This window comes from Tauraco erythrolophus, chromosome 8 (genome assembly GCF_009769465.1).
Source record: "Tauraco erythrolophus isolate bTauEry1 chromosome 8, bTauEry1.pri, whole genome shotgun sequence".
Lineage (NCBI taxonomy): Eukaryota > Metazoa > Chordata > Aves > Musophagiformes > Musophagidae > Tauraco > Tauraco erythrolophus.
Window position 1 is genome coordinate 35,056,977 of NC_141472.1, and position 71,903 is coordinate 35,128,879.

The 71,903-nt window shown below is 40.4% G+C and overlaps 2 protein-coding genes across 2 annotated transcripts in view; one reads left to right on the top strand and one right to left on the bottom strand.

The window, feature by feature from the left end:
* The first annotated feature begins 1,659 nt into the window (after positions 1-1,659).
* On the top strand, positions 1,660-56,137 carry CCDC93 (CCC complex scaffolding subunit CCDC93). The gene is made up of 23 exons (XM_086615517.1): positions 1,660-1,737; positions 2,845-2,958; positions 4,688-4,782; positions 7,702-7,813; positions 11,798-11,896; positions 13,185-13,241; positions 16,788-16,888; positions 21,201-21,240; positions 22,677-22,769; positions 23,245-23,295; positions 24,353-24,439; positions 29,059-29,175; positions 33,155-33,217; positions 33,413-33,486; positions 34,022-34,103; positions 35,361-35,432; positions 36,539-36,610; positions 36,879-36,987; positions 40,235-40,317; positions 48,649-48,686; positions 49,989-50,073; positions 53,694-53,807; positions 55,035-56,137. Exons 1-23 carry the CDS (start codon positions 1,696-1,698, stop codon positions 55,086-55,088), a joined length of 1,854 nt encoding a protein of 617 aa, XP_086471643.1. The 5' UTR covers positions 1,660-1,695; the 3' UTR covers positions 55,089-56,137.
* A 10,649-nt stretch (positions 56,138-66,786) lies between these two features.
* Positions 66,787-71,903, bottom strand: part of LOC104369838 (5-hydroxytryptamine receptor 5A) — a 9,564-nt gene continuing 4,447 nt past the window's right edge. Inside the window, exon 2 of the mRNA XM_009980018.2 lies at positions 66,787-67,119. Coding sequence (XP_009978320.2) covers positions 66,787-67,119 — 333 coding nt within the window. The remainder of the gene's footprint in view (positions 67,120-71,903) is intronic.

Genomic DNA, 71,903 nt, shown 5'->3' on the forward strand with positions numbered 1-71,903 from the left:
GAAGGAGAATTCCAGCCTTCACTGTGAAGCAGAAAAATGTTTCCAGTCCTTGTGGTCGCATAGACATAAAGCAAATTAAAAGAACCTATTACATTTCTGTAAGTATATAATTTTAAGCCAGCTTTGTGATTCCAGTTGCCAGTTGCATGAGTTTTAAAGTCCTTAGGAGTTATTTAGCCCCATCTCTCTCCTTTGCTTTACTGTGCTTTAAAAAGCCAAAGAAACAGTTACATTCTCCAAGGTAGGTTTGATCCCGGCCTTGTCCGATACTCACTTACTACTTAAGCCCCTAGTTTATGCTGCCCTTGTTTTTTTATTTATTCTTTTCCTTTAACGTATTAGAAAAGGAATTTTATGCCCGTATCATGGCTCAGGAAGCTTGCTTCCAAGTTGAGGTGTCTTTTCAGTAGCTATGTTATAGCCTGCACTGGCAGCTGCCTCTGAAGGTCACATACATCCCTTACATCCCTTCCTAACACTCCTCTGTTCCAGCCCTTCCTAACACTCCTGTTTCAGCCCTTCCTGTTGTCGCTGTTTTTTTCTTTGTTCGTTTCAGTCTTCCTCTCCATGACAATAAAATTGAAGCCGTACAGTTCTCGGAGAGGACAAGGCAGACAAAAAGCAGAGAGTTTGCATTGCTCTGGTGAGCATCTTAGCCTCTGGGGCTGCATAACCGTTTTCTGCAACTCTAATTAAGACATGGCCTGTGGTTACACCAGGACGCAGCCTGAGCCAGTCTGGCACATTTTTGCTGTTATTATTACTGTTCTGATGGCTCTGTCAGGGCAGCAGTTGGGGGGGGACCGGCTCGTGTAAGCGCTGCTGCCCTCCAACGGATGGAGACGATGCTCTCGCATGGCTTTTCACGTTCCTTTATCTCCCCGAGTCGTCTCTAGTTGCAGCCTAACACAGAGTTTGTATTTCAGAATGCTCTGTGTATGCCAAAAGGGCCTAGAAACGGAACGCCCGGGGTAAAACTGAGAAGAGACCACTGTCACCTATTTCCCAAGCCGTCGCCAACAAGAAAGGCTGCCCTGCCTCCAAGACGTGGGTTAGTTTAGCACCAGGCTGTTATCACCCAGTAGATCCATGTGCACCGGTGTAATTTTTTTCACGAGTCCAAAGCGCGGCCGAGCCGGCGCGGGGGGTTAGTGACGGGTGTCTGGGCACGATGGCTCTCCAGCCCCCGGCCCTGCCGCTGTGCAGCCATCGTGCCCCGGGGCGCCAGGATGGCACTCCGCGACTCGCCCGCCGTGCCGGGGAGAGGCCTCGGCTCCCCTCGCGGCAGAAAAAGAAGGGAAAAGAGAAGGGCGGGCGCCAGTGAAACAGAGGGGAAGTGCCCGGCACCAGCGGGTGCGCGCAGGCAGGAGATGGGCAGTGAGAGGACACCTCCGCGGGCACGGGCGCGGGCACGGGCACGCCTGGGGGCGGGCCGGCGCTCCGGCGGTTGCGCTCCGCGCCGTCAGTCACATGAGCCGCCGGGGAGCCGCGCAGCCCCCGCCCTCTTCCCCCCGCACCCCTTTGGCCGTGAATGGCACGGCCCGGATGCGCTTGTACGCAAGGAGGGTGCGGGCGAACCATTGAGCGGGGCGGGGGAACCCGGCAGCGGCCGGCTGGGAACACCCCTTCGCCCGGGCGGTGCGGCGGGGTGAGCGGACGTGACAGGCTGAGCGCAGGCTGCCGAGGCGGAGGGCGATGGTCGTCCCCAGGGGACAGGAGTACCAGGCCCCCCAGGAGGTACCGTAGCGGCGTCTCTCCCGGCCCCCTCACCCCGCCGGGCAGAGCGGCGCTGGCGAGGCGCGGCCGCCCGCCGTTCCTCCGGCCCCGCTGCACTGGCTTCCCCGCGCTCCCTGCTTGCTCCTTCCCCTTCTCGCCGCCGCGCTGCCGGGAGCCCGCGGGTCGCTGCTGTACGGCGGGCTCGGCCCTGCGCCCTCCCCGGCGTGCGGCCCGCGGCCCCGCGAGGCGGGGTGCGTGGGGAGCCGGGCCCCTCTCCGCCCCGCTTCTGGGGCGGCCCCGCGCGGCGGCGGGCAGCGGCTGTGTAGGTCACCTTCCGTGCACCGCTCCGTTTCCCTGTGCCCTCCGCTTGCGAGGCTTTTCGGGTGTCCGTCAGAGGGAGAGGGGAGGGGGCGGTCGAAAAGGTCCTGGGGAAGAGAGGGGAGGTGGGGAGGGCGCGGAGGTGGGTCCCTGCAGCCCCTGAGGGGAAACCTGAAGCTGTTGGCGTCTCCCCGGCGGAGTGCTCCGTGCCTCCAGTGAGTCACGCGTGGCCGTGGGGTTTCACCCTCACGTGGGGACGGAAGCGCTGGCAGGAGGTGCTGTGCTGATGAGGCTTTGGAGCACTGAAGCCATCCAGGCTGCCCATCAGAGTGTAGCTTTTGTTACTGCCGTACTTTAAACGTGCTTAAAATCCCCTCAGAAATCCCCAAAAAGTAGAATTCCACTCGAGTTTTTCCTCCTGTTTTTGTAAAAAGATCATGGCAGCGTTAATGTGAGGTGTAGGATTTTGTGAACGCTGAAATGGAAAGAAACGTGCAAAATGGAGAATAAATTAGCTGTCTTATGGCAATAGGAACAGTCTGTCCAGCTGGAGGCAAGCAGTCGACCAGGAATTTGAACAGCAAAAGGAGATTAAAGTATTTAACTGGGTGAAAAAGATGGGATGTTAAATCCATGTAGAAACGCATTACCTATTTCTTTCACGTCTTTCAAATTAACAACCAAGTTGCTGATGGGAGTCAAGGTTTTCCCTGATACGTGTGTGGTCTGTGTTAAGATAAAGTTTGGAGAACGTTCATTTGAAGAGTGAAAGAGAAACACTGAATTAGTGTTGCATTGTTCGCTTGTCAGGTTGAAACAAGAGAAGATGAGGAACAAAACATCAAGTTGACTGAAATTTTGGAACTGTTGGTGGCTGCTGGGTATTTTCGAGCAAGAATCAAAGGATTATCACCCTTTGACAAGGTGAGACCAATGCAGTATTTTTGAAAACCTTTTTTACCGTTTTTTGAGGATTACATATTTTTTGCAAGTTAGTTTAGCAGTTCTACATGATTTAAAAAAAAAGAGATACTTGGACCCCATAAGTCTTTCCTATGTAAATAATTCTCCAAATGACCCAGTTTAGACAGATAAGACCTCCTCAGTCTTGAGAAATTATTTTGTGCAGTAAGGCCTGTTTTAAAGGAGACAATTGGATGCAAGCTAATTGCTAGTGTGCTTTTTTGTGGATGTTATGGCCTACGTTAGAGTCATTTATGGGGAAATTTGCCCCTCTCAGTTTCAGTTAGAATATCTAGAAAGACTCGATACTCGGAGATAGAATGGTTATTTTTAAAAGAAGTATTCATTAATGAGAAAATATTTTTCTTGAGGGGCTGTGTGTAAGAATGGAACAGTTAGCCTAGTGAGATTATTTTGGGGCTGTTTTTACATATCTTTAGAATGTCATGTATGTTAACCTTTCATTGTCCTAGGCAGGAAGTATGTGAACTGACAGTGAGCAAAGTTCAGGTTGAAAAGAAACTTCTGAATTGCTTTAGTGCTGACTCTGTGAGAAATTCCTGAACAGAGACTTGAAAACACAGAACTGCAGCAGCCTTGAAATGGACTCTTCTGTTTTCTGCTGTTTCTTTGATCATAGCACAGTGCTATTTTGCAATGCAATAATTTTAGTTTCTTCAAACTGCTTGGCGTTAGTGACCTTAGCTGCTCCGGAGGCTGTGCACATGGGCACAAAGCATTTCCAAGGCGTCCGCCTTAGGATGTCGTACTGCTGCGTTTTTGTGTAGAAATAGATGCATCAGGTTTATGCTTGCCTAAATACAATTGCAAAGTTACCGTTTCATGACAGTGCCCAACCTCTACAAAAATGAGCATTGCTATTGAAAATGACCTAGCTGCTAGTCTAGAAGGGATACTGATTAGCTGCTTCAGATCAGAATGTGAGAGGGGTTGTGCGTTAGAAAACCTTGTATAGAACACTCTAATTTGCTGTGTGATGTTGGTAAATTATTCCATATTTTAATCCCTTTTTTTCTGTTCTTTGCCTTTGCATGCCTTTAGGTTATCTTCCATATGTTTATGCAAGATTGTCTTTAAATATTTATGTAACCTATGTAAAGTTGATGAAATGGCACAGGAGTTTAAATATGCCTAAGTATCTGTGGGAATAGGGCCTGAAATAGAGATTTCTACAGAGCTGGGGATTTCCAATACTATGTTGATACTGTACCTAGCACTTGGTGTTGCATTTGTCAGCAAGCAAAGCGTAATAGTAGCAAAGGTGTATATATAAAGGTAAATATATGAATACAGAAATTATGATCCTTGATAAAATTTTGATAAGGTCACTCTTTAAAGATCGTGACATTTAACATGTCATGTTTTATCTATTTTGTTTTTTTTTTTTTTTAATCTGAGAGCTGTTTCAAAACTAGTATATCAAGCTAAGAGAAGAATTTCAAATGTAACTAACTGCTCTGGTTTTTCTTCTGTTTTGTTGTATATGTGTATTGTATGTAGAAGTTGATTTATGTACTCTATCTATATATATTTCAGTCTCTGTATAAGAATATTGAGGATGGAGAAAATACTAAGCTGTAGTTTCTAGATAAAGAAAACCTTTAACATGTATTTGGGTTCACCTCTTCAAATCAAAATGGAACTAACCATGCTGTTGCTCCTTTGATAGGTGGTAGGCGGCATGACGTGGTGTATCACTACTTGCAGCTTTGATATCGATGTTGATTTATTGTTTCAGGAAAACTCTACTATTGGTCAAAAAATGTAAGTTGATTAAATGACAAGTGTGGTGGTTTTTTTGTTGTTATACAAGAAGCAGCGGGTGGGGGGGGAGAAGAAGTTTCCTGATATATGCTTGTTTATAAGACGAATTTTTAGTCCAAGTTCTCTGCTTTTCAAGACCACTTGTTTGCAAAACATTGCACTGGTTTCTGAGTTTCTCAGACTGTAGCTCCACAAACTCTAAAACCAGAAAGAAGCTTATTCCAAAAAAAGGCTGTGCTATTCCCCTTTGGGCTGCCATGTTCTTATATCCCTACAAAGCAGCGCAAGCATTTATGTGGCCCCACATCGAACTGGATCAGAAACTGATCCAGATTAAAACCTACCAAAAGGAAAAAAGAAAAAAAGGAAAATAGTTTTAACATGAATCAGTTCCTGGATCCAGTTCTCTATGCAGCTGCACAGATGCTTGTGCTGGCACAAGAGGATGTTGCAGAGGCCAAAACAAAGGGCAGAGGGAGACCACGCTGCTAGAAAGTGGAGTGCAACGTTAGACGACCTTCCTTGAGTTCTCTGTCTACAGTTTTGCTGTGTAAATAACCTCTGATTCTCCGTTACGGTTCTGGGATGGAATTGTAGGCATCATCAAACAGAATTTAAAGCATGGCACTGTTGCCAAAACAGTTACCTGCCCCATACTGAGGAGGAGGATTTCCTTCCTGATAGTGATCCAATGAGAACATTTTTGGTTCGTTCATTTCTTATGCATGGAATTTGCTCCTAAGTCAGCTAATTCCTATATTAGGGAGGTTATGCAAATTGTTTATGCTGAGAAAGGGAAAACATTCTAAACTACCTTATTTCTTTATGCATTTCTGTGATAAAAGAGCCATAATTAACATTTGCAGGAAGTAAGAATAGCCTGTGAGATTACAGCTGCATGAAGAGACTTGTTTTCTCAATGTAGTCAAAAAGAAAATCTTTCCAAGCTGTTTTCTTGAAAGTCATTTAGCATCGGCAATGTAACCCATTTAAAAATAAAGATTTGTGGTTATTGCCATTAGATTTGGAGACACTCAAATCATAGAATCATGGAATGGTTTGGGTTGGAAGGGACCTCAAAGATCATCTAGTTCCAACCCCCCTGCCATGGGCAGGGACACCCTCCACTACACCAGGTTGCCCAAAGCCTCATCCAACCTGGCCTTGAACACTTCCAGGGATGGGGCATCCACAACTTCTCTGGACAACCTGTTCCAGTGCCTCACCACCCTCTGAGTGAAAAATTTCTTCCTTATATCCAATCTAAATCTGCCCTCTTTCAGTTTAAATCCATTTCCCCTTGTCCTATCACTACATGCCCTTGTTAAAAGTCCCTCTCCAGCTTTCCTGTAGGCCCCCTTTAAGTACTGGAAGGCTGCTATAAGATCTTAAATCGTCTTAGATAACTAACTACATAAAGCATTGTTAAGAGCACAGAATTAAGTAGAGACTAGAAACGAAGATGGTGGAGGTAGTTTTTATAATTGCCATCTGCGTTATCCTTAAGAAGACCAGGACAGGAAATAGTTAGGTTGTTCTGAGTATGTTTTGTTATCTTTCCAGCTGACTGGATTCAAAACTGGCAAAACAAAAACCAGGCTTCTCTCCCAAAACAACAACAATGATTTATTTGTAAATCTAAATTGTTCAGAGTCACACAGCATGGGCTGTTTCCATGTCCAGTGTAATGTTTACATTGGTGGTGGCTCAGTGCTTCTGTGATGTTCTTAAGATAAGGAAAAGTTGTGTTTTCTCAGTATAATTCTGAAGATGTTTTGATGGTCTGTTATTGAATTGCTGGGTTGAAATAAACATGGAAACACAATGGGAGAGGATCTTGCATCTCTTGGATAAATAACTTTAAAAAAAAAATAAATCCTGTTTTGTTTGCTTGTGCTGAGAGGCGCTACTCTTTCAATGTTGTATAATATTAGCATGGTGCCATAGTGGAAATTGCCTCATAAGAATTATGTCGAAGTTTTCACTTCTCCTGAGAAGTATAACTTCTCAGGCTGTGTTCTCAGATTTTGGTCTCTGTCTCATATCTCTTGCTCCCCTTCTGTTCTTCCAGAATATCAGTTGTCCATTTGGGCAATGCTGAATATCACTGAGCTCAGTACTAGACCACTTGATTGTTTTCCTTCATGGAAAAATAGTTTTCGTTTTCCCATTGTGATGTTGATCCTCAGTGCTGACACCTGCTTTAAAAATGTGCCTGACAGCCTTGACAGCAAAAAAATCCCTTGCCCTAAAATAAGGGATTCATTGGAAGCAGGATGATGTTCTTGTAGATGAACCCCTTGTGTTAGGGTAATCCTTTCGCTTTACCAGCTCTTACCTGAGCCGTGGAATGAGATGGTTGCCAGCAAATTCAGTTTCACTCACTTCAAAACCATGTGAAGTATACTGTGTGTTTAGCTTTTAAGTGTAATATATAGTTAAACTTACAAAGTTTCAGTAATAATGTCAAGACATGTTTTGAGAGTTCTGCTAAATAAATTTTTAAGTCCTTTCTGGACTCTTTTGAATGTGTATTTAGTGTAACTGTTCTTAAAGCTGGTGTTCCTTCATGTGTGCATGTATTGTGATATGCAAAGGTGTTTGTAGATACATCTTACGTGGACGTTTCATCTGACCAGGCATGCAGATCTTAAAATTTCGTAATACTATAAATGAAATCACAAGCTAGGAGCTTGCAAGAGGGGTTTAATCACCTCTTCACAGGTGAATTATATATATATATAGTACACTGTAAAAGCTATTTTGTACATGAAAGTTTGATTGCTCTTCACAGCTGTATACAATGGAAGCCACTAGAGGGAACTTTCTAACTACTAACTGTGTTTGCGAAAATAATTTGTAATTTACAAAAGAAAATCGTAGCATATATACATGTGTGTTTTCGTTGTTTTATCATAGTGCCTTAACTGAAAAAATTGTGTCAGTATTGCCAAAAATGAAGTGTCCTCATCGTTTGGAACCACATCAGATCCAGGGACTGGATTTCATTCATATATTTCCTGTTGTACAGGTAATGATGTTGTGATATATCGATACTTTGCTGAAAAAGGCCATAGAACTTGCATTAAAAAATTCACAAAAATCTGTATTATTGTTTGACTCTAACTTTTAAATGAATAATCACGTGGTTTAAATGAATGTATTTAAGGAATTGAATGACGTTATGGATGATAGAATTCTTAAGTATTGTTTGGTCCACGTTTAAGAAAAACACAAACCAAACTCTTGGAAATGGAGTCAGATTCTGCCTTTTGCGGAATGTCTGCTTTTAAAGAAACTAAAGCTTAAGCTTGTTTGAAAATCTGATAATCTACTTTGCCAGACTAGGAAATAGAACAAATATCTTACAGTCTATGTTTAAGCTTATGGGCTAAGTTATGCAGATAGTTACTCACTCAAAGACTATGAAAAAACCAAAAGCCAGTTGGGATTGTTTCTTTAAGTGTAATTCATCCTTCATTTGTATCACTTAAAAACTGTATGGCTGGAAAAACAAATTGCTCTGACGTGTGACCCTATTACTGTGTATTTATTGAGCACCGCTAGCTGACTGTGTGCATGCTCATAGCTCTCCATTTAATAAGGTTTAAGCTAACACATGATGTGTTCCAGTTACGTGTGGTATCTTGAGAATCCTTGGTATGTCGTTATCATTTTTTGATTTGACTTTCCTCTGCAGTCAGAAATGTATCTTTGCTAAATAGGGAAAATAAAGACTATTAAGCAAGCTTCTTTTGCATTAAATATCTCCACACTTAATTGCACTCCCCACAAAAAGTTGTGTGGTGTGTGCTACTGTTACGCAGTCAAGCTGTGCTGATGCTATCTGAGGTGGAAAATTTGTATCTTGTTAATGTGCGTTTTTATTTCCAGACTTGTGTTTTCCTACCAAAAAAAAAAAAAAAAATCCCAACTCAGGTTAATTTCTTGCCCTGGTCACTTGATTATAATGATAACGAATGGTTACATTTATCAAATATAAAAGTTATCTCACAGGAAAACCGATAAATTGAGCACATAAACTATTACTGTTTCTGTAAAAACTATAGTACTAGATATTCTTTTCTCTGACCTGCTTTATCCAAAATGCTGAATTGGGATATTACATCTGGAAAGGAGAAACATTAATTCTAAGCAGGGAGGAAAAGCAGCTTCTAGATTTCTCTGAGAGCAGTGATTCTCAGTATTAGTAGCTAGCCAGTAGGTGGTATATCTGATCCATACTTGGTGAAGAAGACTTTCTTGGTAAGCTTAATTTTTTTGTATGTAGAGGATCTTTTCTAGAAATTGCAGCTTTCAGTTAGGTCCCTGTGAAGTTCTGACTGCTCCAGATACTGTTGGTTCCTCATTTCGTCCCAACCAAGATAGATGTTCAAGAAAACTTTTATTGGTGTCACCAGTATACTGGGTCCTGCAAGAGCTATAACAGGCTAACCACACCATGTTGTGTAGGAATCACGTACTTGATGATGATGCTGTACTCAATGCCCTGTTAAATTCAACATTTCACTTGCTATTTGTAAACCTCAGATCAGTCCCCAAGTAGTACAGAAGCTCTTTCCTGCACGTGGCGTTGTGTCCCAACAGCTCTTGCGCTGTGCTTGTCTGGTGAATTTGACGGGAAAAATTTTCATGAATCCTTCCCTACAGGAAGAAATTAGATTGAGTTGGCTTGCTGCCATAGACTGTAGCAGAACTTAAAAAAAACCCCCAAAATTTAAAAAAAGAAAAAGACTAGCAAAGATTCCAGTGGGCAGAAATGGTGCTGTTCTTTCTAGTAAATTCTGCTCATCTTCACAGAGAAAAATATATACGCAATATATATTGTTGAGATGTGCTTTGTAATTAAAAGCCTGCATTTTCATCTCTCTTGTTGTCATCATCTTCCCCTCGCTTTCCAGGGGTTCATGGTTATAGCACAGAAAACTGTTGCTGGTTCAAACTTGGAGCCCAAGATTGATCCGATCTCTTACATGACCTCCTACACAGGCTGTCAACAGCCTACAAGATTTATCTTCTGCGACATTATTTAAAATGTATTTCAATCTCTTGTGGCTTTTTGTGTGGTCTTATAAATGTCAGAAGTCTTTTTTCTTACACGGGCATGTGGTTCTTCTTGAACACTTCATAGGCTTGAAGATACGTCTTTTCATGGTGGAGCTGTAGCTTTTGAAAACAATAAGTGATCTATAGCAGGAAAATTTGATAGAAATGCATATAATCTAGCTGTAATGGCTTCTGTCTGGGGTACAGCTAAGATTAATGAGATAAGATCATGTTCCAAGTTGTGTCTTCCATCGGAGTATAACGGACTAATGATACAAGACAAGTTCAGCTTTGGGTCCTGGCGCTGAGAGCCCAGAGCATTTTCTGTTCAACTTGTAATTGCTTCAAATTCCAGAAGAGTTCCAACCCATCTCCTCCCACTCAGACTGAGAGAGATGGGTGCTGGGAACAGCTCAGGCTCCCTTTGTAGACAGATGGTGGTACCATAGCCCACAGGCTGTGTAAAAGGCACCTGAACTATCCGTTTGTTTTAAAGCATGCTGCCAAGGGCTTCTTTGGAGTAGAGGGGGATGAACCTGTATGCATGCAGAGTTACATTTTTGTGTACGTGCTGTAAATCCAAGGCTTGCTAGAACTGAGAGATTTTTAATTTATTTAGTGTGGCCTGCTCAGTAGAAGGGCAACATTGATAGTTTTTAGAGTACAGTAGAGTCTTGATTTTTTTGAATGCAGAACAGGGTGTATGTTGTGCTGACTGATACAGCTGAGCTCTTGGTCTGGTGAGTTGTGAGGTGTGCTGGCTATTCCATGGTATAGATGGAAACAAAAAGCCAGAAAATTAACTTTTCTTTGCTTTGTGAAGTACTGCTATGTATTTTTCTGTATTATTATTATTATTATTATTATTATTATTATTATTATTATTATTATTATTCTGTATTTTGATAATATTATTAATGTTTATCAAGTAATATCAATGAATACTATAGATAATTTAACTACTTAGTGTGGTAAAATGTACTTTGTTAAAAAGTATTTTTAGCTTTAGTGGTAGATTTTTTCTAGGATGTAGGGTTTATGTAACTCAGATTTTTGGGAGGGTTTTTGACAGGGAGAGGGTTGTATTTATTTTTTTCCTCCTTAAAGATGCATGCTAAAAGAGTAATGTTTAAAGTGGCCCACATCCATTTCTATTCCACAGATGCTCTTCACTTTCCTTTTTGGAATGTTTTTATTGAAGATACAAATATTTGGATTACAGAAATTCATTTGGCAAAATTCCAGTGAACTTTGCTTGTGCTTGTGAAGATTTCATATGCTTTTGCTTAAAAACAAATTTGTCAACTAAGAATTCCTAGTAGTTGAAATTTGCAATAGAATTTTTTTCCATACTTATAAGAAATTAATTAGAACGTAGAAGCAATTCAGTGTATGAGCAGTTACAGTGCAAGCTAAATAAAGGGGAAATTGTGCAACAAAATAACTAATTTTGCAATACACTGTTTACAAATAACATTCAGAAAAGATTTTTGAGATACCAGGCTCTGCTCCAAGGAGCTTATAAGGGGAGGCAGTTTTATGTTCTGTGGACTATTGAACCCCACTGTAGTATGAACAGTATGGTTCACCGAGGTTCGTATGGTTCAATATAGTTCAACAGGATGAAGAATACTTAGGTGTTTATATGTGAAACTTTGATTATAAGAAAAGCCATGCGATTGCTTAACTTATGCATTATCCGATTGTTCTACTGAGCTTTATAGTACATAGAAGAATAGCAAATGTGAAGTTTATAAAATAGCTAATGCTGAATCATTTTCTTAGGAGTAGGTCCCTGAGTTACCATGTTTACAAATAAATGTTCTTGTTTGTGTGCTTAAAACGTGCTTTTAGCTTTTATCATGTATGAAAAATAATTATGCAGCAGTTTGGTGTTTGCTGCTATTATTCTTCCACTTTCAACTGATATAAACTTTTTTTTTTCCAGTGGCTGGTGAAACGTGCAATAGAAACAAGGGAAGAAATGGGAGACTATATCCGTTCTTACTCTATATCACAGTTTCAAAAAACTCACAGACTACCGGAGGTAAGATCAAGACAGCTCTTGTTTCTATCATAATATGTCAAATGCTGAGGTGCAGTACGAGCTTCACAGCTCTGAAATCAGCCCAATATACCAGAGTTGCCTTTGCAATCATTTTGTTAGTTGGCACTAAAGGGATCTCTGTACGAGTTCAGCTGGGGACAAAAATTAAAATGTTATTATGACAGAGAATTCTTAGATATTGGTTAACTTTTGCTTTATAGTTGCCTTAGTTTTGTTGAAGAACACTCAGTGTACTGTGGAGAAGCTGATCTGGCTAAATGAGAATTGATGTGATGTTAATGCTCTATAATTTGGATTTATTTTTTTTTAGAGTGCTCAAAGTCAGCTCTTGTCTGGCATCCAAACCCCAAAATTTGTTCTTGAAAAACAGCTTCATAAAAAACTTAAATCAAAAACTGAACTTGAAGAAAGAGAGGAACAGATTTGGGTTAAAAGGAATTATATTTGTGTCTGTAAAATATGATTGCCAGAGGAGCGAGAGCTGCGGTTTTATCTACAAGTGTGGTGATAAGAGTAATTTTGCACTTGATCAAATTCCTTCTCCTTTTGATAGTAGTCAAATGCTGCCCACTTTGAAGTTATGTGCTTAGAACAGTGTTGTGATCCTCTCTCATTCCTATTCTGCAGTAATGATAAGAAGTTTCTTGGGTGTAGGAGGAGATCTAGAATGAGCTTGGATTGGTGCCTATAGTGCAGAGCCGTCAGTTCTGTTCATTCATATCTTAAGACAATCCTGTGTTTAAAACACAGAACGCAAGTTTTGTCTCTAATTCAATAACAGCATTAAAGGTAGATGTCCCTCGTGTAGAGAAAGACAGCTGGATTTTATTAGCTTTGAGGTGGTTTGGGTTTTATTTTGGTTTGTTTTGTTGTTTTTTTTTTTAAACTGTTTTTAATGCTTGGGAACTAAAATAACGGTAGGGGAAACTTCTCTTTTCCACATTAAGCCCATCCCAACTTCATTTCTTCGTAGTGCAGTAATGATTGGAGATCCTGGTAGTGGGCTGGGATTGCCTTTGTGTCAGGTACTGTATAAGCAAAGCCCAGAAAAACTGCTGATCTGGATACGGGTTTACAGACCTACCTGTGTGATGAGAGACGCAAATACTTTTCTGTGTTACAGGAAATCACTAGTATTTCACCAAACAATTACTTGGGCAACTCAATTAGGAACTGTTTGACAATTTTGTTTGCTAAACTCATTAGAACGATTGGGAGTTAATCACCATTCCTGGTATTTTTAATCACCTCCATTAATGTCTTGCAGGATGATGAATTTATGCAAAGAAAAGAGAAGGCTATCAAAACAGTTACTGATATCTTTGTAAGTATGTTAGATTTTTATCATCAAGAAGCAAGTGGTTTTAGTAATGAAATGGTGGCAGTTAATTCTCTTTAATGCAGCCAATCCTAGGTTTTCTCATGAGAACGTCCCAATTAAGTTACATGTCAAGCTTCATTCTTAGAACAGGTCTCAAACAGCAGCATACCAGATTGAAAACCTCTTAGGTGTACGCTGTGCGAGTAGGTAAACTCTATCAGCTGCCTACACAGAGAGTATGGAGTTCCATGCTATCGAACAAAAGTCACAGTGTAGCTTACAGGCTCTTAAACCCTGAGCGGACTAAGGGTTTGTTTGAAGCTGTCAGCAGTTGGACTGTTTATCTTGAAATTAATAAAAATGGCGATGGTCCCTCAATTTAAATGTCTGCATTTCAGAACTTGTCTTTTTTACTTCTTGTAATTAGCAATGAAAATGCACATCGTGCTTCGGAAGCGTTTTCTTCAAGTAGCAAATATTGGTTGGGAAAGCTGACATCACTTCTGTTCTTCCTCTTCAGATGCAGATCTTCTAACTCTTGAATAAACTGTTTGTTTATATTTTTTGAAAGCCTGTTCATGAATGCTGCCAGGACTGACATGTGAAATACGTAGGCTATATCACTGTCTCATACCTGAATTTAGATGCCTAGCTAGCAACTTGAGTTTCTCTCCTTATTTTCTCTCTCATTTCCCTGTTTGCATGTGACTTTGTCACTTCACCATTTCCGACTCCAACAGTTCGCTACCAGTTGAATTGGTTTTCACTTGTTCAGTATATTAGGGCTTTTACTTTAAAATTCATAGGTCATGGTCCTGGAATCAGACACACCTGTGTCTACTTCTGCAGCTATGGGAATAGTTCCATATTAGGGTCCGAGAATGAAACAGATAATGGAAAGCAAGGTACAGTCTTAAAATGTTGATAGTATTTTGCACCGTTCAACCAGCCTGTCTAAATATCTCTGAATAGCTCCCCTGCCTTTGAGCACGCTGGCTGCTCTCCCTGCTTTGGATCTGTGTGCAGGGTTGACAAAGGTGTGTTCTGTTTTCTCCTCTGGATCACATATCTCTAGTTTTTAGGTGCATCTTCTTGGTAGATCAAGTTTTGACGTTTATTCATCACTGCTCAAGGTATCAGTAGACAAAACCACTTCTTTAAATGTATGAGCTCTGTCAGGATTATATCCTCTACAGCTGGCACCTGATCTTCTTAATGGAGGATTAGTTCATGAGATCTCTTAAGGTATCAAGGCATGAGTGCAGTCCAGAAGAACACAGAGTGTGAATTTTCAGTGGAGAAAGTACACAAGCTTCTCTATTATAAGGACTGGAAGAAGGCAGTAGCTATTAGATGAAGGCTTTTTTGCAGGTTGCCTTTAAATCATTATGCATTGGAATTGGAAGAGAAATCCACTTTCCTAAAACAGGACCAGCAAGTGTGAAAGATTAGTCTGTTGTCTGAATTCATTATTGTAACTCTGGTCTAAAGACCTACCCTGCTCTTCTCAAGGGGACGATACAGTGAGATTTATGGTCACGATCGCGTCTAAAGGTTAGAAAAGGGAATATTAAATATCAGTAATGGTTACTGGAGTAAGAACTACTGCCACTGAAAGGTGGCTGTCTAGTGGATTGAGATTATCTTGCAGTGGTTTTGTTCAGCTACTCAATTATCTGGTGCCAAGACAAATGTTTATGGTGTGATGCCTACACTTCATATAGCACAGGTATAATACAGAATGCCACCATAAAAGCTATAATTACTTTTGTGACTTATATTGCTTTTTTTGTAGCTGTGGAAGTTCATTTTGTGGTAGATTCTGGATCATAAAAAGCTTTTCCGTACAACAGGGAAAAATGTAGCGAGATTTAATAGCTGGAAACCAAGATGACAGAAATTCAGATTAGAAATGAGGTAAAAATTGCAAAGGGTAACTGACAAATTCAGGAGAAACTTGCTAAGGAATGGTCTATTTTCACTTGTTTGAAGTCTCTGCTTAGCGATTACAGATATTTGAAAAAGGTTGAAAGCTATTTCAGCAATGTTATGGTGCAGGAATTGCTTGTTGAAAGTAATAGTTTGTGTTTTACAAAAAGTCAGATCAAGCAAAAATAATCTTCCTTTTTTATTTTCTTTTAGAATCTTTACAACTTCTTGCATTGTTTCTTTTGTCCCATGTGAATAGAATTTTCTGAAGTTAAATGTATACATGGAAAGCCCAAGCTTTGATTTCAGCTTTTGGTTTTTTAAGGTATTTGTTCCAAGCATTCTGACCCTGACCCTCAAAGAATTTAAAATATATGAATGTGAAACAGACCAGAAGAGAGGGACGTGTTCCTTTTTGATGTGATTATTTGGTGGTGATGATGTTTTTCTCTGCTGTGATGAGGGCTAGAATTTCCTTTCAGAAAAAGTAGAAGAGAAAATGTCATCTAACGATTGAGGGGGATATTTTTTTACTCCAATTGATATTTTTTTAAAAAGTATAATCTTTGAGATCACGAGTTCTTGACTACTTTTTTCAGTATCCTTATTAGCATGATGTCACTAACTACTAGACTTCGAGTAACTTAAAAATCTTTGTTCCAGCAGCAGAAATGTTACGTTACAAACTCACTGCACCCTAATCTTTCACCAAACAAACAGAAAAAATAATTCCTGTAATGTAAATCTTATCTTGGTTCCAATTTCTAATTTGGGGAAAGCTGAGGATCTCGTGATTTTTTTTTTTTATTGGGTTTGGTTTGGTTTTGTTTGTGCTTGAGGTAGGATAATTTTTCTAATATTGTTATATAGACTTCTATAGTGGCATAGTTGATCTATATGAAAGGAGGAGGGAAAAAAGGTGTTTTAGTATGAGCCATGTTGACAGTGTTGTAACAGTGTGTCTGTGTTAATGGTCAGGATAGCAGCTCCGTCCGTTTCCGTTTTGGTTTTAAATTGGAAGTAGCTCTGTCAGCACAAAATAGTACTTGTGAATATTTGTTTTGTTTGATGGGCTGTGGTCCAGCTATAGGATCCCATTACAATAGCATGAGATTGGATGATTTTAGTACCAAACTTCTTAAGGTATTTTTGTTTCTTAAATTGCAATAAAATCTGCTTTAATTCCATTGTAACCTGTGATCATTGAGTAGATAATAAGAGACCAAAACCAGAATTAACTCACAAAGGAGGTAACATTTCCAGACACTGGCATTATCAGTTAAATCGTAGGGTGCTTTTTTCTTTCATAGATGTAGATTGTGTTATTTTTGACTCTTCAGGCATCTCTTCCAAAATGTTTGAAAGAAAAAATCATGTTTGTTGTTAAATAACCATCTATAATTTTTTAAACACCTGGAAAGAGAGGTCCTATAGCAAATAAAATTAAATTCACTAAGATTTTATCATGTAATTACAAAAAGAGAACGTGAAGGATGTTTATTTGGGTAAGTAATTATTGACTTGGGAAGCAAACAGTGATATATATCACTCTAGATAACAATTCTTCATTTATTTTAGAAAAGCCTTTTACAAGCTCTGAATTCGTTCACTGCCTTACAGGAGGTTTACAAACCCCAGAGAAAATATAAACGTCAGAAGGGAGCTGAAGAACTGCTAGATGAAGAATCAAAGGTTCATGCTACGCTTCTGGAATATGGCAGGTGAAAAGCTTCATTTGATTGTCTGTAGGTTTTGTATTGTGTGTGTTTAGAAGCATTTCATATAAAATTTGGATTGTGTTGGGTTTTTTTCTACTACTTGAGAATCCATCTGTTTCAGATTTACTCCTGTTTGGTTTCAGTTTTTATTTGCTTACCCTGTAAATTCTCTGGGGACTGGACAGTCCTCATTTGTATGAACAATATTTCATGCAATGGGAGCCCAAGTTCTGACTTTATGGTGCTAGTAGGGTATGTTTACTCAATGTACTTATTCTTTGCTTCATAAAAATGGCTTAAATTCAGCATGTTTCTAGGTAGTGTCTGTCAGTGAATATTGTCTCTTTGCAGGCAATCCCCAGAAAGTGGAGAAAGAAGGAGCTGAAGTTGTTACTGCCTCTTGTTGTAGTTCTAATGTGGTGTATCAGGAGGCTGAATTATGGTTTAGTGCTTTTTCTTCTTAATTTCTGCAAACTTCCCTATAGAGACGAAGTTACCGAGGTTCGCGTATACCCATTGCCTTTGCAAGTTCCTCTGGTTTACTGAAAGCTCTCCAGACACATAAAAATAATGCTACAGGTTTCTGTTTACAGGTTTCTGTTTACATGTTTCTTTTCATGATTGAGTGATATTGACAGCTTGTCTGCTGTCTGAGCTCTTAATAAGTGCAAATGTCATTTGAATTAATTTCGGTATCTTCTGTGGCTGCTTCTCTCCCAAAGCCATACTTTTTTTTTTCTCTCAGTATTTTGAGTACCTTCCTTTTACCCTTTTTGCACAGTTGTCTTGACACACAGTTGAAATCAGCAAGTGTCCTGGTTGCAGATTGCTTATAATCTTCCCTTTTCATTCATTATGGTATTTTGTGAGGACAGCATGGACAAATTAACATCTTTCAGCTTATTTTCCATTAAAGTGGGATGAAATCCTCTGTGTGTTCCTAATGGAATGAAACTATTGGGAGACATCTAGGTGTTCGTTTACTAAGCAGAGCTCTTCTGACGTTGCGTAAACTTTATATACAAATGGTTAACTGTAGAAATGTTCCCCTCCTTCCACCACCAGTGGAGTTGAGCGCAATTATTTCAAGTGTAGCAAGCTGGTGTAAAAGCCTAAGATGGCTGGCTGCTCTGGTGAGCTTAATTGTTCGAAACACAGAGCTACAAGGAAATAGAGAACTGTGTTAAACAGCTAAGTTTGTTAACGCAGTTAGCATTCACAAATTCTGTGGGTTGTAGTCTTGACTAAGTCTTATTATTTTTCTAATGCTAATAAGGAGTTAAGCTTCATTTACCTCATACACTTTAGAGTCCAATTTATCCCTCCTCAATGAAAATGAAATTGGCAAGTTGGTGGCAGTGTCAGGGATAATTGTACTTGGCATGTGAATTTCTTCCCTGACTCTTTAGGGGAAGGCGCGTGTCCTGAAATCTTTAGATTTAGATCAGGTCATTGATACCTCACCAGTGCTCACAATGGGAATCCAAAGAGCTGGTGTGGAAAAATAAAGTTGTGTACTCATGTCCATTTATTGTTTCTTGTATTGTTTCATTACTACATTACTACATTTCATGTCATTACTACATATTAGTGTCAATAGACACGTCCTAATAAATAAAAATAGTATGAAATAGTTTATGCAGTTTAAGGGAATTTTTGTGTATGATTTTTCTGGAGTAATTTTTGTTTGTTTGTTTGTTTTTAAAAAAAACAGGCAAAACTTGAAATCACTATACAGCCTTAAAATTGAAATTAAATAGAAGATGTTTTCTATAGATCCTCATGAATTGCTGTAGCTTTAGGTGCTGTGTAACAGTTGAGACCTCAGTAAAGCTAATTTCTGCCGGAAAAACAGAGAAATCTTTACTATAAAAAGCAATGAAGATGGATGATGGAGAAAGTTTAAGTACAGAGAGAGGAAATAAGAAAAACAGGAGATGTTGAAGGTACAAGGAAACTGCTCTTCTGTGGTATGGTGTGCATCAGTACATGGGAACAAGCAGTGGTTTGGGATTAATAAGGATGACCAGGAACTTGTGAGCTTTTGCAAAGGAAAATACCCCTTCAAGACAATGTTTGTTGAGGTGATCTTGGTGATATTGCAGAGCCCTAGCAGAAGAACAAAGGGAAAAGAGATACTTGGTGTTTGAAGGTCATTTATTTAAATTAGCGATACGAAGGAAGGACAGGACTAAGTAAAAGACCAGTACAGTTAGCTATTTGATATGAAGAGCTTAACATGAATTGGATGGAAGTGGGAGAAAATTAGGATAGTTGCAGGATTTGAATGTGTTCTGGTAACGTTTTCTTAATGAATTCTCAATGCATAAAGCATATAAGGAAGAAATTTTCCACTCAGAGGGCAGTGGAACAGGTTGCCCAGAGAAGTTGTAGATGCCCCATCCCTGGAAGTGTTCCAGGCCAGGTGGGATGAGGCTTTGGGCAACCTGGTGTAGTGGAGGGTGTCCCTGCCCATGGCAGGGGGGTTGGAACTATATGATCTTTGAGGTCCCTTCCAACTCATATAAAAAATAAATAAAATAAAACTCTTGGTCAGAAAACTTTTTTTGCTATAGTGCAAAAATAAAGAACATCTGAGAAAATTACAGTAATCAGACACACAAATATCAGTTTCATGTGTTTTGGTAGAGAAAGAAGCTTTTAAGGAACGTTATAGTATGTCTACTATGAACTTAGTAAACTAATGAGTACAAGGACTCAGAGATACATACAGAAGTCTGAGGGGGCATTAGGGATTACTGTCCACTCTTCAACACTGTTAGAGGAACTAGAAAACTGCTGAAAAAGGCAAATAGTCGATTTTTGGTAGATTCAGGAATAGAGCTGAATGGTTTTAGAATTCAAATAGGTAAAGTGAACCTTTCATTGTTTTACTGCATGTAGACGGCAGTCATAGAAAATGGTGTTCAGGTACTGCCAGTGATAGTGCCATATTCTAAATTGTTCTTGGATCCTGTGGCCTTCAACTTAGAGATTATCACAAGTGAGCCTGAATGTAGCAGACCAGAGTCTGCCTTGAGAGCAGCGTGATGCCACTGAGCATCTTCCCACGCAGTTGTGTAGTGTGTGGCTTTCGTTGCCACAGCTTTGCATGTTATCAGTCAGTTTTCAGAAAAGTTCAAAGTCAGCTCATGTGATGGATGTGAAATGTTAAGCCTGGGAGGCATCTGGGTTCTCTGTTGGTATAACTGATGTTTAAGTTGTTGTTATTGCTGTTCTGGTACAGTTCATTACTTGGATGCAGTTATCTGTGTGAAAATGATATTCCTCTCCTACAAAAAGTGGAAACATATGAGAATGGCAACACTAGAAATGCTTCTGTACTAATACAACTTTATGTATATACTGTAGAAGGGTCGTGCTCTGTCACATTCTTTGTACTGCTAAGCTGTAAAATGCAGAGAGAGCTTTATGTTGGGGAATTCTTTAAAATTTGGAGTTACACTGTAATGACTGAATATGACTGAATTTACCCACTACGTATGAGGGTTGAGTAAGTGGAGAACTAGTGACAATCGATACTGCTGCTGAGGAGCACTTTTAACTTTTAGCCATAAAAGGCTAATAAACATTCCTGCTTCTGCAGTAGTTAAGGAATTAAATGGTTGTAGCTGTAAGTTTGTCAATCAGGAACATCACTTCTTTTCCTGTCTCTGTACATGCTGTCTTTAGCGCTTCGTAATACTGAAAATGATTGCTTGGTCATATCCAAAATGTCTTTCTATCTGTTTTTAATTTAAGGCAATATTTCCAAACTAACAACATAACTCAGATATCAATTTTTCCTATCCCTTAAAAAAACAAATGTAAAAAAGTTTATTTGAGTATATATTTAAAGCTCTGAATGCCATGCTTCAGAAAGAAATTACAGATTCATCAAAGCACGCAAGTGTGAATGTTTTTTTGGGCCTACAGATTGCACTGACGTTTTCCTGAGGCCTTTCTGGAATTCAGTAGTATATAGCTAGTAGCTGAGGATTAACTTCCAAATGGAAAGAGAGCATTGCTTTTTTTTTTTCATGAGCTTTACATGACAGTATTTTATTAACAGTGTAGATTTGCAAATCATGATGAAAGAAGTAGATGGAGTTGAAATTATTCTGTGAATGTGCTGCGGTACCTGTTTATTTAGTTTATTTGAAGCATTCCAAAACTAACCTGAACCTGACTGTTGGTTTTGTTAAACAATTCCCTTTTTACTGCATTTCTTATGTTGAAAACTGATAGAAACTTAATGTATTTGGGAAAGTTGTAAACAAAATGTATTTCTTTCCTGTAACTATTGTCCTTTTAGGAGATATGGATTTAGCAGACAAGCAGGAAAAACAGAACAGGTAAAAAATATACTAATTTTAAATACTTAAATTGTGACAATTGCATTGTTTTTGTTGAAGTGTTGGTTACTGTGAGATCTTAAAGGAATACAATGGAATAAACAGCTATAACTTCTATTATTGCCACCTCTTAAAAACGGCTACCTGGAAGTAAAAATCTGCGTGCCATAAAAAATGCAATTGATTACTGTCTCCTTTTTTAAACTATTTCCTTCATCTCTACTCAGAGATCACATTTTGCAAACATTCTTCACTTAAAAGAAAGGAGGTTTGGATGTTTTGGTTTTTAGTGTAAGGTAATGACATATCCTATCTGTTTAAGGAGTATCTTTTAATAAAGCATTTCATGATGGGATCATTAAAAGAGTTTTTCCTTTTCTTTTTAAAGAACCATTCAACTTGGTAAGAAATTTTGTAGGCATTTATTACATAACAGGTTATTTAATGTGATAGAGAAGTGCAATACCATGCCACAGATAAATTGTAGTGCCTCTTGAAAAGTAGCATCCTTGCTGTGCTTTTGATGATTATGGAGTCATAAAATGTCCTTGTCAGAGTATTTGCAGTTTTATTATTTCAGTGCAGATATTACTTTAGCTACAAGTTTTTATTACAGAGATAATGAAGAAATGCATTAAGCATGTCATGGACCCAGCAGTACACTGAGTATATTAAGGTTGCCCTTCTTCATTATCTCAATATTCCACACACAAATTTAGCATTTAAATTTTATAAATTGAGCTGTTTACCTATTTAAGGGTACCTCTTCTCCCTCATAGTAACTGCCAGGCTGCAGTCATGTTTATAGAGTTCACTTTGTTTCTTCAAAAATTTTACTGACTTTGAAATATTGTATATTAGAAGGTCATAGTGTTTGTTGTGTGAATTGAGTCACGAGTAAGGCAGAAGGGGAAGATTAAATAGTCACGTTAATGGTGCAATAGAGTGACCTAGTCTGTCTGTCACCAGTTCTTGCTATTTTATTGGCACAACTTCTTCTAACTGAACCAGGCAATTTTACTTTTTTTTCCATGTTGTGTGTTTGTTATACTGATATTAAATTATATTAAGTTATACAAAATGATTGATGGAAAAAAAAATTTCAGCTTTCTCATATATAGCAGACATCATATTCTAGGGTAGCCAGGACTTCTTGTGAGGTTGGTGGTTCTTAGAAGGCTGGGGAATAAGGGATCTTTACACCAGATGATATATCCATAGCAAGCCAGAGACACTGTCTTGAACAGCTGGAATACTTAAGAAATCAGTGAGGGTTACACCTCAGTTGACATGAATCGGAGTGTGAGGATGTTCCAATGTCTGAAATGCATTCATAAAAACAGAACAGCTATATTCCAGTTTTCTCCTTGTTGTCTTTCTTAATACCCCAGATTACTAGAACTAGATACAATATTTTCTTAATTTTTCTTTAAAAGGCTGAAGATAAAAAAATTGCGCTACCTCCAGGGCTTGCAGCAGCAGGAAAAGCTGAGCCTAGCGATGAAGATGACCTTCAGGCTGCTGAAGAGGTGTGCCATGTACATAGTAGGCATGGATGTTACTAACTTGGGGGGAGGGCAACAGGGATCGCTGCCCAGTCCTTCTCTGCAAGAAGGAAAATTTCCATGCTGAGCTGAAGTGGGAGTTGCTTCTCTCAGGAGAATAGGAACCTGAAACTGATACACAAAATTAAATATTTGTTGACGTTTAATAACAAAAAAATTCAACTTTTGTTTTGGAATCTGAGCGTTTTTAAGAGGTCAGTTTTCAGTTGATAGTGGGAGCTGAATACTCAGTGAACCTGTGCTGTTACAAGGAATTTTCCTTTATTTGGTAACATTAGCCACCTCTTCTTTCACTTTCATAGACTTATTGTCCCATTACACACATTAAAATACATGTTATAGGATACTAATTGTATACATACATCCCTGTTACTAGGCAGAAATAAGTTAACTAATAAAAGATAAATTGTTAAGTGTAACTCCTCATATTTTGCCCTAGCTTCGCATTAAAACGCTGATGACAGGAATGGCTGCAATGGAAACAGAAGAGGTAAGCAGCACTTCAAACTGACACAACTTTGTTTAAATTATGGTTGCTTATGGTAATTATTCCTAAAATTGGGTTAATGGTGAATCTGAAGTCTTGGAATGACTATGTTTAAGTTTTTCTGAAGGGAATGTGAGAAAAGATGGTTGAATTAGGAAGACAGTAATTTTGTGGCTGATAACTTGATCAATATAAGTAAGTGCCTCTTTCAACTGGTTTCTACAAGGAGAATTTCAGGGGAAAGGCATCACAGTGCAGCTATGTAAGATGCCATATGATCTCAGTTTATTCATCTCGTGAAGATATTCAGAGGAGTAATCATTTTACTGGGGAGAGTGGAGGAAAACTGTATGCATTGCAAGGTGGTTTTTTTTTCAAAGCATTGATATATATTTATAAACAAAACCATTAGTCTAAGACACTGAAAATACTGGATATGGATCTTATTTTCTTGATTGATTTTAGTTAACGATATAATAGAACTTGTAAGCTGTTGTAATTTTGAAAACTCTTACATTTTGATTCATGGGTGAGAGGACTGGGAAGAAATTCAGTGGTTGAACATTGTTTCTGTTTATGCTGAAGGAACAGAAGAAAAGGTGGTAATGAATCTAGTCTCAAAGCTGATTGACGGGCTTTCTGCCAAAAGGCACTGTCGAATTCAGTTCTACTTGAAGATTGTTTTTGTACGTGCATCCAATTCGACAGATGCATTCTTTCATACATCTGCATTGTTATAGTTTGGCTCAAAATGTGGTCTAAAAGTGAGTTTTACTACTGCACGTGCAAAATTCAGTGTACAGAATACAATTCAAGGTAAGTTTTTGAAAATCTGAATTCAAATTACCACTATTGTTTGCTAAAAGATCGTAAGTGAGAAATTTCCATCAGCAAAGTTTTTTTGGGGGTAGAATGTTTCTTTGTCTTTTTTTATGATTAGACATTATTACCCAGTGTAAAGATTTTGTACATTCTGTTAAAATTAGAGCTTGAGGAAATCACCATGTAAAAAAACACAGGCAAATCCAAAACTCCAAACATTTTCTTGATGCAATTGCAGGGCAAGTTGACAGCAAGCACAGTTGGCCAGATTGTTGGACTTCAGTCAGATGAGATCAAGCAGATAGTGTCAGAATACGCTGAAAAGGTAAGTGTGTTACCTGATTATGTTTTATCAAGTTGTATTTAATAACTTGTTAATTTAGGCTTTAAGCTTCCAACTTAATTGCCACGATTCTCTTGAAACAACGTTGTTTCATAAATGCTGTGGATAGCTGCACAGCCAGGATTCAGGAAAGTATTTTAATGAGGTTTAAATATGCACAAGCTTTTGGTGTGACAGCACATATTCCTGGATTGTATTCATGAGTACTTTGGGTTTAATCACCTGCTTAAATGTATTTGTGAATAAAGAAGGACCTGAGTTGATATCTGTTCAAACCAGAGGCCCAAACTCTTAATGCATTTTAAAATGTTCAGTGTTAAGCTCAGAAATAGAGTTCTATGGGCCTGCTCAAAGAAAAATCTGGGCCTCCTCCACTCAGATTTTCAAGCATTGGGGTCTTACTTGCACTGATTTCCAATTATCAGTCATGCCCTGGATCTCTCGTTCTGAATCTAGTATCATCAAAAACAAACCTTTGTTGCTTTCAGAAGTCAAGGTAATTAACTGTGTATATTAGCTCCATTTATTGTGTTCAACTGTGATTGGTTTTACCGTAATGTGAAAAGAAAATCTGGCTCTTCAAGCAATTAATACATACAATACATCACTGCCAGATATGAGTTATAGGTCGCTCTTATTTGTCCAATAGTCTTCTCATATTTCTTCCTTTTTGTTGACACGTATGAGGTATGGAGCTTTCCCATTTGGGAGATAAACCCTATAACTCAACAGAGTCTATAGCAAATTCTTGGCCTTTCTTTATTATAAAGGATGGGAAGAACAGAAGCCCAAGGGTCATATTTCAATGTTACATTTCTTCTGTTCTGAGAGAAGGCGGCAGGACCTTGACTATTATAGTAGAACAATGATTAATACTCTGGAAAGTAAGAACTGATTCAAGTCAAACCAAAAATGTATCGCTTTTCAAATCTATTGGATGTGACCAAAAAAAATTTCTGTATGTGCGTGCATGCACCCGGAAAAGAGAATTAGGGATGCTATCAAACAGTCTAGTGAAGCATCAACAATGTTTGGATATAGTTCTAATAGTTTTAACCCTTTGTAACTGCACGCAGTCTGAAGAACACAGCAGTGCTTATTTGTCTACCAGAGTCTGAATAGAATCCACAGTGAAGATAGCCGGCAAACAGAATTCTAGATCTGGTGTCACCGTGTGCCAGGACCTTTCCTACAAGATGGTGTTTTTGAGGAAGATCAGTGCATACAGTTTTCTGCATTTGCCCCGCCTTTCTGCTGCTATGTTAACTTGCTGGGTAAACTGAAAGGAAGATTCTAGTGTCGTTCCTCACTTCCTGAAAATCCTGACAGAAAATTACTAATGCTGCTTTATCTGCCTGTTCATCACCAGCTTTCTAAGGCCAGTTATTCAAAGCAGCTTTGATTTTACTGTGTTAGAAGGATTCTTCCTCTGAGAATTGACAAGTATAGTTTTATATAACAAGAGATTTTGCTAGGAGTAGAATAGGAGGAAAAGCTTGTTCCCTGGAAAAATGTGACTAAATGTCACTAATGTGACTAAAACTAGAGAAGTGCTGTCTCAGAACTTCCCCCTTCAAAAATGCCTGAAGGAGAATCCTCTTCTACAGTTTTAAATGCCGTTTGCAATGTGCTTACGTCTTGAGAAGTTGACTCAGAATATTTTTGGACTTCTAGAATCCTATATCAGAGGTTACTTTGCACCCTACACAGTCAGTTGAAGTAGCATAAAGTAAGCATTTCAGCCATTTAGTATGGTTAGGGGTTGTTGTTCCAGGAAGATACTAAATGAGATATTTTTGTAATTTTTTGTTTGCGAAACCCCTGAAAGATAAGGTGAGGTGCAGTGATTTTTATCTTTGGTTCATGAGCTTGGGAAAGTGTCAAGGGAAAATGACAGCAAATTATGTTGAAATGACTGCTAAAGATCCAAGTGGAACTTGACTGAAAACAGATTTGAACTGTTACGGGGCTGAAGATTGTTTTTGTTTTCCCTGTGGGCTTCAGACAGTTATTGGACTTAGTCACAGATCTAAACCTCTGAAGTCTATTTGCTAGTAGGAGATGGTTGAACATGGAGAGATAAACAAAATTATTCACTGCTACAAAGTTTGTATTTTTGTACGGAGACTCCATTTTTTTAATTTTTGTTTTTAAGAATGTGAATTTCTGTAGATTAATGATTGAATTCTCTTTATTTATTGAGAAGTTTATAGCTTTAATGTGTGTGAGAGAATCTTGTTACAAAGATTAACATTAATTGCTTCTATTTCCTTCCTCCCTCCCTCCCATTTAAAACTTTTATGTGTGGACAGTGGGAGGCATGCTTGTAAAGTCTAGAATTAGCCATTTATATTGGCTAGCAGTTTTTTAGCAGCTGTAGATTAGTGATCCTCATGCATAATTAACATGGAGTTGGAACTTAACAAATTCCGTCATAGAAAATGAGGCTACTAACACTTCTTATTTAACTTGTTTAATTGAATTGGCTAAATCTTTTTAGGGCAGTTGAGGAGTTGCAGGGAATGGGGAGGAATGCAGAAGTGAGTCTACACTTGTCAGTGGTGGGGATAATGTGTGTTAGCAGAAAAGTTGAATGATGTATCCGTGTATCCCTTTTTGTCACATGTAATTGAAGTTCTTGTTTTTATAGAGAAGCAAATTGATAATCTGGAACAGCCAGAGACAGTAGTGTTCAGACACAGCTTTCTTAAATTATCTTCAAAAGGCAATTGCTGTTTTGGCCTAGGAAGAGACCAGGTAACAATAGTGTCAAAAGCAAAGTAGCTTCTGTAATTGGTGCTTGCTTCCTTCTATGCTGAAAGATGCATTTTTCTTCACAAATTAGAACCCAATTCCTCAGTAACTTTAAAGCTGCAGTGTTGTTGCTGAGCGGATCTTCAGCCCACTTTGACAGCACAAGGCTTTTTCGATTGCAGACCAGAAGGATTTTTCTGCAGAGACCTCTATAGTGATGGTTATCTCTCATTTTCCAAAAGCAAGCTTTAACAGTCCACTTCTTGAGACATGACCTTTTCTTTATGCCAAACTGTATGGATTTCTACTATTTTTGCAAGATCAGTCTCAAACTGGTTTAGCTCATGTTTCTTGCTCTTGCATTTCCAGTTCTCTCAATTTGCATGTTGTGCATATTAGATGAGCTAATCATATGGTGAGAAGGATGGGGCCTTAGAATGCGTGATATGATGAGGGAATGTCATTTGCGTAAACAATGAGAGGCATAATTAAATCTGAGTGTTGACTAGCTCAGTGTTAGAGGTGTTCCTTAGAGACATTTTTATTTTCCTAACAAATGGAAAGAGAGTATGTGAACTGTTGGGATAAGATGTCAGAACTGGTCTTTTTTTGCTGTAGATGTAAAAGTATAACAAGCTGCTCTTCAATATGAAAAACACAGAAAATGGAGAAGAGGAAGACAGGGTTTGCCTCCTATTTTTATTTAAAATTAAGCTGTTAATGAAGACGTGCTTACACATCTGCCTAGAGTAGATACCAGGAGCAAATATGAGTGAGGACTATTTCATACCTCTTGCAACGGTTTTTCTGATTATACATTCAGTGGTTGTCTACATTTGGTAATTATTCAAAAAGCACTTAGTATTGAAGTCTTTGACAGACTAAAAATTAGCACCTGAAGTAATTGAAAATTAACCATTTTTCTAACGAAATATTGGAAAATGGATTAACGGGAAAAAGAAGTCTTGAGTGCATGAAGGAAATTACCAAAACAGATGAATGTAAGTATTAAAGTGAGGACTTCTAGAGGTATAAACAATGTTTAGGCAAATAATCACTTAGATATCTAGCTATCAGATTTTTAATCATTCTTTTTTTTCTACTGCAAATACACAATTTCTGTTATAAATGTTATTCCTGGTAAAAAATGTTTCTGGCAGCTTTCCTTTCACAATTCAGAGAGAACAGGAGACTGGATCCAGATTGCTGTCTTCATTATGTATTTATGAGACACTTTCTTGGCAATGCATGCTGGATTGAGTAGTTTTCAAAGAGTAGTGTCTACAGCACACACACAAGAAAGCTTAGAGTGGTAAATGTATCTACCACACTGAGTACGTCATTGTCATTCAGCATAAAGATGCATCAAAGCCAGTATTTCAGAATCTAAATACACAATTGTTCAAGGCCTTTGAAAGTTCTGGATCTACTTATTGGGGTATGGAGCATCTCTAATTCAACAAGTTCAGTAAATACCACTGCTTAAGGTGGTTTTTAGTATGTTTGTAATTTTTATGTTTAAGAACTCTACCAGGTTTAACCATAATGCTGATGCAAAAAATTATTTCGTTCTTCTAGTATGCTGTATTTTTTGACCTGTCCCAAGGCACCTGACTTTATTTTTAGCTTACTTTACCTGTTACCTTTGGAATATAATTCAGTTGTTAAACTACTTTCTTATCTTGATGCGAGATAAATCAGTCAGTCATTCTTTCTGTTGGATAGTGGGGCACAGTTCTTGATAAGGAATGTCACAGGTGTGTCCCACTTTAGCATTTCCTGAGCTACTGAAGAAGCAAAAAGTAATGGCAGGAGGTCCAACAGGCTGTTGTTACTGTTTATTTTAGCAATCTGAGCTTTCCGCTGAGGAGCGACCAGAAAGGCTTGGAGCTGCCCAACAACATAGAAGGAAGGTGGCATCTCTGAATAAGCAGATTTTGCAGAAAACCAAACTTCTGGAAGAGGTGGGTGTTGTGTGTGTACTAAAGAAGAAAACATTGATAAATGTGGTTGATCACAAAATTTTCGCCATCCAGAAAAGATTTGCAAGCTATCTTCTGTACCAGCAATTTGTCATGCTGAACATTCATTTCAGCATCTCTGAATGTCTTGCTTGCACATTTATTACTAAGACAATGTCGCTGGTACTCTATTAAAAAATCGCGTAGCCCTGTCTGTGAGGAGGGGGGTAGCTAATCAAAACATGCTTTTCCTTTTATTTGCATACCTCTCTTGGAGAAAAACAGAGAGAGTATCTCCATTTGACTTGCTAGCTATAGTGCTGAATGGGCTCTTTTCACGATTTCAAGAAACAATTTAGGAGGTTAACATCTGAACAATTTAGCATCTAAAATGTGCTACAAACGACTTTTTATCCTTTCCTGTCCTTTTATATGAGCCAGCTTGTCTCACAGACTGAGGTGGGGTTTTTGCTTGTTTGTTGGGGGTGTTTTTGCACAGTCACTGCTTGTTTCACGTCTTCACATTTTGGTTTAGGGTGAAAAGGCTCTTGAATTTGTGACTGATATTCTGGTCATATATATATAAGTAAGAGTAAGAACCACCATTGCTGTATGTCATAAAGTGTGAGTGGAAAAGCTATGCCATTAATGAAATGCTGCTTTTAATTATGCATACTGCTGTAATCAGCACTAGGCCATCTTTAGGTTGCAGAATCTGATTAAAACATAACATCTGAGACAGTAATTGGAAGAGCTTGCCAAAAAACAAATAGTTCTTGAGGAAAAACTGTTCCTGATGGCTTCTGTGGTTGATAACTCTGTCCAAAGTACAACACTGCTTCCGCAGCCTTCATCTGTTTTTTGCTTTGTTTTGCTCTGCTCTTGTCAGTCTTAACATCTTACATTTTGACTGGTTTTACCCATTAAATGTTGGGGAGACTCAACTGGTTGTACCTATTAAATGTTGGGCGTACAGGGTCTTCAAAAGATAGGTGTCTGTATGGCACGTTTTATGAGACAGTGATATGTCCAGTCTGACAAACAACAGAGGTGAAAGAATGATAGCTTTGAAAGCTTTGCTTGCTATGGTGTAACTATGGGAGCACTAGATTTTAAACCTTCCTGCTGAGTCACTTACTGGACCTGACTGACTTTATTTAAAAGTGGGAATAAAATAGTCTCTAACAGTGCAATGAAATCTTAAGTTTTGAGAAGATAAACATTCTTTAAATAAATCTTTCAGTAAAGCATATGCTATGAGCCATTCTTTGAAGTCTGACTAACATTCAAGTAATACTAAGTTTAAATAAAGCTGTAAAAATAAAGCTTATGCATGAAAAAGTGGAATGGCTAATTGCCTATCCTGTTCACGTCTTTTTTCCCAAGTTTAATAATAAGTTTTATGAAGAACAGGTACTGGTAGTTCTTCGTTTATTTTTCACATAAAAAGGACTTTCAAAGGGTAGAGTATGGCAGTGTTTTAACTGGTACATATTAGAATGCATTTCCTTTGAAACATGCCAAACTAGTTTAATTCTTTTTAAACTGATGCATTTCTGTTTCTGTGTTGCCCTCTGGCATACCACATCTGTTAAAAATAGCATATTTTCATAGTCAGTAACACTACAATTATTATTTGCACTGTATGTTGAATGTAAACCACGTCTGTCACAATTCCTCTTCAATCTAGAGTGAAATATTATGATATATTACAATTATGATGTTATGATATACTGAAATTAATTATACTTTTTTTTTAAATTGAGCTTGTATTCTTTTAACACTTTGGTAATATGACTTATCCATGTCTGTTGATGTCAAACATCACTTCGGTGCCCTGCCAAAATGATGACTTAGTAAAAATATATATTGACAATACCTAGTGTTCAAATGCAGGCAGAAGTGTCACGCTTTCAAAATCAGGTGTAAGGATGTTCTCATAAAGTTCTACAGATTTTTTTTGAATGGATTTTGGTTGTGTCCACCAGCTCGCATCCATCCATATTTTTGCTGCAGAGAGTGTGTAGACATCCTGAAGGGATGCTCAGTTTGAATGTGTAGATACTAGAACACTACACCACAACCCATGGTGGTCGTGAGAACAGTTTGTGTTCTTTGAGGCAGTTAGCTCAAGCTCAGTTTTGGGGAGGACAGCCTAGGTTCAACTGTGTAGTAAGAGTGGCATTAAGAAACTGCAACAGCTAGCTCAGGTTTCAAAAATGGAAGTGTTGAGTATTGCACCAGCACACTTCTCCGGCCATGCTGTTTCCTTGATCTTCCTGCCTGGTTGAGCAGTAGGAGAGGCTGATCAATGAGCGCAGCAGCTGTGGGTGGCTGTTGCAGCTATCCTGTGTTGTGCCGTTATCATCTGGAAAGCAGAAAGGACCCGCTGATGTCTGTGTGCAGCCTCAACGACTGAAATGTTCAAAAGCATTCTTTGTGTAGCAGGTGGCTCTGACGTTCTACAGGATTGTAGCACAGTGTGGCTGCGGAATTAGTGCTGCAGAATATGCCTATAACTCGATGCACGTTTAGTGGGTTACGTTTTCGTGCTTGGCGCAAGTAATTTCCTGTAGCAGTTTCCCTGGCACGTGAAAGCGTTTGCTTGCTTTCTGCATCCTGCTAAGAAGAAAGCAGTTTCGGCTGGGGTGGAAACATGGCTGTAAACCACACAAAATTGGTAGAGTCCGTATTTCATTACAGGTTTGCTTTTAACTGCCAAACAAACTTCATAATCCACAGGAAGACTCTTTTATTTTCTAAATATGTTCTCATGCTATTTGCCATTTTAACAGGCAAGAGCCCTTTAATTCTGTGTTGCTTATTTCCAGTACAGAAGAGTCTCAGTGCTGTGTTTTCATTTGGAAAAAAAAAGTACTGACAACTAGAAGACGAATATAATCCTTTTATCACTATAGTAAAGTAAAAACTTCCTGGCTGATTGTTTTGGGGTGGTTTTTTTTGGCCACTTGCCGAAGACAGCTTTTGAAATCAGTGACAGTCAATACCTCCCTTTCAAAAAATATTTGTGAAGTTCTGGCTTCAATACTGCAAAAAGTTTTGGTGAGAGTTCTCATGATAAATAGTTCTTTAATCTTTATGTCAATTTTCATGAGTTGTGGACCGCAGGCTTAAGTTATAATTATTTTTTTCAACTGGTTAGACTTCAGTCTGTTGATGAAAAATATGAAAAACTATGAAAAAAACTGTGTTTTTATGAATTTGGCTGCAGAAAGAGATGAGTGGACTGTTCCATGTTATGAACAGCAAACCCAGTGTGAAAAGTAGTGGAACAGAAAGCCAAATGTGCATTTCTTTATTTACAACACTTCTGCTCCACTTTTGTAACCTATGTCCCGTTTTTGTTCTTAATATTTGCAGTGTGATCTTAAATCATAAGGGCTTTAGAAAAATACGTTCTTCTAAAATTAGCCTCTCTAAGTTATTTGACAAGTGAAATATCCAGAGGTGTTTTGCTAACTGTCTTATTAGACTTTCCATAGCTGCACATAAGAAAATGATAAACCAGCTTGCTTTTTTGGTATGAAAATGACTATATGCCATGGCACTTTTATGCAGGTCCTGAATCACCTTCACTTATTTGGAGAAGTACAAAATAAAACTGTCTTCTTAGCCTGCTGTGAAACTAGACTAGTATAACCAGGCTAAATAACTGGTTTTAGCAGAGATTCTGTCTAAGTTACCATTCTGTTGGCATCCATTTTGTAAAAGCTCTGTTTATTCTGGGAGCTAAGACATCTAGAAGGTCAGGAGGGGAATGTTTGCTATTGTTAATTAAATATTCAATCAGAATTCTTGCAATCGAGTGCTCTAGGAGTAAATGACAAGAAAAGACAGTGTTTGTGATGGTTGGCCTGTTGTTTAATAGACACTATTAACAGCTCAAATATTGCTATTCTCCATTACAGGTTTAATTAGTGTGAATATAGAGTCAAATTCTTTTCTTTCTCTTTCATAATAGTTGCAAGCTAAATGTGCTGATCTGCAGGCAAAATGTACTGAAGCAAAAAAGACGTTAACTGAGGTAATCTTTGTTTTTCTGTGCACTGATTCTAGCTGGATCATTTCTAAGAAGTTCGGTGTGTGTGGAGGGATGTATTAGGTGGTGAAGGTATTTGACAACTCTCCCACACCGTGGAATCAGTGAGTTAAGCTGAATACCATGAGTCATTTTATGTGTGGAAACGTATTTCAATTTATTATTAATTGCAACCCTTAGGTTAAGAGTTACGGTGAAAAACTGGACAAGGAATTGGCAGCCTTAGAAACAATAGAATCCCAAGCAGATTCTAGGTAAGTTTCTTTCTTTGTGACCTTTGAAGTTCTGAAAAATGATGGTTTTTAAATGAATCATTCAATGTTTCTTGTTTTGTCAGTCTAAACAAATAACTAGAATTTAAAAATTAAACAATTATAGAATCATAGAATCATAGAATGGTTTGGGTTGGAAGGGACCTCAAAGATCATCCAGTTCCAACCCCCCTGCCATGGGCAGAGAAATCCTCCACTACACCAGGTTGCCCAAAGCCTCATCTAACCTGGCCTTGAACACTTCCAGGGATGGGGCAATTCTCCAGCTTGCTTTCCAAAGACAGGAAAATTATTATCATAGTGTTCAGTCAGAATGAAGTGTCAATCTGAAGTTGAAAATAATTGTATTTATTGTGACTGTGGTATATCAGTAGTGATAGGGTTGGGTTTTTTTAATTTACACAGATTTTGTTGGAAATTTATTTAGAATTAAGCTTGTTCTAATGTCTTTTTGTTCTCCGTCTGTTTAAATTAGAAACTAAAAATCTAATGTGGTTTACTGAATCTTCAAATTTAGCATATTGCAGAGTTTGCGAGCACTGGTGGCCATGAATGAAAATCTAAAAAGCCAGGAGCAAGAGTTCAAAGCACACTGTAGGGTAAGTTTTAGTTTCTGGTACCAAGGATTCATTTAAAACTTGGTAAAGAAGCATTATACTTCTTCCTGATTTGTTGTTGTGTTGAGTCGCTGTCCATCATCTGTCTCCCTCCCTGTGCCCATTCAATGGTATTTCCAGGTTCATATTGAATATTGCCACCAGCTTGTTTTGTAGCAGAACTGTGGACAGTTGCCCAGTTCTGCAGTGTATCATATCTGCAACAAGACTGACAGCCAAGAAGGTTGGAACTGGGTTAACCACAGGGAAAGGGCAGGGAGGTGTAAGGAAGGTGTAACAGGGCAGTTTCTTGGCATGTAATGCCAAATCAGCCTTGTACTGATTACAGCTGTGGTTCTTCTCTTTCCCATTACTGTTCTGCTGAGAGCAACCTGGGGTGGGTTGATAGAGAGCACTAAAATTTAAGTTTGAGATTGGGCTGTACTAGATACCCTCCTGTGCCATTCACAACCTGAAATGGATTGTCTCTGCTTGGATAATGCAGCCAACAGCAACCTGAGGAGAGATGTGGTGCCAAAGAGGAGGGCTGTGGAAGGCCACTAGCTTTAGAGCAGCCCACTGAAAAAGAGAAGACCGAGATGAAGCTATTGCAGTTTTCAGAGAATGTTTCAGTTTTACTGCTTAATTACTATGGTTTGCTGTCCTGTTTACTGCTGTGTTTATGGGCTGCCTAGAAATATGATCGAAGATAATTGTTTTCATTCTCTTCCTTTTAAACAATAATGGATGGGATTTAATAGAATGAAAAGAAGTAAAAAGAAATAGTGCCCTGAGGCATAGACTGAGCATAGGAACCTCATTTTCCCATGCATAATCCTTTGAAAAGCTCTAAAGGGTTGCAATGGAGACTATCTTGCAAGTAACTTCAGGTTTGTTCATTTTTACAAATGCTGTATGTTGCAGTGCCGTGTCATGCTATTGCTCTTGTAATCTTCCTTTGCTTCCTTGGTTTCATTTTCCATGTCACTTATTACTTTTCTTAGCTGGATCTAGTATATTTGCAAGTAAGAAATAAATCTCTTCCTGTGTTTGATAAAAGCAGATAGTTTTAGGTAATGAGTAATAATGGATGCCTTACCCTTAAGCAGGGAATGCTGTTTAATCTTACAAATTTAAATATGTGTGTGGTCAGCTCCACAATTTTGTTAGAGATGTATGTTGTCAAGCTTCCTGCTCTCCCCTCCTAAGAGGACAGGTCTCAGTTAAAAACAATGTAAACTTTTTTTGTTCGTTTTAAAGGAAGAAATGGAGAGACTTCAACAAAATATTGAGAATTTGAAAGCTGAGGCAGTGGAAAATGGGGAGGAACAGGTAATAGCAAATGTCTAAGTTTTTATTTTCAACTTGTGTTTTAAAATGCTCTTTTAGTTCCTCTGACTTTTGGCATATTCTTTTAAGCATTAAAGCATCTGTTGCAATCTGAAAAATTCTACTCTCACCCACTGGTAAAGCCCCAGTTGATGCTCATAAACATAGAAACACAATAAACTGAAAATAGCCATAGTAGTCTTTATTATTCTTGCAGAACCCATGGGGCTAACTCGCAGATGCTTTTGTGCATTTTACTTTTTTCTTTATAGTACTGGAGAAGAATCTCTGGATGTTGTGTTAAGAGCAGTGCATACCCCCTGACAAAAACAGCTCTTCCTCAGAAAGCATGTTTGGTTTGGTTGTATTTTCTCCAAAGTGGATTTGTTTGATGGATGGAAGCACAAGTTTTCAGTGGCTCAGTACATTGCATGCCGTGAGCAGCTGTCGGAAGTTAGGCTTTAACACAAGTGCATCCAGACTGATGGCAATGAATAATGAATGAACAGGAAAGGAAAAGCTTGGATTACTTGTATTTTCAGTGGGTAAACATTTCATACACTTGTGCCTCTGAAATGAGGTAGATTACAGATTCGATTATGCTGCTGTCCTTCCGAACGCAACAGGAAAAAATTAAAATGTAAACCTAAATCTTAAATTTTTAAACAAGAAAAAATTACCTTGAAGTCCACAATCCAGGAAATCTAGAATACCTGTCAGAGGCTTTATGTTTTGTCCTGGGCCATATTTATCCTTAACCCCACCACTGAATCGAAGTATAAACATTCAGACAAGGTGTACGGACAATCTTCCAATACATATCCTCATTTAAAATGTAACTGTTGTAAAGTGGAAAAAAACTACTGACAAATCTTTAAACTATCAGAGGCTTGAAAGCTAGCAAAATGCACTTATTTACAGTAGGTGTCACTTTTTTAATGCAGATTATGAATCATTGTTAAAAATAATAACAGCAAATGGTGGTGTTATTGTGGGAGCCGTTAAATGGAAGATAGACAAACAGAAAATGAACCCAGTTTGCACGTTTTTGCACTGCAGCTCTCGTATGCTACTGTAATAAACAATTGTTTTGGGTTCTCAAATTCTAGGAGCCGAATAATATTATAGAACAGCAATACAAAACTGAGAAAGATAAACTTCAAAAGATCCGGCTGTTGTTGGTGAGTAACTCTATGTAAATTTACTTGTATAAAATTATTGACATTTTGCTTACTTTGTAACTTCTAATACTTCTTTCTTGTGTTCTAATTTTAAAAAGTTTTTCTGTTACAAATCAATTACAAAAAAACCTGAGCCTTAGCCTATGCTTTTTTTTTTTATTTTAAATTAATTATTTAGTAACAAAATATTGCTGGGGGTGGGCTTCATCCATTTTAAGAAGTGAACAAGAATAGGCTTTGTTTTCTCCCCTCCTAACTTTCTATTCAGGCACGAAGAAACAGAGAAATAGCCATTTTACAACGCAAGATTGATGAAGTACCCAGCCGAGCTGAGCTAACACAGTATCAGAAGAGATTTATTGAACTTTACAGTCAGGGTATGTATATCAAGCAGGAACATCCTGCTGAAGGCTGCAGCCCTGGAAGGAGGGCGGCTGCATTTTAAGCATATGGCATGGAACAACAGCACTTGCTCATTTTGTGGTATTTTAAGGGTCTTTTGATATTCATGTTACACGCTCTATTTTCAAAGTTTTATAAGCTGGCTATAAGAATTTTCCTGACAGGGAAACTTGATGCACAAGATCTCTGGAGCAAATTTTGTCTGCAACAAGTTCAATCATTTAGGTTAATGACTAGTGTGTTTAGAAAGATCTTAATTCACCATTTACAAATAAGGTTGCTGTAAATTTGTCATGTTTAGTTAATTGCTCTTAATGTTAGATTGCTTTCATTTTTTTTTTCATTGATGTGAGATACCTGGTTCTGAACCAAACTATGTCAAGAACTACAAAGTAATGGCCATTTCTTGAAAGGTTTGTTTTCTTTCATTTTTGATTTATAAATATACTGCAATGTCTTGGTAGGATAAGAGTACAAATTGTCTTTAACTTTTTATATGAGAAGTTAAAAACTGGGAAACGTGCTCGGTTAATTTTTTGGATAGGTATGTGTTTGCTGTGCATGGATGGTATGGAACACGCAAACTGAATAAAATTTTAAAGTTGTTCCATTAAACTGATAACAGACTAGTATAGTTGCTAGTGTATATTTAATGTAGCTTGTGTATTAGCATAAGCTAAAATAAGTTTCTACCAAGAAGAACTAGCTAATGTTTTAAAGATATTCTACATTTATTAATTAAGCATGTGAACCAAGCTCTTGAAGGCTGAGCTGTTCTAAAATTATTGAACTTTGATTTAAATCCCTTGTCCTGATGGGCCATGTCCAGTGACATAGACCATGTGCCATCTTCCATGTGTGTTGTCTAACTCTGTGCATGGAGTAGATGTACTTCTTTAGTGAGTCCAGCTCCAGTTCTTCCTTCTCTCACTTTGCTTCTTATATGCCATGCAGTTATTTAATCAAGTCCAGCTATAAAGACAACTTTGTTGTCTTGTATTAAATTTTCTGCAGATTGGTTTCTTTCTCACGTCTCAGTGAACTCAGACAAATAACGTATGGTCAGAGTATCTACCTGGTCAGAAGATGGAGACTTCATTTATATGTGAAGTACAGGATTAAGCTCAAAGAAACTTGTGCAGCTTTGGGTGTAGATTTCGAATTTTATGAGACTTTGTTTTCTATAGTATAAAATATGTGTGGTAGCGTGGGATAACTCACTGCTCAGTCATGGCTAGGAACCTGTGTTGTACAGGCTAAGCTTTTGGAAAAAAGAGCTGAAAATCTCTAGCAAAGTCTTTGTGAATTGTGGTATTTTTTTAGAGGCTTTTCATTTAGCCAGATTGAGATGATCTTCATTGCTGCCAAAACCTGTTTTTTTTTAACTTTGATTCAAGGGGTGTTGGACAAGACAATCTTCAGTGATGCCTTCCGCAGTGATTCTGTATTAGAATGCTTCTAAGTTTCAATATTCCTGCTTTATTTTTGACCTAACTGAACCTCTTCTCTTGAAAACATTAAGCTGTGGTTTCAAGAGAATCAATGAGCCAATTGCCTGCTTCTTCCTCTTCTTTTTTTGTCTGTCTTACCTTCCATGGGCTCTGATGTGTGCCCATAAGGCTCCATAAGCTGGTGCAACTTTCTAACCCAGTGGAAATCGTGAAAAGTTTTCTTCTGAGTTGGTATGTGGAATCCACTAACAAAAGATCTGTGACTACCAGAGCTGCTGCAAGAAAGGGAAGAGCTGCATGAAGGAAGTGGTTTAGAAATGGCCTCTTCCATTTCACAGCAGTCCTGCAGAAACCAAGCTACTTAAGAGAACAGACCTGAAGCAAGCCTGTTGGCAGTCCTTGTGTTTGTGCAGTTTTTCAAGCAGCAGCCTGATTTCAGCTTTTGGAAAATCTTTGTGGAACATGCTGAACAGCCCTTGCTAATTTGTCAGCCTGTCCCAGGCTTTCCTGAATTTCTCAGTGCTTTCAGGCTCCCAGTACTCAGTATGTTTCTTGATGCTACAGCATGTGCAGAACATGTTTCGCAATCATACTGTGGCAATGAGAAAGCTCTTTGGTCCTGAACATCTCACTGCTGCAGAAGTAGCCATTGCTGGATTTCTGTCACTAAAACATTCAGCTTTGAGCTGTGGGTTGCTGTTGGGCTTCAGCTGGAGAACAGAATTGTGCAAATCAAAAGTTGGAATTTCTTGAAAAATTGCATGTTCAATGACGTTGTGATGGGGGAGGGAGGTCGCGCTGTCTGTAAATGGTTCCATTCAAAAGCTCGGTCCAGCGTATCAGTTCAGTAAAGGTTTTGTTTCAAGATGACAACTTGTTAACCCTTAGAGTTTATTGAAATGAACATGATTTCACTCAGGTTTATCTTTTTTTAACCCATACATTTTTTCCAGGTTCAGGATTATAGACAGTGCTTAATATATTAACCATAATAATTTTTTGCCAACTATCTGTCTCTGTTGAACTCTGTCCTTGGGAATCACAAGTATCTTGGGTTTCCTTAGGCACTGAAGAACTAAAGAATAGATGAACACTTAGCAGATCTGAATATCAGTCATCATCTAGTAGGCGCAAAGGGAATCCGTGTCTGAGCCTTACCTTCCCCACCGAGCTATGACCAACATCTGCTGTAATCACCTAAACCAGAAAGTATTGTTTAATCCTATCAGCATGAAAAAATTGTAAGAAAACAAAAAAGGCTTTAAACCAGTAAAAGATTTCCTGGGCGTATTTCCACGCGTAGCTTGAAATACGTAGTACAATGCACTTTTTTCCCACGCAGTACTATCCGATTATCTGTTTCCTGTCTGTCACTGCCGAGCCTCTGCCTCTCTGCCACTGTAGGCAACTCTGTGAGGGCAACTGTCAGCAGCTCAGCAGCCCGTATGGTGTCAGGGTGACGCCTGTGAAGGCAGGGTGAGCCAGCAGCGGTACGGAAGCGCAGCTGATAGTGCCAACATATGTTCGCATAAAGGACTGTCAGCAGTTGAAGCTTTATTTAAACTCTGAGCTGTGTTGTTCTCCTAAAACCTGGTAGCTGCAAACCCTGCTGGAGATTTATATGCAGAGGGAATATCCTTCCAGAATGTATTAAAGAGTGTGTTCCGTTATTGATAGTGGAAAGTATACTATATAAAGCCTACAAAGTATTTTTACAGATTCTGTTTCACCTCATGCTCTTTTATTATTCTATTCTTTTTTTTGTTTGCAGTCTCAGCAACTCACAAAGAAACGAAGCAGTTCTTTACTCTTTATAATACACTGGATGATAAGAAAGTATATTTGGAAAAGGAGGTAAGAAAACGTTATTACTGTTTTCTAAATATTCAGTCTGTGGAGAAGGAGATAAAGAGTTTTTACTTGGCTTTCACCATATTCAGTTGTGTCAGAGCAGAGTTAACAGTCTTTCTAAGTAAAAATAAAACAACCAATTCATAAAAATATTTCTAATGTTGAGGGTGAAATGGTCTGTGTTATAAAAGAAGTGCTATTAGTACAGCATGTTTAAACTGCTCAGTGCGTTCACAAAACATGAGTAAAATTTAATTAGCAAATATCTCTGTCTTGATATCACAGGACCAAATTACCCTCTTTTTCTCCTTTTAGTCAATATCTTTTATTGTGAACCAATGCTACAGTCAGTAACTTGGGAGAGAAAATTCCAGCTACTGTCAGAACATCAGAGCTAGTTCTCAGGGTCTGAGCCTGCCTGCGCTGAAGTTGCTGGTGATTTAACTGGATCAGGATCAGAAGAATCGTTTTCGTGAAAGCATCTTGTTTTTTTCCTCTCCTCTCTCTCCCTACTGAGTAGAGGTCGCCTCTTTCTTGGGAGTAACTTTATCGAATGATTTGAATTTTCATTTTTTTGCAAATACAAGCATGTGACTTCAGAAAGGTGGAGAAATAGAACCACTCAAGACTAGATAAAAATATGATGTTACTTTAAAAGTGTATAATGTTTTGATACTTCAGACTAATCATAGAATCATAGAATCGTTAGGGCTGGAAGGGACCTTCAAAGGTCATCTAGTCCAACCCCCCTGCAAGGAACAGGGATATCTCCAACTAGATCAGGTTGCTCAGGGCCTCATCCAACCGGGCCTTGAACGTCTCCAGGGATGGAGCATCCACCACCTCTCTGGGCAACCTGTTCCAGTGTTCTACAACTCTCATGGTAAAAAATTTTTTCCTAATATCCAACCTGAATCTACCTCCCTCTATTTTAAAACCATTACCCCTTGTCCTATCACAACTGGCCCTCCTGAACAGCCTCTCCCCATCTTTCTTGTAGGCCCCCTTGAGGTACTGGAAGACTGCTATAAGGTCACCCCGGAGCCTCCTCTTCTCCAGGCTGAACAGCCCCAACTCTTTCAGCCTGTCCTCATAGGAAAGGTGCTCCAGCCCTCTTATCATCTTCGTGGCCCTCCTCTGGACCCTCTCCAACTGGTCCATGTCCTTCTTATGTTGGGGGCTAGTTAGGTTTGCATTGCTTAACTATGTTTTAGTTTGAGAGAAGCAGCAGTCAAATTTCTGGCTGTGTAAAGACACTTTATCTCTTGTTTTTGAAGATGATGAGCAACCATTTCCTTCCCTTAAGCAGCTGATTCTAATATATGTGCTAGGCAGCTTTCAGTTTTTCAATTCAGAAAAGGCATTAATTTATCTAGCTTCTTTAGAGGGCATGAGTCCTGTTTTCACAATACCATTCTAAACTTTAACTTTCCGCAGTTTACGCTGATAGAAATACTTTAAAGTGTGATTGCAGCATCCGCGTAGGTTTGGCCCTTTCTGCTGCAGAAAAGTATTATACCGCTCTGAGAATGTTGTCAGAATCCCAGCTGCATCACAATAAATTTAAAAGTAACTTCTGTGACTAGGTGCTTTAACAACACATGTAAATAATAAATGTAAAAGCATCTCAAGTTCTGTGTTGAATTAAGCCTTCTGGCTTTTTTTTATTGATGTGTGTGTATATATATCTTTTGAGTTAGGTCAGTGATCAATACAAAGCAGGATCTTAGCAGAGCATAACTTGCAATGATGGTTATCATGTGCTTTAGAAATACCGAATTTCTGAGAGAGGTTTCAGTTAAGCATGAGAATGCTGTTTCTAAAATTTGTTATACTTGATGGTCCCCAAGATCCTCAAATAGCTTATCTTGGAATTAGTGATGTGACTTTTCCTTTTTGTCTCCTGAAAATATCATTCAGAATTTTCCTTGAAAGTTTTTGAAACATCAACTTCTTATAAACCAACAGTGACGATACATTGTAGTGTCTGTTGTATGCTGAATATTCAGGAACTCTAGCTGTAAACCTTGCATCCCTGTGCGAGAGTGGATGGTATAATGGCTGCCAGTGGTCCTGGCAAATTCCTTACCTAAGTCTGCAAGAAGATTATCACATGCTTTGTTTTTCTGTAGTCTTTCATTGCTTTTATTTTCTTATTCCAGATGGTAAAATGTATTCATAATATATAATACAACAGGTTGCAGATAACAATGTACCAGATTTAAAATACTACGTTAAGTAGCAGCTATAGTATTCATATTAATTTAACTTCTCCCCTAGGTTAGAGTTTAATACAGGTTTATTTTATTGTATTTTGAGGGCAAGCCTGCAAATTTAAAAAGCATGAAGAGATAGTTTTTGAAATGGGCACATAAAAAGCAGCTGACAAAATGCAGAGCAGATGTATTTCATTGTTGTATAAATTGGGAGTACTCTTGCCAATATAGTTCAATGCCTACTTTGGGGTTTGTTTGGTTTGGTTATGTTCTGTTGTGTTTTTAGTTTCAAGCTTCACTTACACGGATATAATTTCAAAAGACAAATAAATTCATCAAGGGCTTCTTTTATCTTGATGTCAGTCAGAAGAGAGAGAGGTCTGAATGTCTTCTGAGGCAATCTTAACTTTGTTAAATATATAATAAAGTTGAGGTTTCCTTGTGTAACTTTTAATATTAGAATCAAAGCTTCAACAAATAAATATTGTCTAGTAATGTACAAAAGATGACTTTGCCATCTGTTCCTCACAAAGATTTCTGGGATATGCTTGTTCTTTCTTGCCCTTTTTTCTTTTCTTTTCTCCTCCCGAAATCAACCCTTTCATAAAATATCCTGAGCATAATTGCTTTAAAATAACAATAGCAGGAATTGTTATACAGTGGAATTTTGGCTGTAAACGTTGTAGTTCTGACATGAGAGGTCTCTGTGCATCTGGTTGATAGTTTTAATCCTATTTGATGAGAGATTAACTTTTAAAATGCTTTTAAACTCATTTTTTCGTAATTTCTTTGATTTGGGGGTTTTATACACCGATTTTACTGTTTGCAATGTAACACATCAGCACTCTTACTCTGCAGTAGTTGTGTAGAGTACATGTACTTTTCATGACTTGAATGTTTTGCGGTATAAACTGTAATCACAGTCTTAAGCACATGCTTATTGGAAGTATCTGGAGGCAAGGATGTGGACGTGGTCAATGTTGACGGGTCATGCAACAATTATCTTAACAGGAATTCTTAAGCATCTTGGCTGCTTTGGAGTCTGATCAGAATTTGAATTTTTCAAAGTAAGGTCAGGAACAGCTGCAGATTCTGCCATGCCTGTGCTTATCACTGTCTAAGTGAGAAGAAAGATTTCAGATTTGGGAGAATCAGCGTAGGTTTCCATAGCAGTGGGGCAAGTGATTCTGTTTGCAATGCTTACGTTTGTTCAGTACTGGACACTTTCAAATATTCATCAAAGGAGAAACTGCTTGGAAGGTTTAACCACAGGAGACTTGCAAGAAGTATTAAAAGCCAGGAAAGAGAATCATTAATTGCTACTCGGTGAATTTTAGTGCTCTCAGCAATATGTAGAAAGCAAGAAAAAAAAATCAAAGCTGGTTACGTACAAAATATTCAATATATAGTTTAATTAGTTGAGATAGTTCATATGAAGAACAAGAAAATATTCCTGTGATGTTGTTAGAAATTTCTGTTTCTGTCTTGATTCAGTGCAAAGTTAATATCTCATAATAGAAGCCAGGCATGTGAAATGCCATTCTGTACTTTTTAGAAGTTTTATCTTTTTACAGCCTGTAAAATACATATAAGCAAAGCAATAACGATGCATGGCTCGTTTGGAAACCTACAAAATTTCCCTGCATAACGAAAGCAGGGCAGAAATTCACATGCTGTTCTGCACAGCTTGGTGAGTCTTTACAGTATTGTGTGGAGATACTGGTTCCAAACTCAGAAGCAAAAGTGGGGTTGGTTTGTTTGTTTGTTCGTTTTTTGTTTTGGTTTTTTTTTAGCTGGTGCAGTGCTATGCTCAGGCTGATGAGCTAAGTTGCAACTTCTCACCAGAGCTATGACACAACAGCTTCAAAGCCAGCATCTTCAGTACCGTTAATACAATCTGGGTTTCTTTTGTTTGGGTGGTGGGGAGTTATTGCTTGAGATAGGAGTTGCTGCTCGTTCACAAGCCCTGGTCCTCATGGGGGATTTTAACCACCCTGATATCAGCTGGAAAAACAACACGGTGGGGAACAAGCAATCCAGGGGATTCCCGGAATGCATTAACGGTAACTTCCTTATCCAAGTGATAGAGGAACCAACAAGGAGAGGTGCCATGTTAGACCTTGTTCTCATCAATAGGGAAGGGCTGGTAGGTAATGTTGAACTCGTGGGTAGCCTTGGCTGCAGTGACCATGAGATGGTGGAGTTTGAGATCCTAAGGACAGCTAAGAGGGAGAAGCTCAGCAAGCTTGAAACCCTCGATTTCAGAAGAGCTGACTTTCGCCGCTTCAGGAACCATCTTGGTAGTGTGCCATGGGATAAAGCCCTGGAGGGACTGGGAGCCCAAGATTGCTGGTTGACTTTCAAGGATCATCTCCTCCAAGTTCAAAGGCATTGCATCCCCAAAAGGAAGAAATCGGGCAAAAACACCAGGAGACCTATGTGGATAAACAAAGAACTCCTGGCTAAAATCAAATACAAAAGGAGATTACACAAAGCATGGAAGCAGGGACTAGTAACCTGGGATGATTACAAGGAATTTGCTTGTGTGCTCAGAGATCAGGTTAGAAAAGCTAAGGCCCTGACAGAGTCAAACCTGGCCAGCGATATTAGAAATAACAGAAAAGGTTTTTATAGGTATGTGAGAGAAAAAAGGAAAATGAGAGAGAATGTGGGGCCTCTCCAGAAGAATACGGGTGACCTGGTTACTGAGGACATGGAGAAGGCTGAAATATTCAACAACTTTTTGCCTCAGTCTTCACTGGCAACCACTCGAACCACACCACCCAAATCACAGAGGATATTGGCTGGGTCTGGGAGAGTGAAGAACCACCCAGGGTAGGAGTAGATCAGGTCCGGGAACACCTGCAGAACCTGAAGGTGCACATGTCCATGGGACCTGATGAGATACATCCACGGGTCCTGAAGGAACTGGCAGCTGAAGTTGCTAGGCCACTAGCGATCATATTTGAGATGATGAGGTTCTGGTGAGGTTCCTACAGATTGGAAAAGGGTGAACATAACCCCCATCTTTAAAAAAGGGACCAAGGACAACCCAGGAAACTACAGACCTGTCAGCCTTACCTCTGTGCCAGGTAAAATCATGGAACAGATTCTCCTGGTAGCTGTACTAAGGCACGTAAAAAATAACCAAGTGGTTGGTGACAGCCAGCATGGCTTCACTAGGGGCAAGTCGTGCCTGACTAATTTAGTGGCCTTCTACGACAAAGCTACAGCGCTGGTTGACGTGGGTAAAGCAATGGATGTCATTTTCCTGGACTTGTGCAAGGCGTTTGACACTGTCCCACATGACATCCTTGTCTCTAAAATGGTGAGACACGGATTTGACAGATGGACCACTCGGTGGATAAAGAACTGGCTGGATCGTTGCACTCAAAGAGTTGTGGTCAATGGAGCGATGTCTACATGGAGACCAGTGTCAAGCGGTGTCCCTCAGGGGTCTGTTCTGGGTCCAGTGTTGTTCAACATCTTTGTCAGCGACATTGATGACAGCATTGAGTGCAACCCTCAGTAAGTCTGCCGACGACACCAAGTTGTGTGGTGCCGTGGATTCACTTGAGGGAAGAGATGCCATCCAGAGGGACCTTGATAGGCTTGAGAAATGGGCCAGTGCTAACTGCATGAGCTTCAACAAGTCAAAATGCAAGGTCCTTCACCTGGGTTGGGCCAATCCTAGGCACAAATACAAACTGGCCACAGAGTGGGTTGAGAGTAGCCCTGAAGAGAAGGATTTGGGGGTGTTTATAGATGAGATGTTTAACATGAGCCAGCAGTGTGCTCATGCGGCCCAGAAGGCCAACCGCATCCTGGGATGTATCATGAGAAGCATGGTCAGTAGGTCAAGAGAGGTGATTCTTCCCCTTTACTCGGCTCTGGTGAGACCCCACCTCGAATACTGCTTCCAGTTTTGGTGTCCCCACTGTAAGAGAGACATAGATTTGTTGGAGCATGTTCAGAGGAGGGCCACAAAGATGATCCAGGGGCTGGAGCACCTCTGCTACGAGGACATTGCGGGAGCTGGGATTGTTCAGCCTTGAAAAGAGAAGACTTTGGGGGGACCTAATAGCTGCCTTCCAATACCTGAAGGGAACCTACAGGAAGGCTGGAGAGGGACTTTTTACAAGAGTGTCCACTGATAGGACAAGGGGAAATGGGTTTAAGTTGAAGGAGAACAGATTTAGATTAGATCTTAGGAAGAAATTCTTCAGTATGAGGGTGGTGAGACTTTGGAATAGATTGCTCAGAGAGGTTGTGGATGCCCCCTCCCTGGAGGTGTTCAAGGCCAGGTTGAACGGAGCCTTAAGTAGCCTGATCTAGTTGAGAGGCGTCCCTGCCCATGACAGGGAGGTTGGATTAGATGATCTCTAAGGTCCCTTCCAGCCTATGCCATTCTGTGATTCTATGATTTTTGTTTTTGTTTGGTGGTGTTTGGTTTGGGGTTTTTTAAGAGATTTCCTTGTATGCTGTCCTGTGTGGCTTGTAAGCATGGTCAGGGATATGCCTAAGTGAAACTGTTCTGCTTTATCCCTACAAGAAAGACTAATGATGCGAACCTGGCATAGCTGCACCATACGCTCGTGCACCATCACTTGAACTGGGTGATCACCTGTGAGTTACTTCTACATCGAGTTTGAACACGTGTTGAACACATGTATACGCCATTCTGCTTGGTCAGTTTAGCTTGGAAAGTTGTTGTATTGGGTTTGCTTGGCAAGGTTTTGGTACTGGGGGGCTACTGGGGTGGCTTCTGTGAGAAGCCGTAGAAGCTCCCCTTGGGTCTGATAGAGCCAATGCCAGCAGGCTCTGAGACAGACCTGCTGCTGGCCAAAGCCAAGTCTGTCAGCGACAGTGGTAGCACCTCTGGGAATAACATATTTAAGAAGGGAAAAAGCAGTTGCTGTTGAACAGCAATTGCAGCCCAGGAGAGGAGTGAGAATATGAGAGAAACAACTCTGCAGACACCAAGGCCAGTGAAGAAGGAGGGGAGGACATGCTTCAGGCATCAGAGCAGAGATTCCCCGGTAGCGCATGGTGAAGACCACAGGGAGGCAGGCTGTGCCCCTGCAGCCCATGGAGGACCCCACACTGTAGCCGGTGGATGCCTGAAAGGAGGCTGTGACCCTGTGGGAAGGCTGTGCTGGAGCAGGCTCCCTAGAGCAGGATCCTGGCAGGATCTGTGGACAGAGAGGAGCCCAGGCTGGAGCAAGTTTGCTTCAGGACTTGTGACCTCATGGGGGACCCGCTCTGGAGCAGTCTGTTCCTGAAGGACAACACCCTGTGGAAGAGACCCACGCTGAAGCATTTTGTGAAGAGCTGCAGCCCGTGGGAATGACTCATGCTGGAGAAGTTCATGAAGGACTGTCTCCCGTGGCAGGGACCCTGTGCTGGAGCAGGGGAAGGGTGTGAGGAGTCCTCTCCCTGAGGAGGAAGGAGCAGCAGAAACAACGTGTGATGAACTGACCACAACCCCCATTCCCTGTCCACCTGCACCACTGGGTGGGGAGGAGGTAGAGAAATCAGGAGCAAAGTTGAGCCTGGGAAGGAGGGAGGGATGGGGGAAGGTGTTTTTAAGATTTGGTTTTATTTCTCATTATCCTACTCTGATTTGATTGGTAACAAATTAAACTAATTTCCCAAAGTTGAGTCTGTTTTACCCGTGACCGTAATTGGTGAGTGATCCCTCCCTGTCCTTGTCTCAACCCACGAGCCTGAGGAGAGGAGTGATGGAACAGCTTTGGTGGGCACCTGGCATCCAGCCAGGGTCAGCCCACCACCTTTGTCACACTAGAAAATGCTCAGAGGTATAATTGGGTGTCAGTAAAATTTAAAATCTCAGCTGTGGTCCAAGACTTGCTTGTGCTTTTTGTAGCTCCCCCACTGGGATAGATTTTTATTAATACAGACGGGCCATGGTTTCTCTTCCAAAAGAACGCTCACGGTGCTTTTCATACAGCTGACTGCTTGTCTTGGAAACATCTGTATAGTCAATTTTTTCACTTGAATTTCATTTTCTTGTCTGTGAAAACTCCGTACCAGAAAGGACAAATGTATAATTTCTTCTTTTTTGTGGTTTTTTTTTTTTCTTTCTCCTAATTCACAGGTTAACTTACTGAATTCTATTCATGACAACTTTCATCAGTAAGTAATGGTCACTTTTCTCTTGGTAGTTGAAACGAGTAGCATGGTTGGTTGGAAATATGGGAGAGGACATGAGTTACAGAGTCTAAAAAAAATGCTAGAATTTTTTAGTAATGTAAACTATTTTATAAAATAGTTTGTTATTTCTGTTTAAGCCAATGTTTGGAGAATCAAAGACTTGGAATTATCTAACTTTTATTGCCAACATGTTTTTAATATCTGGCTCTTCAGTTGCAGTTGTGGAAAGAAAACATTCAGTCATCATTTTCCTGGCATTAATTTAAATATTTTTATCCATTTTCTGAAGTTGTAGTTATTACATTATGTACAAAGCATTAGACTTGGACGTATTTCAGACATGTTTATTGTAGACTAACTCTATATTTAAAGGTTTTGATTAAATGTGAAGTCTTTAGGTAAAATCATGGTTCCCTTGGAAGTTTGAGATCAAATATCAGTCTATGGTGCAGCCAGCATTTATTTTTTTTGCTGTGTTTTTTTGGCTTCACAAAAAAAAGTCCAGTATGAATTTTTGTCACAGCAGTACGATTCAGTAGAGTCACGGAGCAGGAGGTGGCTGTTCAATAGTTTTAAACGTTTAATTCTTTCAATTATATCTTTTTAGAGTTCCGTTGTGAAATTACAAGCTGCTTTTTTTTTTCCAGAGTAATTAATTATCTCTTTACTTACATCTGTACACTTGTGTCCTTCTGTTTTGCTCAGTGATGAGATCCTTTTGATTCTGTCCAGTCAGAAACCAGTGCTGTAATTGACAGCTGGGGTTTACGTTGGCGTTTTTCGTTGGGTGGGTGTGTGGAGGGGGTGGGGTGTTGTATTTTCTTTGTCTTATTTTTTCTTAATCTGTTTAATGTATGTTACAAGTCTAAAATTACTTCTGGGCTTTCCCTATTAGGGCATGAAGTTATATTTTAGAATATTTACTGATCTACTGGTCCTTACTCACCTTCTTAATATTCACAACAGCTGCTTTTCTTAAAAGTTTGTGCTTTTGGTTAGTTAATAGCAATTTATTTCTGTACAACACAGAAGAGAAAGGAACAGATTTGAACTGACAGGGAGAACACTTGTGATGAGCTCTGCAGTCTCTGTTCCCGTCTCTCTGATAGTTTATACCAGCTGAAGAACTGTGCTGTTACCTGAAATCAGTGATTAAAAAGATTAATTTTTACCTAGAACACTAAGCAATGTGAATTCTTGGACATGGGTAAATATGCGAGACAACGGTAGATGAGACACGTTATCCCACATCCCCGTCAGTTGTTATCTTTTTTTTTTTTCCAGAGCAATGGCATCTTCTGGTTCTCGTGAGCAGTTTTTACGGCAGATGGAGCAGATTGTAGAAGGCATCAAACAGAATCGAATGAAGGTCTGAGACTCTTCTCGCTTTCTTTGCTAGAACCTGGGAATTATTTCAGAAAAGCCTCTTGGATAATAACTGTGCATGGAGAAATCCATTACGTGAGGTGCAAATTAAGCAAGCAACTAACAAGTAATGCTTACTTTCACATCCATAAGAAACTGCTCACCACTGAAACGTTAATGAGTAGGGTAGAAGAGAGGTGTTATAACGCTTCTGTCCAGGTGAGAAGCTTATACCCCATAACTTCGTTATAGGCTGTGTGGTGATGCAGGTGCTTGAAGCGGCTGTATGTGACCTAAGTCAGTGAGAACTCTTCGTTTGAATGGTGCGGGCACAGACCTGTTTCAGGCACGGTTTCTCAAGCAGCTGGAGCTGATTGAAGCCACTTTCTGCTACTGAAGAGGGTCAGCAGCACCTCGCAGAGTCCCAGCCATCAGCTTCCCTTGCCCCAGTTGCAGCGTTCATCTGACACCTTGCTCAATCCACTGGGGTGGTGGGGTTTTTCTGGTTTTGTCCCACAGCAGCTTCAGGTAAAGGTGTCCACAGGCGTATTTGCATGCAATGGACAGGCTTAGGTACTTCCTGGTAACGGTAATTACTAACTTGTGTTGTTTCACTCTTTTATTTTCCTATGCAAACGTATTCACGTTTTCCCAAGTCCCATAAAGGGGCTCTGAGATTCTTTTCTCTACAGAGCCAGAAAATTCTTGGTTCTGTATATTATAGCTGTTTATTTATTTGATTATAATTTATATTTATATAAATATATAAATTTATTTATTTTATTTGTTATTTTAACAATATATATTTATATATTTGATTATAGCTGTTCTTTATTTGAGTTTAAGTGGAAGTATGATAGATACAAATCGAAACATACTGGAGCATGTGTGGAAATTGCAGTCTGTCCAGGTATTGGGGTATTTTATCTCGACGGCTGAATAGAAACTTCAAGTACAAAATATGATAAGCATGTGTACATACAAAAACGAGAATGGGATGCAGCTAGAGCTGTAATAAAGCTTTTTTGCACTAAAAACTCCACTAAAAAATGTGACATCTACTGTAGACCGCTGTGTTGGAAGAGGTGGCTAGTTCATTGCCTTTTTATGAAATGAATTATTTTTGTTTGCTTGACTTCTTATTTTCAGAGAGGACAAAATGACAGCAGAAAGAATAGTGATATTGATGGTTTTCTTTCTGTCTTCAAGGCTGTTGACATAATGAGTGACTCAGCATCAAACTGAGATCATGAAAATACTTTAGAACAGTGCAATTCTGACTAGTGAAGATGGGCTTGAAGATAATTTGGGGGTTGGAACTAGATGATCATTAAGGTCCCTTCCAACTCAAACCATTATAGGATAATTACATTTCCTTCTTTCAGAAGAAGGACATTATTTTAATTGCTGCAGCAAGCAACTGCTCCAAATGGAAACTGTCCAGGAGATCAGTGTTTTGTTTTCTGTCTTGTCCTCCACTACATACACAGAAATGGGTAACAGCAGAGCAAACGCCAGGAGTGAAGGCAGACTGAGAGCTCTGCTGTGACTGACTTCAGGTTCTTGTTATTGAACTGTTAAATCTTTGAAGTCCATAAAATCATTCTGGACTCTCTTATTACATTGTCATAGGGAATCAAAAGTTTCAGCTGCTTCATGTACAGATAAGGGAGAAGGAAGCAAATGGGAGCTGTTATGTCAGATGGCTCATTATTTTAGGGGAAAATAAAATTTCAGCATCTCTGATGGTTGCTGAAAGCAATAGCAGCTCACAGCACTTGTGCTGTATTCCTGCACTGGCAGTTTGGCCACGGGCAAATTGTAAGAGTTCACAAGTGACATTTCATTCCTAGCTGAGGGTGTCTGGATCAGCAGGAGGTGGCAGTTACAACTAGTGGAGAAAAACAAGAGTTTTTGAATGAAAAAGTTAAGCTTATCTCAATTGAAAGGAAAAAATCAATTGTTAGTGATGGAGTAGATGATCATTCGGTACCTTCTAATAGTTGATTTCTCAATGCCAGGGAAGATACTGACAGCAAATGAATGCTAAGAAGGTTTTAACAAGTCACGTGGTTCCTTGGGGAACAGCTCTGCAGCAAAAGGGAAGGTTTCCTTATTCTTTGCCTAGGAAACGTCTGTTGGATGACTTTTTCAACAGACAGGCAAGTTGTACACTGCAAGGGTTATTCATCCCTGTGGTGGCTTAGTCTTACCTATGGGACCGCTGTCTGCAGTGCGTTAGAAGTGCTCACAGCCAGTTTCAGGATTCAGTCTTGGAGCTCAACCACTTTAATTGTTTTCTGTACAGCCCTGAAGACTCTACACCCAAAGAGAAATTTGGTTTTTCAAAGCCCATCATGTTGTAACTGCACTGGGGAAGAGGCCGAAGGGGAAGTCAGACATAGTACCAAGAACGAGTAACTTTCAAACAAGCGTTTCAGTGCGATAACGTGTCTATGAGTCTTGCTGAGAGCAGAGCAGACCAGTTTCTTGACATCCTCCTCTCAGTAGAAACTTGTCATGGTCATGCATAAAGAAAGCAATTTATCAAAGGACAGTAATAGGGTCATACAGGGATGCATGTGATAATACTTTTCTTTGCATTAACACATTTGATGCTTTTTCTTCCTCAAGCATAACTTTAAAAACCTACTAGCCCTCTTAAGTTACGTTAGGAGAGATTCCCTGATGTTTTGGACAGCAGCTGGCTTTGTAAAGGAGATGTACCTTGTTGGCAATGTTCATACTCCGGGGAAGTCTGGGATCTGCTCATTTCCTTTAGGCATAAGAATGAATAAGATCAGTGTTGATACATAAATCTAGAAATGCACCGAGTTCTGCTGCTGTGGAGTTACCTGCTTGTTTGGGCTTTAGGGGATACTTGCAGGTTTTGGAATTACCTTTTTCCCTGTTACAATTTAGGAGGCAAAAGCCTGTCAGAGAGAATGCAAAAATAATTTTTGGAGACAAGAATACAACAGGGCTTTTTTTATGTGGTTGTGCCCTAGCACCAGAGGAAGAGAGGGAAAATTTACTCTCTAGACTAGCCGCAAACTTGTCTGTGATGGAAGAACTTCATAAGAACTACCCTTGAGAGGAAGGCAGTCTGTTCTGTAATAAGAGCCAATCCCCCTCATGTTTAGGGTCTTGAGTTATGTCTGTCATACCTTTGGAACAAGAAGAAAAGAAAACAAGTTTCTTACATGTGGGTCTTCAGCAAGTACAGCATTGCATAGGAAGGCAAAGATGTCTCCAGCCCTCCTTGTTTGATACAACTAACATAAACAACCAAATCAGGATTTTAAATTTTTTTTTTAATTAATTTAATTGTGTCATCATTGAGGTAGGATCGTTCAGTGAGCAAGATTCCTAGCTTGCAGAGATGGGAGCCCAAGTGTAATGCTGAGTGCTACCTGTAGTGCCTCTGGTACTGAGACTTCAGCGTTAGCTTTTTAATTTATTTTTTTTAAGAGCTGGCCTAAACTTCGAGCACAAGCCAGGGTATCATTTATGAAGCATCTGTCTCCCGTTGCCTATTATAGATAGTTGTTCCTTATACAGTATATTCGTGTGTGTGTATTCCTTTCGCAGTGCATGATCTCTTATCCTTCCTTATACCAACAGATGGAAAAGAAGAAGCAAGAAAACAAAATGCGAAGAGACCAGTTGAACGATGAATACTTAGAGCTTCTAGAGAAACAGAGGCTTTACTTCAAAACAGTGAAGGAATTTAAAGAGGTAAGAACAGTTTTGCTCGTGTAAACTGGCAAGTGTCGGTGCCCCGTTTTCACTTGCGCATTGATGTATGCACGAGAGTTCCTAACGTGATGCTTATCGGACCATGTCCACGATGTCGCTTGGTGGTTATTGCCACGTGTGATTCTTGGACTCTGAGTTTGATTCTAGAAATTCTTTTTTCACTGATAGACTAGCCCCTCTCCGTGGGGCAGGGGAAGGATTAATTTGTTACCAAGCAAGCTGGATATTTAGGTTTCCAAATGGAATCTCTTGAAGATCTGTGAGCAGATAGGTACTGGAGCAGAGAGGGTTGTGGAAGTGTGTTGTGACTAAGGGAGGGAATCCAGAGTCGCAGTAGTTACAGATGCCTTTAGGAACCAGCCTTGGTTTCTAACCACTGTGAAAGCACTGTTAAACACTTCATTGATTTAGCCTTTCCCAAGCTTGTAACCATAATGTTCTTCTGATAGTTATTGTCTCCGTGATAATGAATGACAAAGTAGTGTTGCCAGGCAAAATTGTCATTCTGCTTCAGATGCTTGAGGAGAAACATCTTTCTGTAATTAGTCCTGCTTTGTTCTGAGACAGTTCCTTCCTGTTTCGGACAGTGTGCTCTGGGAGAATGGCAGGGACTGTTCAGCTACTTCTCTGACGCACAGAGTTTTACATCCTAGTTGCAGAAGTTAGTGGAAGTTTTTTGGGGTTTTTATGTGGAAGCATAAATAAGCTGGTTTTCTTCCACTGCCTTGTGAGGGAACTTCGACTCAACCTTGCTATCCTTAAAAATAAACGAAGTCACAGTTGTGGTGTTGAAAACAGGTGTTGTGTACTTATGTAAATGTATTTCTTGACCTAGAGTTGTTCCCTGAACACTGACTTTCCTGCAAACTGTCTTGTGAAGTTCTGCATCACTCAAAAGTAGTCTCGATTTCAGATTTATACAATTTATAAGTAAAAAGGTGGATTTGCTTTAGCTACTTGTAATAACTTTAGACAAATGGTCAAGCAGCATTCCCTTTGGCTTGGATGTGATAAAGTTTAATGAGTATTACCTTTGGAATAGCATTATGGATGAACCTGAACTATCTTCAGCTCATCTCTTGCTCCAGACTACTTTGGATTTTAGAGATCTTTCAAAATAAAAGGGTTTCGTTTTGCTTATATGAAGAAATGACTGGGTAGAGTTAAGAGCAACTACCTCCTTATCTGTTTGCTTTCTGTTAACAGGAATGCCGTAAGAATGAAATGCTGCTGTCTAAGCTGAAAGCTAGTTCTTCCTGAAGAACTCCAGCTGGTGAAGCTTACAGATGATTGTTCAGTCCATTGAATCTCTTTTGTGAGGTGACACTTACAACTGCAATGTAGATATATATATATAGATGGATAGATATATATATATAAAAAAAAATACGCACAGCTGTAAAAGTCTGGGGTTTTTTTTTTCCAATATGTATTCAGTTTTACATTCCTTCATCACATGGCTGTATTATTCATTATTGGCTCCACTACACAGTAAAGAGTTAAAGCAGTACAGCAAAATAGAAATATTGTCTAATTTTATTTATTTGGGTTTGGTTTTTTTTCCCACAGTAAGGACAATGGGGATGGTTTTTATTTGGGTTTTAACACTGAATTAGGTCAAGATTCTGGAGTAAGTAGGTATGTACTGTGTAATATCTCCAGTGCCACAAGATGAGCACTGCAGAATGCAGTGCTTTGTTAATTTTGGAAAAAAAAAACATAGAATGAGATTCTTGAAACTCTCTTCATCAGCTGATAGCTTCACGTTATTTTAATTTACACTCTAGCCATAGATAAGATTCCAAAGGACAAAAATTAATTTCTAATGGTTAAGACATTAGACAATGGAAAATTACCGTGGGTAATTCCTGGTGTAAAATTATAGATCTATATTTTTATAAAGTCTAGCAGTTGTATAAATTTCTTTGAAATTACATTTTTATATATATAGAGTGTGCTTGTTAAATTAATAGCTCCAGGAAAACACACCTTAATCACTAGGGACCATCATGTTATCCCTGGCTGGGATGAAAATCCAAGTCTGTGTCACCTGTAATGGAGGAAGATAAAGATTCAAACATTCTGCTCAAATGAACTGATGCTCACCTTTGAAGACAACCACCTGTTTACCCTGCTGAAGATTTACCCTTGAAAGTTTAGAAACTTTGTGGAACACTTGCTGAAACATTTTTATATATCTGTATATACAGTATTTTATAATGAAAACAGTTGCTTTTTGTACTTAACATCAGGGTTTTGGACTGACTTCTTAATGTACATCCCATCTTCAGGAGAAGAAAAACCACGTCCTTTTTTCCCAATAACACTGATGACAGTGCTGTTTGATGACTTTCTGTGACAGCGAATATAAAATAAAGAATGTTTGGAATCCAGTGTCCTCCTGCTATTGTGTCTTTAAGGCGGCACTTGAAGCCTTAATATGCTTTGGAATTACGAGCAGGTTAAAAGACGAATTGTGTCAATGTTCACTTGTGTCACGTAGCAATCGGGAGCGTTTTGTTTCCTCTTGCCGCTTTTGGTGAGCGCGCTGCCGTGGTGTTTGGCACAAACTGTCACACCTGCTGTGTGCAGAGGGGGTCCGTGTCTTCCATAAGCATCTACTTCAGATACAGAATTCTCAGTGGGGACAGTCCAAGCTCATCACACCACGATACTGGACCCCAGTCCTTTAGAACACGACGGAAGGTTTGATGATATCGGCGTGTGATCCTGTGCAAACGCTGTAACACTGAAAACAGAGACGCACCGGCATTTGTTAAGCCTTGCGTAAGGAGATTGCTGGCATTCTGTCCAGGTAAAGTGCAGTGAGCTACAGAACTGGGATAGACTAGGTTGAGCGTGATGTACCTTCTTATAAATGAGACTGGTTTTGTCACAACCTGAAACACTCTTCCTGTTCCTTCAGGACAAACACAAAGAAAACCTTCCTACTGAGCCAGTTTGTACCTTACTCCCTCACACTCGTTAGTGACTGAATATATGCAGGTCCTCCTCTTGTATGTATTCAGAAATTCAGTCTTTCTAAAGCTAGTGAGGCAAAACTACATTCCAAATACCTTCAAAGAAGGAAAAAATTACATTCAAGAGTTCCTTCAAAGAAGGGAATTTGCATTGAGTGGTGCTTACAGAATTTCTGTAGTCAGCTTTGATATTAGGAGACATTATTTATGTCTACAAACCTTGCCCTCTATAAAAACTAATTCTCTTTCTTACTAATTTGTAAATTGAATAATTTAACTTTGGCACCAAGATAACCTGTTTGTGAATTCAAGCTGTGATGTCTTTGCATACCATGCATTTCTGAAAAAATTACTTGAATGGACATTTCACTTTGGGTTTTACAATTTTCATCAATATTGCTTTAGTATCAAGCAAAATTTCCTAGGTAGGGTAAGTAGTGAACTTACATGTAGAATAAATCATGTGATTATTTGTTCAGTGTGACATTAAACCTCATGCTTACCTGTCACAAACACAGTAACCTGGAAACTTCGACATGGAATGTAAAAACATTAGATCCATTGCTTTGGCTAGGTGCTAGTGGTTTTGACTAAGATAAATCCGGGGTTTCTGAAGATCCAGTTACTGCTCTGAGAAAATAAATCAGAGTCCAGATTATAACTTATAACTATTTAACTTAGAATCATAGAATCACAGAATGGTTTGGGTTGGAAGAGACCTCAAAGTTCATCCGGTTTCAACCCCCCTGCCATGGACAGGGAAACCCTCCACTACACCAGGTTGCCCAAAGCCTCATCCAACCTGGCCTTGAACACTTCCAGGGATGGGGCATCCACAACTTCTCTGAGAAACCTGTTCCAGTGCCTCACCACCCTCAGAGTGAAAAATTTCTTCCTTACATCCAACCTAAATCTCCCCTCTTTCAGTTTAAATCCATTGCCCCTTGTCCTATGACTACACGCCCTTGTAAAAAGTCCCTCTCCAGCTTTCCTGTAGGCCCCTTTAAGTACCGGAAAGTACTTAAAGTACTCGTTATATAAGTACTTGTTATATATAAGTCAATTTCTTTCTACAATAGGTTGAAATCCAGGACAGATGGACACTATCTTTGCTTTCAGATCCTGGTGTGAAAGTGAGAGTAAAGAAGCTGCAGAGGTACAGAAACAGCAACATCAGCTGTTCCTTGCTTTCTGTCCCAGGCTGTGTGTGTTGGTACTATTTCTTCTGATTCCTGTGGAGGAATCAAAATGAGAGAGGCACCGCTTCTAATGGCCAACTGTGTTCCTTGTCCTGCTTAACGTGATGACTGTCAGGCTTAACCAGTACATCGGGCTGTCCCCTGTCAGTTTTAGTGTGGAGGAACAAGGACACAACATGCTGTGGCTGCTCGTGGGAAGGAGATTTTTGGGAACCGTATCCAAGACACTTTGGTGCTACAAACATGACAATCCTGGTAAACAAACACAACTGAGTTAAATTTGGCTACCAGTGAAACCATGACAGCCATTTGTCAAAGTGAAGGGCAGTGTCAGGAGGTAACTTCTAAGTGGAGTTTTCAAAAAAAGGAGGACAGTGCTTAAAGTGGTTCTTGTTTTCCTTTAAGTCAATAAAGCTTCAGTGTGTACCGTGTCTTTTTTTGAGATTTAAGGTCTTTTTGCGTAACTATTCAATTAGTTTTTTGATCTACAGAATTAAAAATATTTTTAATGCCTACAGTTTGGTGATAGGAGCTGTGCAGCTGAGGCACTGAATTCTGAGAGCGTAGATGCGCGTAGGACTAGCGAGTGTTTTGGTGTCCTGCTTTCTTTTCCTTATTAACCGCATGTACCTACAGAAGTTTAACTGAAAAATACGTGTACAGCGATGAGCTTGGACTGTTTCTGTGTGCATCTGGACCAGGTTGCTCTCGGAGCACTAAAGCCAGCCAGTACAAAAGCATTCAGTGCCCTCAGCTCTCACTGGCTTCAGAACAAATGTGGAGGACATCCTTCTCATCTGTGCTCGTTTTCCTGTGAAAAGTCCAGCTAAAATTTAACAACAGTGGGTGAAGGAGGAGGGATAAAAACATCACTTTATAACAGTGGATGGACAGGCTCGCAGGTTAACTACCTTGTCGTGGTTTTTATAATAAAAGGAACTGAGGGTCGAGACAAAAACAGAGGGAGCACCCACCTACCATGGTCCCAGGCAAGACATGACTCAGGTTTTTTCTTAAAACAAAACAATTTATTAACAGTTGCTTAAACAAGGACAAAAGGAAACAAAACTGGTTACTTAAGAGGATAAAGAGTAAACAAGGCCAGATCTTAAAACATCACCTCCCCACCCCCTTTTTCCTTTTCTTCCTGGCTCTACCTCCCCCCCAGCGGCGCAGGGGGACAGGGAATGGGGGAGTGCAGGTCAGTTCATTCCATGTTGTTACTGCCGTTCCTTTCTTAAAGGAGGAGAAGTCCTTACACCATTTTTCCTTGCTCCAGTGGATCCCCTACTCACGAGGAAAATCCACAAGCTCCTCTCAGGATGAGTCCTACCCGCAGGATGCAATCCTTCCCCATCGGATTACTCCAGTGTGGGCTTCACCACAGTCTCGGATTCTTAGGGAGTTGCAGCCACTCGCTTCGGCGTGGGTTGTCCCACGGACTCTAGATGCCTCACGACCTCGTTGTGCATCCCATGCCCCATTATTAACAGTACCTGGTTGTGCATCCCCTGCTCCACGACCTCTCCTGGGCTCAGGCATCTCTTTCCCCAACGTGGGCTTTTCCACGGGCTGCGAGTGGGTCTCTGCTCTGCTGAGTCTATCTTGGTTGCAGGGGGCCACCTGCCAGCTCACCACCGGTTGCAGGGGAAACTCAGCTCCAGCACACCTCCTCCCGCTCCATCCTCACTGCCCTGCTGTCGGTGTGGCCATTTCTCTCAGAACTCAGTCCTCTCTGGGTGAGCTCGGCCTGGCGGGCACCCCGGGAGCGAGGTGCTTCCCGAGTCCCCCCATGCGGCTCCGCTGCCGCCATCTTGAGCACATGGCGCCAGCCCATCCCGTGCAGCCGCCCGGGCTGGGAGTGAGGTCAGCGCCCTCCTCCCCTCGCCTTGCTCCTGGGCAAAAGACCTTTTCCTGTCCCTTTGTCTCAACTTAAATAGGGCAATTCGCAGAGGTGCCGATTTGGCTCAACCCCGAGGGGGATGAGACTCTGATCTGGTGGCACAGGGAGCAAATCCCCTCTCCTGCCACCAGAACACTCCCCCCACATCAAACTATCACATACCTAAAAGAGATAGTAGCTGTGGCTGTATCATTTTATTGCTGCTTTTCACCTTAGTTGAGATAAGGACTAAGGATGCTTTTTGCTCTGTCTGGTGTCAAAGGCAATTCCCCTGTTCATCTGTTAAAGACCCATCTTGATACTGTGAACACAGAGATGTTCCTGGAGCACTGGTAGAGCAGAGTCAGAATGAGACGCTGCACAGAACAGGCACTTCGCTGCCGTCAGAAATGAGAGAGTTAAAAAGTGCAAAATACAAAGGAGCAGCTAGTTGAGATAAAAGGAGCAACTGCACGTGGAGTTGAAGAGCAGAGACTCAGGGGAGATGTGATCTGCCTATAGTGGCTTTCACCTTTAGCATGAAAAATACTGCTAAATATTTAGTTTCTGAACATACCTGGGTAAGGGGTAATGATCTGACACTGCAAATGAAGTTTGGGCAGAGAGAAAGACGCAAAGCATTAAAAATAACTGAGCAGGCTTCCTCGCGCCAAAGTTCAGCCACTTCTAAATACAAAGCCAATTTAGATTTACCAAAAATTAATAATGTGTGACAAAACAAGCAGCGAGAAACTGGCCTGCCCGATCCAGGGATGAACTGGAGTTTAGCTGTGTGATCTGTGGCATTGGGAGGCTCCGTACCACTGCGGGAACCGTAACCTTTCACTGGAAATTCCTGGTTCTGGCCACTCGCAGAGACAATATATTCCAGTAGGTTGATCACCTGCTCCGCTGTGCTGGTGGTCTAGCTCTTAAGAAAGCAAAACGTTGAAGGAACTGTTTGGGATGGACACAGGCAGGACTCACCATGGATAATACAAATAACATATTTTACCAACTAGAAGGTGGTAATTTGATTTCATTTAAACTGGTAATTTATTATCAGAAGGAAGAGGTCTTGTGTATTTTGACTCTTCCAGTGATATACTTAAAATCCCAGTCCCCAGCACACAAACCTATACAAGCAGAATCTGTCTGAATTCTCCATTTCAACAGGTTTCATGGGAGGAGCTCAGAGTTTCTCAGAATTTTACCTCAGTGTTGCTGGAATTCTTTTGAGCTTTTAAAGAGAAAACCTGATGTTACCAGGCTCGTAAAATAACGTTTACAGGGCTTGTAGCAAAACTTTTCTTTCTTTATTTGGTAGGGCCTGCTCAGAGCTTTAGTTTGCATGTAAATAAATTTAGTTATTTTGATATCCTGATAAATAAACTGCTGTAAGGTAAGTCTGCACTTTGTTTCAGAAGCTGAGGCGGTCTCTGAACTTAAGGCATACACTTACCTTTTAGACCATGACAGCTTGCTTTAAATGTGCACTTGTAAAACATCTTTTGAGAGTGAAATCAGTGACATACATCTAATCTGAGCATGACAAAATCCAGCCAATCTTTTTGTTACGATGTGTCAAAACAAATGAAGTACTGCACCAAGACACTTGATTCGAATAAAAGGAAATACTTGACAGCAAGTTAAAATGTGACCTTTTTTTTTTTTTTAAGTTTCTTCCCCTCTTCATTTCCTGAAAAAATCTGCTTCTTGAGTGTGACCTTAGTGTGGAGTTTCCTGAACCAAACAGTATTAGACAGCGGAGAAACGTATGACACGCCAAAGCACTTTACTGTGTGACAAAGTAGCACGTTGGATTCTTTATTCTCCGGAGACACTATGGTACAGGTAAACGCAGCCAGGTAGGAGACAGAGAGCAAAACTTTGCTGACACTTCTTTAGAAACATAAATTTACTTGCATGAGAGAAAGGCTGCTACTTCCTTTAGGTCCCACTTTGTATCGCTGCTGGTACTCGTGCAAAACAGACAGCTGGAGACTCGTGCTTTGGTGGCACAGCCGCCTCCTCAGAGCCAGCTTGGCTAAATTAGGCATGTAAGTAGGACACGTACGAGGCGATACACAACTTGTACTTGTTTGGGTGGTGGATGGCATACTCTGAGGATAATCCTTCATCTGAAAAAAAGTATGAACACAAGCCTGTTTGTTCATGCAGTGCCTACATGGCCACGACTGCTGCCTGTGCCAGCTGAGCCAGCTGGCATCAGAGCTACGAAGGCTCTGGTCCCTGGAGCTGGAGGCAGGCACTGCCTCTCCACCCAGCGCCTCAGGCGGGGTTGGTGCCCGCTCCGCACCCAGCACCGTGTTCCCAAAGTCAGGGGCTGCGCACACCTGCCCTCTCGGTGGGGTACAGACGAGCTCGTGAGGTGCTGCTCACAGGGGTTCGTCAACGTGTATTCCCAGGGCCAAACCCTTCATATCTCTTTTTGCATCCATCTTCAGGTAGGAAGGGCTTTGGAATTCTCGTGTAAATCAGCTATTTAGAAGCAGAGACTGAAGTGTGGTTAAAAGATCAGGAGCTCCTGGCTACAATAATAAATTACTGAAGAGCTTTCATTGTGGAAGCTGTAGTGTGGATGTGGGTTTCATGGTGCGAGGAGCACAGAAAATTACACAGAACATTTTCTGTTCGCATTCATCTTCCAAAGCTCTTTGATTTCTGCACAACTCGTGCATTCCAACAGCACAACAAACTGAGGCCTTAATTTCAGTATAGCTGCAGGGTTCTTGGAGCCTTGCTGCAGGATACAGCCATGCCCTTCTGCTGAGCAACAGCCTCTAGTGAGTTCTTCCAGGAGCAGGTTCAGTGTCAGGAAATAAAACTAGTAGTCTACTGTGTATGAGCAGAGATGACTGGTGTACTCCAAATTGGCAACTTCTGTTTGGGGAAATAGTCTAAGCACTGCCAAATGATGTTTCTTTAGAATAGCTGATTTTTATTTTTTTTTTCCTATTTGGATATTCAAGATACTGTATCATTTATCTTAGTTCCCATGTGAGTTGTATTTTCTTTGGTCCATCTTGAAGCCAAGGATGACAACACAGCAATAATGTGAGATCTAAACGCTAACGCTTGAAGTGCGAGATAGAGGAATGCCTGCACGCCTGATTTTACTCTTTCCTCTTTTTTCAATTAAAATAAACTTGGAAGTTTTAATCATGAGAGTAATTAAACACAGAAATAAAGTGCCAAGGGAGGCAGAAAATTATGCACAGTTCCAACTTTTTTTAATCAAGGTTTGCTCCAGCAGTTTTGCTCCCATTGCACCAAGTTACTGGGTTTGGTACACAAATCCGTGGGTAAAACTGTGCTTGCTGTGCAGAAGGCCAGGGGCTGGTAATGCCTTTTCCAGCTTTAAGCAGGAAGCAGCATCCACCAGGTTAGGCCATAACCCCAGAGTATGACTTTCCCCCACACTAAGCTCAGATTCCGTGTGACTGAAATCCAGGATTTTAAATCCTATGTGCCACTGCTCTTCTAAACACAGACACGCACAGAGGCAGTGGGAAGCCAATTTTGTTCGGAGCTTTCCAAACCCACCGTAGTGAAAGGAAAGCTCCGCTTGTTTCTCCTTGCCTCTGGGTGAGTATGAAGCCAGGCTGCTGTCGGTGGAAGCCTGTCACTCTGCAACAGCTTGCTGCTGTCACAGCTGCTTGGGTGGGCAGAGCACTAACTAGTTATCTGGAGAACTTCTCGCAGTAGAATTACAGAGGCTCAGATTCGTCTCCCAGGGAAGCTAAATTCATCTTTGAGGAGGTGGAGAGGTACATTGTACGCTGCATCAGTGTACCAGTTCTCAAGCTAGCTGAACACAGCCCTGCTGCATCTTCAGCATTCGCAGTAACACCAATGCAAGCGTACAGCTACGCTGAACTGCACAGCAGTCTTCTGGCTTTATGGTGTTTCTCAAGTTCCACATGCCAAGCCGTGGTAAAACATACCCCAAAATCTGTGTTGCTCCTTGGAAGGGTTCCTGTGCCAGAACCAGAGCCTGGTATTCCTCCAGTCAGCTGATGCTTAGAGCTGGAACAAAGCTCTCGCTGCTGCTCCTGCAGCCCCAGACTGTGATGGGCCTTAATTTCAGCACAGCAGGGCTGGTATTAGATTTCCATGTCAATCACTGCTTGTCTTACAGGTGATAAAATTCAGCCAAAGCACAATCATGGGAAACTTCAGGAGTGCAGGAGATTTGTATGCTCTTGAACAATCAGCTTAAGAAGTTCCTTCCAGGTCATCTGTTTGGATTTTAAGGTTTTCAGAACAGCAACTATCTTAGATGACAAATTAGATTCACTTCTTAAAAAAATTAATCAGTGGTTCTGAATAAGATCTGCAGGTTTCAGACTCTTACATATGTGTCTTTCTTCTGGTTTAATGAAGTCCCCAAATACTAGTTTGAACTGTAGCTATTTGATCACAGGCAAATTAGGATTCACAAGGGAAAGAGTCACTCAAGTTGGCATTTAAAAGTCTGAGCCACTATGCAACAACTTTTTGAAATTCTAGGTTATTAAAATTTCTTTATTCTCACTGAAATTGAGAGGAGATGCATCCTCTGCTGGTACAGAAGATACACAGGTCGCTGTGGCTGCAGACACAGCAGGTCACACTGGAACCGCACAGTACTGCAGGGTGTGAAGCACAGCAGTGCCTGCTCTCACCATACACCATGCCAGTGAGACAAGGCCAGGCTGTTCCCTTGAGGAACTGGAGGCAATGCATGCTTTGACAGCATTTGCTTAAATCACTTACTTAGAAAAGAACTTGCCTTGGAGTAAGGCACCCACCTACCTGATACTAAGCTCAAACTGACATCACCAGGCACATGAATCACATTAGGCTATGTTGCTCACCAGCCCAGGCTGCAGCTCCAAGGACATTGTCACATCTTCCACAGCCAGGAGGAAATGGCCCACCTTTTGTAGGCAGGGCCTAAACCTTAATTAGGTGATTACCAATACAAGCCAGCTGGGTGATAGCCATAAGGCTACACTGCAATAAAGTCTGCTTTACAGCTAAGCAAATAAAAGCTCCATCTTTTTTCTGGTTTTCAGACTACAAGATGCAGACATTTGGTAACCTCTTTCTGAACTGGCTGTACACCAGTGCACAGTGGACAGAAATGCACCCAGCTGCTGCTGTCTGTGAGACGCTGCTGGGATGCCACGGCTTTGGGAGGAGTTCCATAGTCAGCACTTGTGTCAGTGCAATGTCCCTCAGCTCGGTAACTCAGAGATGAGGTAGAGTGCGATGCGCTGCGGTGAGATCAAGATGCTGATGGTGTATATCACTGGAGTTGAAACTTGTGAGTTTTAGTCATTCTGTGCAGTTTTGTGGTGCTTGCCTGAGGGTACACTTCGAATCAAAGGGTTGCTTAAGCAGCAGAAAACACAAAACTGGCAGAGAAAGGCAGTGGAAAAACTTAAATCTCAGCTTCAAAAGGTGCTGCTGTGTTGCCCAGCCCCATCGGAGCTTCCATGTTTTGCCCTTGCAGTACCTAAAGAAGCTTTAGGAGCAAATGGGAGAGAGTGCTGGGACTCCATGTCAGTAAAAAGCTGCCACGGTCAGAGATGCTGTCAGCATCCCCTCTCAGGGAAGGCGAGGAAGAAAAACCCACAACAGATATGGAGAGAGAGAGACTTAGCAGTATGCATGGAAATACTTATTTTTTAATTTATTTATGTGTAGATTGTTGGGACAGGGGTGTTTGCTAGATTCTGGAAAAACAATTTAAGGCTTGGTTTTGAGTCACTTCAGAGTTTTTGGAGTCACTTAGACCTGACGGCACCAATACCTTTCTTACAGCAGGAGAAAGTTGATGCAAGCTGACAAGTTGTGGACTTCACTCAGGTAGGGTGATGAGCACAACATTTATGGTGCAAAGACTCCAGACAGCGCAGTGCAGATACTCACCCACCACTGGCTGCCTGGCAAACCAGCAAACCTGGTGACTGAATACAACCTGTCTGGTGTTTGTGACACAAATGCATGCTTTGTTTTATGGTAGCATGAAATAATAATGCATAAAGTCCCCCTTCACTTGGAGGTGTTGAGTATCTATCTTGAGCTCACCTGGGATTCAGAAAACAGGGGAGCCTGAGCCCTGCAGAGGGAGATACCACAATGAAGGTGAAAACTCCACACTAGATCCTCCTCCTGTGCAAGCAGTGTAAGTACATTCTCAGTAACTGAATAATTTTACACTGGCTCTAAAATTTCACTCAGCCCCAGGGGACAAAACTGACCTGTATTTCACCAAGACTTCCCATCAGGGACTGCTGCTTGTCAGAGAACACGCAGCCCTTCAATCATACTAGAGTGTGTTTTTGAGCTGCTTAGTCACCCGTTTTAATGTCACATTAATTCAACAACTGATTGAATACAGCATGTTTATTCCCTTCCAAATAAATCTCAACAATGAAGCCAGCGTCCTGCCCACATCACAAACATTTCAGCATTGCTCAATTAGCAGTTCCCACGGATGCCTTTGCTAATGATGAGAGCGCTGCAGAACGGCACCTGTAGCTGGTTAGATGAGATCAGTCCAGTTAGGTTCGACAGTTGTGGTACTGGACACATACAGGGCTTCACCTGCAGACCTTAACACATGTTGATTTGAAGAGCAGACAGGAGGTATTCACTGCTTCAATCTTCTTTGCCAAACCCTGCACCAGCATAGATGCATTTCCAGGGAGAATCATAAACTGTCAGGAGGTTTATATCCAAACACCTTCCATCTCCTTTTTCATTGCTCCTAAATCCCCTCAAGTAGCTTTTGCGCTTGAAAACTGTACGTATCACAGGCATGTTTCTCTCAAGAAATCTCTGTGCTATGCAATAAAGGAATCATTTTCTCTCTGTGTCCCCTTTTATCTCTGCTTTACAAAAAGGTTCTTGAAGGCATTGTTGTAATTTTTGTTAAATGCTGTATAAATGAGAGGATTAAAGAAAGAATTGGAGTAGCCAAGCCAAAGAAAGATGCTCTTCCAGACGGGTGGGATGTTGCAGGAACAGAGAGGACTTATTAATTCTGTGATGAAGAAAGGGATCCAGCACAGTACAAAAACTCCAATTAAGATGCCAACCATCAGAGCTGCCTTTTTCTCTTTCTGTTCTCTCCATGTTTCTCCATCTGTCTGGAAAGTGATAGCTGCGTGACGAGCTGTAAACACCATCTGTGGTTCATGCGAAGCTTCCTTCACCTCAAAACAAAAGCAAACATGGATTCTTACCAAGGCAATTTGTTTGAGTGAAGTATTACTTTTAAATGACAGCACAACATCTGTGCACCTACCACAAAAGGCCCCAACTCCGTTCCTTACATGCTAAAACAAAGAAAATGCCCCAGAGTGCCAAAAATTACCAGGCTTCTCATTATGTTGGAAAAGCTGCTAAGTGTGACTGACAAGCAAAGCTAAATAAGGAGTAACCGATGCCATGTGTGTTGTGGGTATTCTTCTTCCATTTATTTTATTGGATGCCTTGATACCTAGTGGGAAATCAGGTTGTTAAGGAAGGTTAACAAAGGCACGTGCCCACTGCCTATCCCTAAATAGACTGTCCTACGCTGCGACGTGGCCTTTAGGGTTTCTCAGGCCTGGACCATAAACGAATTTAATTCCATTGCAGACCGTTTGGGTCATTTCCCGAAGGTGTTAGGGAGGGACGTGCCACAAATGACTAGTCTTGACTACAAAATAAAGCTATTTTCTTCAGCCTAATTGCCTGGACGCAGAGCTCAAAAATGCCATCTCTGGTGGGTGAAGGAGCTTGCCACTACCACTTGTTCTGTAGAAGGGACAGAGCATACTCCAAAAAAACTCAGCTAAATCTGTAGGAAAGTTTTAAGAAATGTGCCTGATCTTAGGAAAATGCTGGTATTTCATCACACACACACACACACACACCCCCCCCAAAAAATCAAAAAAGCCTGAAGTAAAATTGAATACTTTGGGAATATTTCAGTGGAAAGCAAACCCATCAAGAAGAGTCCTTTATGAAAGGCAGAACTTGGGTGCCTTCTGCTCTTCTTTGACAGAGGCTGTTTCATCCCAGGCACTTCCCCCTCCTGGAGAGGGACAGAGCAACGTATGGCACCAGCGGCAGCTTGGTCACAGCGCCAGCACGGTGTGAGACAATGGGAGCGTAAGGATGCACCTGAAACGACGTACCTGCAGGCACCACTTTGAATTAGCTTATACAAGACTTCAGTAGTCATCAAAGAAAAGCTTTGCTGGAGAAGCAGCATTTTCTAGTCCTCATTTTCTCTCTTCTGCCACCTGTCCTTTGTTTCACTCGGATCTACTCGGTGTTCTCACAGAAAGTACTCTGCTGCCAGAAAACCACCGTTTCAATCAGCCTTCAGTTCAAACTTTGGCTTCAACAGAAGTTCCACAAGTGAGGGGAAAACATCGGCTACTCCGGGCTGCTGACGGTGCTTCTTGCCTCCTCCTCTCTTGCCAAGGGCAAGACGTTCGTCTGTGCAGGGAGTACAGCACAGAGCTCCGGGTGGCAACGAGACTGGCAAACAGGTTCTGGGCACAAGTTACTAATGTGCTTAGAGTCTATCCAGAAAAAGATACTCCCTTGTGATTTCAACCTGAAGATTAAAGCATCTGCAACTTTAAAATTCTTCTAGGCCCTACAGTTATGAAGACAGTGCAATAAAATAGTTTAAGGCTGCAACCTGAGGCTTTAAAATTTGCCTAAGTGATAATTCACAGGCAATGCAAGATTTTGACATCACTCCATAGACAGCTTGTTGTTAAATTATCTACATATTCCACATGCACGTGCCACCTTTGTGCAAGCTTTATAATAATAATAAACAGGAAGGCCTCTGTTTAATATGAGCAGAGCAACTCAGAGCGGGAAGCACTGGCAATGGCTAGACAATCACTCTTCAAGATGGATATCCCTGCCTTCACCCTCAGACATGAGACGTGGCTGCAGAATGTAAGAACAGCAGATTATGGGTGCAGGCAAATAACGGAGGAAAATGAAAATCACATCTGTCCTGACAATTAAAATGGGACACCCCTCATGTAGCAAGGATCACACCATTTGTCTGCAGAAGGACTTGCTCTGCACATCCTTAATCACACTCTGCAGAAAGGGATGAATGTATGACATGAGGACAAATTTGTGACAAGCAACCCTGAAAGATTACACCTTAGCCCTGAGGAATAGCTACGGAAGTATGCCTCTCGGGAAGAGCCATACAAAGGACTTTGTCACCAGCACTGGGCATAGTTTGGTACTATAGTTAACCTTCAACTCTTAGTCAAAAGACAGAGCTTGCAGTGTGCCATCATCAAATCAGAGCCTTTTCTTTTCAGTACTTCAAGTTTTAGAATGCTTGTGACTGAACTGCAGAATTTACTAGGAGTGACTCCTTTATCATTTAATTTCATATTGTGAGAAAAAGTTATTTAATTTATTTTGACAGAAGATACCACAGTCCTGAGGTGTTTTCCCTAATGAAGCATGCACTTACAGGTTGGTCAAGCTCCTACTAAAATCAGAGCAGTTTCCACAAACTCCACTGGTTGTTAGATCAGGCCTCTAAATACTAATCAGCAAGTGAAAACAGATCATGGTATTTTTTGTAAATTACAGGACAGCAGTTGTCTTCCTATCTGCATAATTTCTGCTTTCTCTGTTGTACAGCTGTTTTTTTCAATTATTTTTCTGACTAGTTCTGTCTGGGACTTCTGAATAATGTTGTAATAACAGTCATAACAATAAAAGTGCAAATAGCAGCTTGGTGCTTTAGGAAAAATAATGAGATCTCCCATGGAACCTTCCATTAAGTAAACTGTGTACATATCCCTGGCAGACTGGAGATACTTTGCTTCAATTTTCCATAGGAAGTCCTTCGAAAAGGATACACAAATTGTTCTTGAAATGGTAAGTAGTACCCCTGCTCAGCAAGGTCCTTCAGCCTGTACCTTCAACAGAACTTACACGAGCATTTAAACCTTGGAAGCTGTATGGAAGCTCAGCTTTCCATGATCATCAGTGTCTAACGCTCACCTCGTACATTGCTTCCAGCTGACCAGCCGCACACGCTGTGAGCAACGCTCACTCAGTTGACTCTCCATCAAGCTCATCTGCCACAACACCTGCCTCTGGGGCGTTCCCAGCATGGGGTACCATTCCAAGTGCCAGCCCCCAGCGTGAGCACTGCCACTTGGCAGACCTGTGATCCACTGGCCAGCTGCTCCTGGCTGGTGCTATCGCAAAAGGGACCAGACTTTACAGCAGATTTCTAGCGAGTCCCTGTGCTCAACGCCCTGGTGCTCAGTGCCCCTGTAAGCACATCAGCTTTGCCGTACTGTGCTCCCTGCATCCCTGGTCACCATATACACCTACTATAGGACAGCCAGCACCTCATCTCTGCTGTGGGGACCGATTTCACCAGGAGACAAGCCCACTAGATTTTTAAACACAGATTTAATCTGAAGCACTGCTTATATCAGAAAATATGTATCAGTGCAGACTGCAAAGCCGGGAAAGTCCAATCTTTCATCACAATTTCAATTTTTTTTTAATTTTTATTGCTTTCCGTATGATTTGCTGCAGACCTGACTCATCTGGTTGGTGCAAGATTACCCTTGCTACAACTATCAGTCCTCAAGACTATGTTGTCAAGGCGGTTTGTTATAAGCCAACCCACACAGAGTACATGGAAAGCAGATTAGCCTACTGTAGGCAAACACTGCTGCGGTACACAGTGCTGGCAGGGGAGCCATGCTACAGGATTCCCCCCTTATGCAGGCACGGGGCAACCCACTGCAATTTGGCATTGTTTGAACAAGAACACAGGCCAAAAAGATTACATAGCTGCTTTCCAGCCTTGCCAGTTGTGATTTTCTGGAACTTAACACAGCTCTGACTATACCAAATCTGCACTTTCCAGCGCCAATCCCGGAGGCTTTGCATGACTCCAACCTCTAACATAAGTCACAATACCTGACTATTATCCCTGTGCCACATGGAACAAAGGACAAGCCCAGTATGAAACATTTCCCCCCATTTTGCGCCTACTGATGAGCGCTCGTGAGCAGGCTGTGACAGGGGAAAAGGTGGTCACAGACTGTAAATTAAAGCAATCCATGAACATGCCTTAGTTTATACTGGGGACGCATCTCACACGTGAGCATCTCCGCATGGTGTTGCACACTGTTCTCACTCGGTGGCTAGCAGCCCTCTACGCCTTGGGCACGGATTGTCTTCCATCCGCCCAGGCTCTGCTCCAGGAGCTGCGAGTCAGGGGCAGTGGGGAAAAAAGCTGGTATGAAAGGACTGCTACTCTAAGGCCAGAATTAGTTTCTGAATATGTGAAAACAGCTATTTCCAGGACAACAGGCTCTGAGAAGTGCAGAGATGACTGCTTTCCAGTGAGAATATGATAAGGAGAGTTAAATGAAGGAAAAGAGCTCTCAAGTACCAATTCTTCTACAGACATAAAGCAGTTTGGTTTTAGTTTCAGAATTCATTCTTCTGTACATTGATGAGCAGTTTCAGTTCAATACCACTTCTGTTGTTTATCTGTCCCCAGTAAATTACTACTACTGAATGGCTCTATGTTCATAGACCTGTATGTTCCCAATTCCTGTGTTCCTAGCAGCGTTATAAAGAACATGTCACCAAGGAGCTTCTGATGAAAAACCTTGATTTAAAACGTTCCTTACAGCTTTAATGATTAGTACTAGTCCTTCATGGCAGATACTGTGTATGTGTTTGTGCTGTACCTCCAGGGTCTGCAATAACAAAACAACAGTAAAGATGATAAATATCGATCAAATCTGGGTTACTGTCACAAATGCAGAGTTTTGCCTATTACAGTGTGATTCAGCAAAGATCATTACCGCCTCAGCGCAGCTTTGGCATACTTCTTGCTCTTTGAACAAGAACACGAGACACTGAAATGCACAACGAAGGATCAATGTATAGGAATGTCTATGCTTTCTTGGATGTTCCA

Excerpts from the sequence above, each read along its gene's own strand:
- CCDC93 (XM_086615517.1), top strand. The coding sequence starts at position 1,696 with ATGGTCGTCCCCAGGGGACAGGAGTACCAGGCCCCCCAGGAG. Across the intron at positions 1,738-2,844 it reads AGTACCAGGCCCCCCAGGAG|GTTGAAACAAGAGAAGATGA; the intron begins GTACCGTAGCGG and ends TTCGCTTGTCAG. Across the intron at positions 34,104-35,360 it reads AGTTCAAAGCACACTGTAGG|GAAGAAATGGAGAGACTTCA; the intron begins GTAAGTTTTAGT and ends TTCGTTTTAAAG.